Consider the following 70,755-nt stretch of genomic DNA (forward strand, 5'->3'; position numbering starts at 1 on the left):
ACTCGCTCATCCTTCCAGTAAAAATAGTCCCTGCACCATCACCTGTGTCCCCTCATGCTGCTTTATTTTTCTCCCTTGCACTGTCTCCAGCTTTTACGTCTCCCTGTGTGAGAACATAGGCTGCATAGAGGCAGAGACGTTGTTTTGTTCACTGCTGTTTCCCCAGTCGAGTTGACTAGGGCCACCCAAGCACATGGCCTCGTGTATCCCCATGGCCTGTGCAGACCCTGGCGGCCCAGCATTCCACCTTTAGCCTGGGCAGACAGCAAGGCCCAGGCAGAGCATGTTCGCTGCTCTGAAAACCTGCTCAGGCCTCCTCAACCACAGCTAAGGCTCTGGGGACAGGAGCAATGAATCCCCCGGGGCCCCCTCCCTGAGTGCCCTGGAACCGCCAGGCAGTGGAAAACCAGGCCCAGGCTTGGCAGGGGCCTGGCAGGGGCTCAGTGCCAAGGGGCAAGGCCCTGCCAACCTCACTCTCCAAACAGCAACTGATTGTCCCAGCAGCTCCCAAGTCCCCTGAAGACCTCCCAGCAGCCACTCTCTCACAGGGACACTCGCTCTGAAAGGGGCTGGTATCTTGGTTGCTTCCGGCCACGACAGGGCATGGTGGTCCCAGCCTCACAGGAGATCCTGGGACTTCCGGGCCTGCTGGGAACTCACAGCCTGGTGCTTGGTGGAGAACAGGCGGGAACAGATCCCGGGTCCCGCCTGTCCTCTTGGCATTTGTATGCAGGTGCAGGCCCCAGACATGAGCTGGAATCAATCGTCAGAAAATAAAACACTCAGGGAGAGCAGGCCTCAGAAAACAAACGGCTGCAGGGCGAAGGTAACACCCACCCCGGCTTGCTGAGCCCTCACTGTGCCTCTCTCTCAGGGCGCCTCTGGATAGAGAAGCCTCCAACACTCACAACAGGGAGGTGGGATCCCCACTTTCCAGAGAGGAGAATGGGGCCCAGAGACAGGAGGCCACTTACCCGGAAGAAGGAAGCCAGGATTAGAACGCAGGCCTCCTGCCTCAGAGGCAGGGCTTTGACTGCTCTGCCCCATCCCCAAATTTCCCTGCTAGTGCAGAGGACGCGGGTGAGGAGGGGCTGGTTACAGAAGTCATGTTGCCATGGCAAAGCTCTCCCTCATCACCCTGTAGAGCAGTGGGTTTGAGTCTGGCCTCAGACTACCTGCTTCAAAATGGAATGCAGGGAACTTGCTAAAAAGCTTACTCCCAGGCCCATCCCAGAACTGCTAGGCTGACTAACCTGCCTTTCTCACACAATTCTAACTGATTCTGATGCTCATCTGAGTTTGAGAACAACTGGCTTAGAGATAATTCTGACCTAGACAGAACCAGCTTTTTAATCGTTAGGTGAACAGACCTTTAGAAGAGTAGCTTATGTGGGATGTGGAGTAATAATAAGAGCTAATGTTTATTGAGCATCTACCATGTGCTAGGTACTTTTCTAAGTACTTCATGTTCATTTCATTCTCAAAATAACCCCATATAGGAGGTAATATTATTATTTTGCCCATTTTACAGATGAAAAGGCTGAGGCACAGAGAGCTTAAGTTCCATTATACAAGGTTACACAGCTAGAAAGTGGCAGAGCCAGGATCTGAACCCAGATCTACCCAGGTGGAGGCTCCAGAGCCTGCCCTCTTACTGCTAAGCTAAAGTCAGAGTCCCATCTCCAACTGCCGACCCCCCCACCCCCCCACACACACACCGCCCCGACCCCAGCCTTGTCCTGGAACTCAGGTCTGGTGAGAAAGGAAGAAGCAGGCACAAGTTGCCACTTCGTGAGGATGTTCACTAGGAGAGGGGCATGCATGGGCTGGGGAAGCACAGGAAAGGGACCCCAACCCGGAATGGGGAGCTTGTTGGAAAAGTCTCCTTAGAGGAGGCCCTTGAGAGTTGGGCTCTGACAGATGAGCAGGAGTTTGCCAGGCAGATGTGGCGAGAATGATGCTCTTACACAAAGACCAGGAGGCATATTCGGAGAAATGCCATGTGACAGCCACAGGGTCCTGGGGGAGTACTTGATGACTTAGAAAGGACTTCAAGTCCGGTTAAGGAGGTGGACTGCATCCCAAGGACAGCCAGAGTGCCCCTGAAGTGTGGAGGACACACTCTCGCATTTGGAAAGCCTGGCCTATGGCCTGGAGAGGCCGGATTGAAGTCAGAGACACTGGAGGCAGGAAGACCCTCGGCTCAGGGGGCGGGTGGGGCTGAGCTGGGGCAGCAACAGCGAGAATGGGGCAGATGGGCTGCTCGGAGGAACACTTCTGAGACAGACCAGGCGGGACTGGGGCTGGGTGGCTATGGAGAAGGAGGGAGGCAAACAAAGGGTGTGGGAACATTCTGGAAACTGGGAAGACAAAGACACCCAGGAGAAGAGCAGGTGGGGGAGACAGTGAGGTCCTTTACAGGCACTTTGAGTCTGAGGCCCCGTGGGGCAGCCAGGAGGAGCGTCCAGGAAGAAGGTGGGGTTACTTGGGTGGGAGTCATCAGGGTGAATGGAGCTTCAAAGCTGATGATGGGTGAGGTCACCCACTAGAGGTGAAGTGAGGGGGGAGAGCCTTCACTCACACTGGGTGTCCCACCCAGACCAGACCTCTCCCCTGCATACCGTCACACACTTTCTCTCCTCCCCACATCCTTGACTGGGGACGGGTTGGGGCGGGAGGAGATGGATGGGAGGGGAAACCATCACTTGTCCTGCTGTCTGTCCTCTGAGAGTCACACAGTCATCTGGAGGAGATCTGTCCGTCTTGTCTCTGGTGAACTTCCAGGTGTCTTGTACATGCTTGAGGCACTAAACGTGAACTAGGCCAGGTGATTCTGGTAGTGTGCGGTCACGGGATGGAAGCGTCCAAGGGAGTGAGGTTTGGGGGCTCTCCTACCCCCACCACACCCCACACTCACACATCCACCTTCCTGTGCTCCCGAGCGAGGGCACAGAGTCCCACCTACTGACAGTTAGCAAGTTGCCTCACCTTCATCTATACATAGAGGTGCCAATAGTACCTAATAGAGAAACAGGCTCTAAAGGGATCACACAGATAAAGCCCTAAGGAATGAACGGGAGATGGGGTCAAGCTGTGGAGTGCATGTCCAGACAGACCCTAACTGGACACCGTTTGAGGGTGACACAGACTTCCATCTCCAAGTCTGTACAGTGGGGGTCGGAACTGCACGCAGTCATGTGAAGATTGAATATGCAAAAGGCCAGCACACAGTGGGCTTCCTATATGGTAGCTAGAAGAAGGGTTGGTGCCTCCTGACCCTCCTTCCTGGACCCGAGCACTGGACGGACTTCTGGGGTGTCACCCCGACCTGGTCTCAGCTGGAGGCTGGAGCAGGAGGCCCATGGGCTCGGTCGCAAGGAGAGCTGAGTTGTGGAGCTGGCTCTGGCAACAAAAGGTATTTGCACCAGATAATGGGTAAAGTGTCTTGTTATTCCATTAACTTGTGTAACAATGACTGCGGCAGAGAGAAGGGAGTGCTGGAAACCCACAGGGTGGGCAGGAAATAGGATCGCTGATCAGCAATCAGACGGGGGGCTTCCAGGGGCCTGAGAAGCCTCGACAGGAGCTGCAGCAGGTGGCCTTTGGGCAGAGGGGTGTGGGTGAGGCTGGGCTTCATTCCTAGACCCTCAGCCCCAGCTTCAAGGCAGGAGACCCAGCCGGCGGCAAAATCAAAAAGCACATCCCTGGCACCACCTCACCAGCAGTCGGCGGCAGGTCACAGGAAGAGGGAAGAGCAAGCGCAGAGCCCTGGGTTGGACTTGACCAGCATGTTTGAGCACAGGAAGGAGTCCTGTGTGGCTGAAGCAGAGTGGGCAGTGGGGATGGTACCACCTCAGGATGGAGAGGACTGAGGGACAGGGCGTATTGAGCGATGCCAGCCGTAGGACTTGGGTTTGATTTTAAGCACTATGGCAGGCCCTGGAGGTTCAAAAGCAGGGAAGGGACGTGATCCAATTTAAATTGTTGAAAGGCCTCCTGGAGGCTGGTTGGGGATGGATTGCAGAAGAGCTGAGAGGAGGCTGATACAGCATCCCGGCGTGAGCAGATGGGGGGCAGTGAGGGTAGCACTGAGGTGGAAAGAGACAAATGGACCAGAATTGGGTTCTAAAGGTCAACAATTGTCGTAAATGGATAAGGGAGTGAGGGAAGGCGGGGACAAGGATGAAATTAGATTATGGATGTGGGTAAAGGGTTTATTTAACATGGCACCTTGCATATAGTAAGTGCTTGATAAATATTGCCCATTGTAAGAGCAGAATGTTCTGCACCAAGCCCAACCTGCCACCCAGACCCACCCTGCCGACTCTGCTGGTGGAGTTTCTGGTCTCAGTTTCCTGGGTTGGGTCAGGTGACCTCTAAGGGGAGAAGGAGGATTCTCCACCCTGGCAGGGTCGGGCAGTCATGCTGTGCAGTAAGTGCAGTGGCAGCGTGAACACCGGGCAAGGACTTGCCTGGACTTGCCCAGGGTCATGGGGCTTGCTAGAGGAAGAGAAAGACCTGGAAACCAAGTCTCCTGACTCTGAAACTCCCCTCTGGGATCTGAAAAGTCAACGATTCCCAGGTATGAATTCCAGCAGCACCTTCCCCCAGCATCTGCTGAGAAACTGGCTCTGAAGTTCATTTCCTGACCCTTCTCTGGACCCCAAGGCTTCAGCGGTACCAGCAGCCCAGCCTCAGAGCCTTTGTGTTTGCTGTACCCTCTTCCCCAGCCTTCCCATGACTGTTCCTCACTCTCTCGCCCCAGCAACCCCGCAGAGGTCTGCTGCAGAGCAGGCCGGCTTCACAGTCTACAGGATTTCCCAGTGCTGGGCAGGTGCTTGAGCAAACCCAAGGGTCAGGTCATTACCATTGCCTCATCCCCTTCCACAGCCCACTTGGAAGGACTCCCCAGCCCTATGCCAAGAGAGGCTGGCACAGCTGCCAGCACCCACTCTGTGGTACCACCAGCCCTCATGTGGGCTGGCCCTGGCCTCTGGGGGCGGAGCCACACAGACTAGACCCACCTTTCCTGCTGGCTCACAGCCCAGACGGAATCCCCCTTTCTTCCTTCTTGCCCAGATCGGATGTGAGTCAGGAAAGGTCCCACTGACATTTTTCCTCTCTCCTCCTCCCCAGCCCACGAGGGCATGAGCAAGCACAGCCCTATATGGCAGGGAAGAGAGGTGGAGCCAGCTGGAGCCAATGCCCAACCTGCCTTGCCTGGTAAGGTCATCCAGGAGCTCCAAGCCAGTGGGCATTCCTTCCTCCTACCTCTGAGGCTACCACCTTATTGCTGGCCCCAGACTCAGGATATGGGCTTTACACTTAACCCCAGAGCGGTCCTGGCCTCACTCAGGGCCAAGTTCAGACAAGAGGCAATCAGGGGCTTAAGTGGCTGCCAGAGAAGGCTAGCTGTCTAGTTATTAAATGTTAAGTGGCAAGAGCCTAGGAAGGTATAATTGCAAATGAGACTTTGAAGCAGATGTTCTCAACAGCTTGGACCAGCACTTGTAGTTGGGACCAAAAGGGGATTGCACATCACCAAGCCGGGCTGCTGGCAACTGCCCTGTGTTTACTGGGCACCTGCTGGGTGCCAGGCTCTGAATTGGATGCTGCAGGTAAACATTGACCAGACATGACCTCAGCTTCAAGGGGTTCCTCGTCTAGTAAAGAAGACAGACAATGTAAGCAAAGACCCATAGCCTAAGGTGGTAAGTTCTGGGTCCCAGGGAAATACCTGTATGGGGTTGGAGAATAGAGGTTTCAGAGAAGAAATTGTGAAGGATACTTTCAATCAGTTAGTCATTCAACAAACATTTGTTGAAAACCTGTGTGCCAAACATTGTTGTAGATTCTGGGAAATAAAGTATTACATAAGTCAAACTTTTTCCTTCATGGCACTTACAATTGAGTGGGAGCTTGCGCCCCATGGATGAATGAGTTTGCACCCTGAAGAAGAGGCAGAGGGGAACAAGCCCATGCCAAGATTTGGAGGCATGAAGATGTAAAATAGATTCAAGGTGAGTAGGGAGTTCAGTGTGGCTGGTCACACATGGGAGGGAGAGATGGGATGGCTAGTAGTTGGGGCCTGAAAAGCTGCCACGCCAAAGAGTTTGACTGAGTCCTGGAGTTCAAAGTGAGTGGAGTGAGCTCCCTCAGGGACCATCCATGGCTCCCAGGATCCCTGGGATGGGACATAATCTGACCCTTAAGCTGTCATCTTGAGAAGCGATGAGAGGAAGGAGACACCTCAGTGGACATCCTGGGGAGGGTGGCTGCCTGGTTGGTGCCCACTGCACCCCAGACTGGGTTACTGAGCCTCCACCGCTGAGGCCATCAGAGGAGCCCCGCCCCTAGGCTTTCCTCACACCTGCAGCCTGTTACACAAGTTCCTGAAAGGCTGAAAACATTTCCTGGGAACAAAGGCGCGTTTGTCTCAGATCCTGCAGAAGGTGGAGGGGTAATAAGAGCCCAGACCATTCAGGAGACAAGTCCTTGCCGAGGGAAGATTCCAGTTCAACATCCCCAAAAACGTCCCAGCTGACTGGGCCTCTCTCTCCACTGCTCTGCCTGATGTTGGGGGGGTGCGGTGGGGGGCGGTGTCAGGGTGGACTGGATGAACCTTCAAAGTCATTCCCTGGCCATGATTCTATACAAAGAAAAGCAAGAGAAGGGGGAGGGAGAGGAGAACAACATTTGAAGATGCTAAGATCCCAAGAGGATTAGAGTTCTTGAATATGCTTCTAAGAGTCTAGAGTTGCATGAGGCTGAGATTCTAGAATCCTATAGATGGAAAATTCTAGGATTCTAGGATCCTGTGATTCTAAGACGCTAGGTTGATTAGGGGAAGGAAAATGTCAGCCATCGTGTCCTCTTAATGAAAACCATGCGTCTGGAGAGAACCCCAACCCTAACTCCAAAGCCAAGGAGGCTTGTTTTCCCCTTTCTGCCTTTAAATTGCCTTCTCACTCCTCCTCGGTGCTGCTCATCTGCATACCCCCCACACACACAGTCCCTCCTCCAAGCCTGGCAGCCACACATTTGCCATCTGCATGTAACCCAGTGATTAGCGCAGCCCAGCCGAGCAGGGCAGGAGGGGTGTGGAACCCTTGCTGCCTGCCAGTCAGACGGCCTTAAGTCGACCAGGCTTCAGGGAGTTACCGGGCTCCCTGAAATGGCTGAGCAGGGGAGGGGAGACACACTCATGCAGACACACACACACAGAGCGAAACACACAAAGAAAGGCCCCAGGCACACAGGCACACAGAGACACAGAGAGAGACATGCACACCACACGTGGACATCTACAGACAGCACACACTCACACATGTGTAATACACACAATGCGAACAAACCAGAGGCAGACACACAACCCTACAGTGACACCCTCCGAACACACAGACATGCAAAGACTCAGAGAAAGACATGTACAGCACACATGGATATTTGTAGTGCAACACACACACACACACACACACACACACACACACATCCATAGAGACACGCCACAACAGTAAAACACACAGTGGCAACTCACACATACACATATGTACAAACACATGCAAACAAACGCAAACAAATAGATGTACAATATATAGATGGACACACTCCCAGGAGGACACAGCACTGAGATGTCAGTATACCCTCCAAATGAGGAATGACAGGAATGTCACCCTTCCCATCCCCCTCGCATCTCTCTGCCACTCCCACCCATACATGGGACATTATTGAAGGCCTACTCTGCACACAGCCTAGCTTTGGGCCCTTGGGAGACTGCAGAGCTAAGACACATGAAGTGGGAGGGAGCAGTTCAGTTAGGTTGTGGGAGCTCAGAGGAGCTGAAACACAGGTAGGCACCGAGTTCAGGAAACTGTTCCCAGAGCTGTACAAACTGGATTGCCCATAAAGGTAGTGAGCTCCCCACTGCTAGTGGCAATCTAGTGTAACAGAGAGGTTTGCATGTCAGATGAGAGAGGGAGTGATGGGGGAACTGAGGACTTTGAAATTCCTTCCAGCTCTAATAATCTCTATTTCTATCAGTTCCACCGGACTTAAATCTGTCATCTTCAAAAATGTTTTAATCATATTCCCTATCAGTAAAAACGTTTTAAAAATGCACCCCAATGTACATTTATTTGTGTATTTTATAAATGTACTATATACTTTTAGACTAATATATACTTCATAGACAGACACGAAAACAGAAAAACTTGAACTAATAAGATCAAAATACATCTTTTTACACACCTTAAAGAACAGGCAGAATTAGAGGGAGTGCTGTTTAACATTTATTGAGTACAGCAGGGCTGGAGTGTGGACCCCAGCAGGCTGGCTCTGGAGTCCGTTGCTCCCCCCAAGCTCCCAGGGAAGGGGTGGGGCTTGCCTGGGGCGGGAAAGAGCCATTGGTTCTTGTGAGCAACAGTTACAAGTTCCAGGCCCTCAGGCTCAAAGGACACCCCAAGGATTTAGGCTTGAAACTGAACAGCAGGTAGGATTCTCAGGCCACGGGCACAGTTGGGCACCTGCTACTCAAAGCGTGGTCTGTGGACGAGCAACTACAGCTTCACATGGGAGCTTGTTAGAAATGCAGAGTCTCAGGCTCCACCCGGACCTACTGAGTCAGAATCTACATTTAACTGGGTTAAAGTCTGGGAAGCCCTGGCTGACGGTAACCTCCTCTGGTCTGTGATCCTATCCATTGGGATGAGGGGAAGCAAGTTCACCCTTGGTCATTCTGGGGACTCCCTCCTCTCCAGAGTTTGCTCAGTTCCAGAGTCTTAGTGAGTCCCAGGAAATCTGAGGTGGTTTCCAGGAATCTGTCCACACTGCTTTTCCTGTAACTCCAAGTGAAAGCTGCGGGCCTTGCCTTGCCTGTGAGGCTGTGAGCCCTGCTTCCTCTCCAAGCTCACCTCCCCACCCCAGCCCACACAGCTGCCCATGTCCTTGACCGTGCCACCCCAGGGTCTTTGCACTGGCTGTTCCTTTCATTTTGTCGATCTCCGTCTCACATCCTTCAGGAAACTCCATTCCCTGAGCAAGACCTTCACTGCCGCCCTGCACAGGATAGCAGCACCCCTCACCACCATCAGTCTGTGTCCCTCACCCTGCTTCCTTTTTCTCAGCAGCTACCGCTGCCCACATGGCATGCAGGGTATTTCATGACTCATGCGTTCATTTTCCCATCTCTCCCACTAGAATGTAAATGCCTCCAGCACCCAGCACAGCCCCTGGACCAAGGTAGCTGCTCAACAAATATCTGTTGACTGAATGCAGGCCATGAGAGTTGTCCCACTCCAGGGGTCCGCTAGCTCAGCAGCGCTGTGGGACTACAGAGCCTGTGTGGCGAGGCCAGAGGCCTTGGAACCCAGGTCTGGCCTCCCAGGGCCACCAGGAGGCCTGCCCTGAGGCCTTGTCCCACGCCCCATTCCGTCGGGGGAAGGGCAGCACCCTCTCCCGTCTGGGACCCACCAGCGGCCACATGCAATACATCTGCCTCCCTCCAGCCTATCCCACTTCTCTCTGGCAACTTCTTCAAGTTTCAGACTTTACAAAAACCAAGAAGCTCTTACTCTCGGTACCCTTCTGCCAAATCCCTACAATAGCTGTTTATTAAGTCCCAGTATTTGCTTGAAACTGGGGAGAAGAAACACTAGGAGGACAAACACAGACTAATACCTTCCAATTTGGCCTGTTAGCATCTAGGTGGGGAGACTTTGGGTCACCCTGTTTCCCTCTCTTCCCCTCAGTCTTCTTATCCATTCCATGGGGACCATTATTACTTTCTTTCTGGTCAGGGAAGAGGGTGGATTGTGGACAAAGATGAGGAGTAAAGGATTTGGTATCAGAAGATCTGGGTTCATCACCTTGCTTCCACTGGCCCGATATGTCACCCAGCAGTTTCTGCCTCTCCTGGAGCCTCTGTTTGCTCATCTGTGCAACTGGGTAGACATAAGTGGAACGAACTCCAGCTGGGCAAGGCTGACATGCAAGCCCAGTCTTTGCAGAGCATGGCTGTGAGGCTCCCATGGGGTAAGAGGCCAAGGAGCTCTGGAAATGAGTTCTGGGCGGACCTCCATCCCACCGCCCTCCTCCCTCCAGGGGCAGTGGCAGCGTGGTACCCGCATGGACACCCGCTGCCCTGAGGCCACAGTGCCAACTCATCAGAAGCTGGGAGCAGGGAGCGTGGTGTGTGTTGCTTCACCTTCCCCTGAGAGCCAGGCCATTTCCTGCCCAGGGACAGATATTTCCTCTTGGGAATAGGAATGAGGCCAACTGGAGTCCTGGCCTCCCCGCCTAGGAAGGAAACCCAAGTTCAAGGAGGACATCTGTTTCTTGAGGAAACTCAGGCCAAGCGGGGGCAGGGGGCAGAGGAACCTGCACCCCTCAGGGGAGCCGCCAGCGCCTGTGGACAGAGCTGCTCCCTGCCAGGCTCCTTTCACTCTGTCAGCAGCTGGTGCTGTTGCGGAGGCCCCACTCTGCACAGACAACAGCAAACACAGAGACCCGCATGGAGCTCGAATCGGTGGGGGAAAACTCCAGCGACCAAAGAGTATGTCGTAGTTACATAGCACCAAGAAAAATAAAGTGGGCTGCGGGGTAAGAAATGATAGGACACTTTCAGAAAGAGTGGTCAGGACAGGCTTCTCCCAGGAGGGGACATCTGAGCAGAGACACAATGAAAGAGACGGGGCAAGCCGGGTGGTTAGCTGGGGAGAGTGGGTTCTAGGCACAGGGAGCAGCAAGTGCAAAGGCCCTAAGGCGGGCACCTGCTGGGTATATTTCTGGAATACGGAGAAGATGAGTATGGCTGGAGTGGAGCGAGCTGGGGGAGAGGGGGTAGGCGAGTTCGGAGACGGAGGAGTGGGTGAGATCACAAGGGGCCTTGTAGGTCACATGGAGAACTTTGGGGTTTATTCCAAGAGATGAGAGGCAAGGCTTTTGGAGGTTTTGACTGAAGGAAGGACAAGATGAGGAGTCCAGTGAGAGACAGGAAACCAGTGAGGAGATGGAAGGAAGCAGGTGGGAACAGAAGATAATACGGGTGGTAAGAAGTGATCAGATTCTGGCTCTCTTTTGATGGTTGAGCCAAGAGGATTGGCAGGCAGGACTGTGAGTGGGGCGGGGGCGAGGAACAGAGGGTTCAAGGAAGACACGAAGGTATTTCGCCCGAGCAACTGCAGGAATGGAAGAAGATGGGACAGAGGCACGTGCCAAACCGGCTTCTCACTGCCGTTTGCACTCTCCCTCTCTCTCTCTCTCTCTTTCTCTCTCTCCCTCCCTCACTCCCTTTATATCCATTAATCCTGCCCTCAACCTGTTTCCAGACGAGGAAATGGAGGCTGAGATCCACCCAAGACCACACAGCTAGTGAGGGACAGAACCTGGAGTTGAAAGCACGCCTCCCAGCCACCGAACTGTATTGTCCCATCACAACTGGAAAGAGACTCATCTGCTGATTCATTATTTCATTCACCAGATACTTTCATGCCTGCAACACGTCAGCAGGCCTGGTGCTCAGGCACCACAGAGAGGCCTGGAAATCAGCAAGCCCTTCCATGGTGATGGAGACCCAGGGAGTGTGCTGTGGGGCTTCCAGGCTCATAGCAAAGTACTACAGAAGTCAGAATGTGCAGAGGTTTGGAGCAGGGGCTGGGGAATGAGAACTCCTGGATTCAAAGTCCAACTCTGCAACTCACAAGCTGTGTGCTCTTGCACAAGTCCCTTAACCTCTCTGCGCCTCGGTATTCTCATCTGTGAAATGGGGATAAGAACTGTGTCCACGTAAGAAAGTTGGAGTGAGAGGAGCGTGAGAGAATCCACTGAAATCCTTCCGGCCTGGGGCTTAGTTAACAGTCCTCCATTTTAGCTGTGATTAGTATTATCATCGGGCAGAGTCAGCACTTGAACACAGGTCCCCCAGTACACGCTGAGCCAATCAACTCTGTCCTGATGCCACCCTTGCATCTCCACCCTGCAGAGGACCCCCACCCAGAGGTGTAGGGGGAGGCTAGGCTCTGCACAGCTGGGCTCAGCTTCAGGCAGAGCCAGATCCCCAGAGCTTGAGAACAGTGTTTAGGGCCTGGCAGTGCAGTCCCACCCCTGACGAGCTCAGGCGAGCTTCCTGCCTGCCTGCCTGCCAAGTCGCTTAGTCGCTGACTTCCCCTGGAAAGCACTAATTACAGCACGGCTCCCCCAGGCCCTGGCTCTGTGATCTGTCAGAGCCCCGCAGCTTTGGGGCAATAGCTGCAGTCTCTGAACCAGTACTGTTGCCCCTCTGCTTTCCCCTGGGCTGGGAGGACAGAAAACAGAGGGATAGACAACGGGAAAGCTGAAACTGGGCTCACGAAACAGTCCCACCCATCCATTCAGTGGTTCTTTGAGAACCACTGGACCAGCAGCAGCAGCATCACCTGGGACCTTGTTAGAAATGCAGATTCTCAGATCTTACCTGAGACCTACTGAATCAGAAACTCTGGGGGTGGGGCCCTGGGATCTATGGTTTAACAGTCCTTCCTGGTGAGGATGATACCTGCTCAGCTCTGATTCCTGTTCAGCTCTGGCCGGAAGGTGGGGGCTGTGGAAAGGTGATTACAAAGTAGGGTGCGTTGAAGCACAGGCTCAGAGAAACTCCTTCAAATCCAGACTCTGCCACGTCTTAGATGTCTTACCATGTGATCTTGGGCAGGTCACTTTTGTAATTGAATAGATATTTACTGATAACCTACCGTTCACTATTAAGGCCCTGGGGCCACAGTGCTGGGAGAAAACAATGACAACAGCCAACATCTTTTCCCAGATTAACTCATTTCCCTTACAAGAGACCTTCAGGTCTGGTTCCATCAATCCCTGAATCTGGGTAAGTGAGGCACAGATGGGCACAGTAACTTGCCCCACAGCTGGTCTGAGGCAGTGCTGGGGTTTGAGCCATAGGATGTGCTCCCATGGCCGGGCACTGGGCCCCAGGGCTAGGCTGACCCGCAGCTAGTTAAGGAGATGGACAACATGCAATGCAGATGCACAACGCTGGCAAGCTGTGATGCATGCAATGAAGACAAAAGAAAGAAGGGAAGGAGGTAGAGCACATTGGGGTGGGGGGAGATGACTTTTATTTATTTATTTTTTTTAACATCTTTATTGGGGTATAATTGCTTTACAATGGTGTGTTAGTTTCTGCTTTATAAGAAAGTGAATCAGTTATACATATGTTCCCATATCTCTTCCCTCTTGCGTCTCCCTCCCTCCCACCCTCCCTATCCCACCCCTCCAGGCGGTCACAAGGGAGATGACTTTTAAAAGGGTGGTCTGGCAAGGTGACCTGTGAGCAGAGACCCCTCTAAGGCAGCTTAGAGGAATTATGAGTACCCAGGTGTGGTTTGAAAATGTCGCAAAAATATGCCTGGAAAGCATAGTAGATGCTGAAGAAATGGGAACTGTCGGTACTATTTGGAGAACTGAGCTCGAATCCTAACCGGCTTGGTCACTCACTAGCTGTGTGTCCCAGGTCCCGAGCAAGTCGCTCCATCCCTCTGAACTGCAGTTTCTGTGACCTCTGGAGATGACCCACCTAGAGGTCAGAGAACAGAGCCAGGTACAGTGAGGACAGTCCCTCCTCCGACCCCCCCCCCCCCAGCTCCTCTCCGGCCCCTCAGCAGCTCCTCTCCGGGGCTGTTGGTTCCCCATCCAGGCTGCCCAGGAGTCCTTGCTGGTTTTATTTTTATTGCTCTGGCTCCACAGCTGAGGCCTCTAACTCCAAATGGCTCCTCTTGCCCAGAAAAATAGGTCGTTGGCAGCTCCAGCCTCATGACAGGCTCCACACAAAGGTGGCTGGCGGGCCTGCGTGCTGACGCCAAGCCCAGGGTGACGGGAAGCGAGGGGCAGAGCCCACAGGGCTGGTGCCGGCAGCACTGGGTCCCTGCAGGTTCCTGCGTGCCCTGGCAGTGACCCTGGTCCAGTTGCTTTCTGTCCCTGGGCTTGTTTCCTCACCTCTGGAGACACAGTGGGGTTGCTAAGGCTTCGAAGACATCAAAGGGCCTGGTACACACGGGGCACCATCACCCCACCTGCGGAGGCAAACTCCAGATATGCTCCCACCACAGTTGCTTTCACATTTGTGCCACCACTGACCCCTCGAGGAGGGGTAGACCTTGTTATTCCTATTTCACAGACGAAAAGACTGAGGCTCATAAAAAATGTTTCCCCAAGTCCAATGAGTCAAATAGGCGGTCTCGACTTCAAGGCCCTGACCCTCCCCTCCACACACTCATTCAAATCTTCTTTCCACCGATGCTGGACAACAGGGGAGGGACGTGGGCTGACCTCTGGCTGCTGAGTGGAGAACAGACAAGGGTGGGAAGAAGGAGCCCAGGTGGCAGATGATGGAGGCTCAGACCCAGGTGGTAGCAGGGAGGGGTGAGGGGTGCTTTGGTTCTGGATGTGGAGGGAGGAGGGAAGGTCCAGCCCGGGGATGTGCTGACACATTGCTCCAGGGAGAGAGAGAGTTGAGGACCGATGCCTGGATGGAGTCACCTCTGGCTCCAGCTCACATTTTCCAGGTCTCTGCCCAAACATCACTTCTTCTGAGGCCTCCCCTGACGCCCTCCTCTCTCATTAGCCCTGGGCCCCTTCCCTGCTTTATTTACCCTGCAGCCCACCCCCATCCCACAGACCAGCTATTTTAGAGACTGACTTGCTTGCCCCACCAGAACGTCAGTTCCTTGGGGTGGGGTTTTTGTCTGTTTTTCCTAACTGCTTCATCCCCAGTGCCCAGCCCAGTGCCTGGCACACAGCAGACGCTCAATAAACATGGATAAGCATGTGAATGAATGACATAGGTGCGAAGGCAGTTTTATTTTAATCTGGGGCAGCCCAAGATGCCTGCTATGAAGGGAGCTGATTCACCTCAATTATCGGCCATAATCTGTGTGACCTCAGGCAAATTGTCCCCCCACCTCAGTATATCCAGCTGCCCATTGGTCTCAATGACCTCCCAGCCCTGACAGTCAGCCACGGGTGACTTTTATGTGGATGCTGGGTCAGGAGAACAAGGCCAGGGCCCCCACCTGGGGCGGAGGTGAGGGTGTTGGGAAGTCCTGCTGGGCGCCCTGGCCTAAGGTGCTACATATAAATAGCAGCTGGTTCCACTATTATCCTTCCCTAATCCGCAGTTTCCTAATCCCGGGCAGGTTTGTGTGTGTGTGTGTGTGTACAGCGAACAGCAGAGCCTTCTGGAAGCCCAGGCCAGAGGCTGCCTCATCTCTGACCTTCGGTAGCGGCCCCGGCCCCCACTTCCACCCACATGGATTTGGGGGATGGATTTTTCCCAGAAGCCCCACTGGTCACCTTCGTGGTCTCAGTCACATGTGGCCTTGAACAGCTAGAGACTCCCTACCCTCACCTCAGATACTAGGAGGATCTCAGAAAAACTCCTCACTGGTGTCCTGATTCCACACTCCCTGCCCTCCAGCCCACTCTCCACTTATAGCCAGGGTGGCCTTTTAAACACATAAGTCAGACCATGCCTAACACCTGCCAGTGATTTCTTTCCTGCAGAATAAATGCAGGCGCTTTACCAAGGCCTGCAAGGCCACCCAGCTGGACCACTCTCCCCCATCCTTCACTCGTTCCCCTCCAGCCAAGCTGGCCCCTGGGCCTTTACATGTGCTGGTTCCTCTTCCTGGAACAAATCCCCAAATCCTCACCCTGCTGCCCCTCTTTGTGATTCAGCTCCCAGCTTCTCCGGAGGCCTTACCCTTATCTAAACGAGTGCACCCTTCTCACTGTGTAAGCTCGACCTTCTGTTGTTCATTAATTATTTCTGCTTGTCTACCTATCTGTCTCCCCACTAGAATGTAAATTCCTTGTAGACAGGGACATGGCGTGGGTCACTGCTGTACTCCCCCACCCAAAGAAAAGAAAATCCCCTGGCACTTCAAATACTGCCCAGGTCCCTGTGGGTTCCCAAGGACTGCTGTCAAATGCTTGACTTATTTATCAAATGCTATGTGGCACTTGGTACATGCCAGGCACTTTTTAAAGTGTTGTATAAATATTAATTTATCTAAACCTCACACCAGTCTTTTTAGGTTGATACTCCTGTTGGCCTCATTTCAGATGAGGAAACTGAGCCACAAAAATGACAAGGTATTTTCTCAAGTCTACACAGCTCGCAAGAGGTGGCTGGCAGGATTTGAACCTAGGCAGCACCCTGCCTGCCTCCTTGTCTTAGCATCATACCAGGACCAGGCACTCGACAGGGAGGCTGGGGTAGGGTCCGGGGAGGCGGGGGAGAAGTGGGGGCTGTCACTGTACAAAGATCTTTAGCCTGGGAGTCAGAAATTCAAATCTGGTTTCTACCCAGGCCTTGCTGTGTGGCCTTGGGCAAGTCCCCTCCCTCTCTGAGCCTCAATCCCCACAGTTTATAGAACTGGCCTTTCTCCCACCTTGCTTCATATCTTCCTAATGGCTTTTTGAAGCCAAATGGCTACTGTTATTTACAATTAGCAGAGGGTCTGCTCTCCTTCCCTTCCACAGTCTGGAGCCTTCTTTGGCCAGGTGACCAGAGGATTCCCACCTGCTATCTCTGGCCTGGCTGCCATTGGGTACACAGCTTTCCCTCAAAGAAGGGGAGAAACAGAGAGAGAGATTGAGAAAGGGAGAATGGTTGCTTTTTCCTCACCAGAAGGCTCTGTCCTGTCTCCAGACCTCTGGCCCCTGCTCTCCTCCCATCCCCTCATCTTCCTCACCACCGGCCATCTTCCTGAAGCCCAGGCCTTCAAGTTCCCCCTGGCCCCGCACCCCTGCCTGGGCCTTCCGCACCCCTGAATCAGCCGTCCTTGACAGAGAGGAATCTCGCTAAAAGAGCCCACTTGCCCAGGGAGGCCCGGACCCTTCCCTTCGGGTTTCCTGGCCACAGCCCCTCTTCTACTCCCTCTCCTCCCCGTGAGCTTTTCCAGGCGGTACTGAAGTCCTTCCTACACACACGCTATTTTTGTACCATCACTCTCTCCTTCCTCCCCCCTTCCCCCTACCTTCACTTACTTCCTGCTTTTCCTTCACCTCGGCCCAGCTCTGAAAGAATCGGGGCCCCTCTGGCCCTCACCCACCCCGAGAGGGGCCTTCGGCTTTCGGGCACAGGAGCAGGGCCACTGGGGAGGGGCGAAAGGCAGGCTCCCCCTTCATTCACTCCCCCGCTCCTTCGCCGCCTCCAGCCTCCCGCGGCCGGAGTCCGGAGGCGAGGGGAGGCCGGCCGCAACTTCCCCAGTCCACCTTAAGAGGACGATGTAACCGGCTCGCGGCGCTGACCTTAGAAAAACAAGTTTGCGCAAAGTGGAGCGAGGGGCCCGGGCTCTGGGCAGCTCCGGCGACTCTTCCACCGTCTCGCAGCCCTCGCCGGCCCGGCGGCGCAGGTCCGAGCCCGGCTGGCCGAGGGAGGGGGCGAGGGGGAGGCGGTTCGGGGCCCGGGGCCGCCGCGCGGGCTTCTGAACTGGCATATTGTCGGAGCCCGGGCTCGTCCAGTCCTGAGCCGAGAGGGGCGCCCCCGGCGGGGGCCGCAGCCTGGGCCCGGGCCGGTGTGCGGGGGTGCCGGGGCCGCGCGCGCCGCCCTCCCTCCCGGGGCGCGCAGCCGGCGGGCGTTCGGCTGAGGTGCCGGCCGGGCTGGAGCCCCGCAGCTTCCCGCGCGGCCGGCGGGAGGAGGGGGAGGGGAAGGAGGGCGGGGGCCGTGGCCGGGACTGTGAGCCAGAGGAGGCGAGCCACGGCGCCGCAAGGAGCCCGGGCGGGGCAGGTGGGCAGCGGCGGGGGCGGCCGGGCCCGCTGCCCCTCGCCCTGCCCTCGCGTCGGTCCTCCCTCTCCCGCGCTGTCTCGATCTGCGCGCCGCCTTGCTCACTCCGAGCTCGCTCGCTCGCTCGCTCTCTCCCCCTCTCTCGCCTCTCTGTGTCTCTGGCTCTCTGCCTGGCTCCCTTGGGTCTGTTTCCCTCTCCTGCCGCTTCTTTCGGGCCGTCCCTGGCTTCGTTTCTCGCGTGCTTGGGGTCTCTCCCCCTCTCCGCCTCTCGATCTCTCCGGGGGGCGGGGGGTTCTCCTAAAATCGCGGCGCTAACGGCGGCTCCTAAGCCGCTCCAGGCGCCCGTACCGGGGAGGGGGGGGACCCGGCCGCGAGGAGAGGAGAGGGGGGAGCCTTAGTCATTTCCCCGCTCCAGTCCGCGCCCGCCCGAGCGCGCACTCACGGCCGCTCTCCCTCCTCGCTCCGCAGCCGCGGCCCATGGAGCCCGCCCGCCCGGCCCCCGGCCGCCTCAGGCCGCTGCTCTGCCTGCTGCTCGCTGCGTCCAGCGCCTGGTCAGGTAAGCACCCCCACCCCCCACCGCTTCCGTCCCCAGATTGCGGGTTCAGGCCTCTCAGACCGCCACTCGGCTAATGTCGAGCAGTATGGGGGAGAGGTGCCCGTAACCAGGGTTACAGATGCGGAAACTGAGGCCCAGAGAGGGACAACGACTTGCCCAAGGTCACACAGCCAAGGATGGAACACAGTCTCTCTCGACTCTGACTGTGCGACACTATGCTGGGCACCAGGACAGACCCAGATGAGTTGGTTCACCAGCCGCTGCCCAATCTGTTGGCGGAGGCAGGCTGTCAGAAGCTTTCAGAGCAAGGCGCCCCTGGCTTCTCTAGAAGCTCTTATGTTTTCCACATGTTTGACTTCAGGGTCTAAGAGAAGGGGCAGAGGTCCTTCCAGTACTGACGGGATGGAACAGAAGCAGGCTGTTGCAATTAGGGAAGAGTGAGCTATCCCTCTTGTGCGCAGAGTAAAACAGTGTTAGTATGGGGGAGAGAGAGGAAGGGAGGCCAGGGTAACCCTGGGGTGAGCTGCTGCAATCCACAGATCCTGATGTGGAAACACGGCGGATTGTCCCCGTGGTTGCCAAAGCCTCTTGCTGGATGGTCGTGCTCCCTGCTGCTCTCCGGCCCCTCCTCCTTCCTCCTCCCTTCCCCAGGCTTCCAGGCAACTCCCTGCAGCTCAGGTGCTCTGTGGGGCTGTTACCTGTGGCTCTGAGCGTGTCTTTTTGTTGGCCTACATCAAACACCTGGCTGTATCCAGCAGGCGGGCTCAGAAGTCTACCGTGTGTTCGCCAAGGGGTGAGGTCACCATTCAGGAGCCCTGCTTCTTAAAGGGGTTTTGCAGCACCCTGAGTATCCTGGGAGGGGGTGGGGGGTGGAGAAACTGCGTTAAAGGAGTTGTTGGAGGGAGAATGGGGATCTTGTTTTTTTGGCTCCTTGAAGCCGTGTTGTCAGCAGAGGGGTCTCTGCACCTCCCCTCCCCTGAGGAAGGAGGTAAAGATGAGCTCAGTATGCACCTCCCCCCTCCTGCATTTGCCTAGAGACTGGTAACCATCTGATAGCTGTGAGAAACGGAGAACTAGCAAACAGTGGGTGGAGGGAGTAGTGGGGGTGGACAGCAGCTTCTCTCTGCCCCACAGTTTCCCCTGATCCCCGGAACCCACGCAGCCATCCCCCCACCTCCCCTCTCCCAGTCTTTCAATTACAGTTGGGTCCTCGCTGGACAAGAGGAGGTCCTGATAGATTTCATGGCTCTCTGGTGAGCCAGTGGCATCTCCGATCTACTCCTTCCTGCCTGAGCCGGCCATTTACACCCAGCAAAAGTCCGAGGCCCTGCCCTGCCGTCCTTCCTGGCCTGGAAGTGCACGAGGGTCTCTCTCAAGCGCTTAATTTTCCTGAAGCAGGGAACTGGGTCCAAGTTAATTTCTAAATGTCTATTCCAGACCCTTCTCTAACCAGGACCCCGTGGTTCCATCCCTGGCAAATGAGGGGTGATGCTGATTAATGAGTGGGCAGCTGCCTTTCCCAGGGCTACCTGGGAACACCAACACCCTTCTCGGGAGGAAATTCTCCCCGTTTTGCCTATAAAAACAATCTATAAAATGGTAAAGTTTAGGCCATAAAACTTCTGTTCCAATCCATTCAGTATCAATAGCCTGAAAAAGTGGGAGCAGCAGACGGGCAAAGATTAACTTGGAAATAAATAAATCTTAGGAGGTAAGAATAAACTTCTTGGTTGAGGGTGGTGGGGAGGGGGTGTCACCGCCAGAGCTCAAGCATCCCAGCATCCTTCACTCGGTTCTACAGGGTCCCGGTCACCCTCGCCCGTGGCATGGAATTCACCTGGTCTGGCTGAAGGATGGGCCTTCAGACCCTTCTCCCAGGGCTCCAGGCATGGGCTTTATGACCAAGCACAAGAGAGGCAGGACAGAAGGGCAGGAAGGTAGAAGGAGGCAGTTGTCCAATTTTCTAAGAAAATGGATTTGTTTGCGAAACTCAAATGTCAGGCTTAGGAAGACAGCTTTGGATTGAATGACTACTAGTGTCTCTGGCAGAACTGTCAGCCTGGGCAGTGTCACATGACTGCTGTGGCTTCACATGATCACTGTTTGGAGGGGGCTGGTCATGGGAATTATCTTGGTTGGGGGAGACAGGGAAAGAAGTTTCTAAAGATTGCTCTCAGCACAGATGCTGCCAAAGGGAAATTCTGAAAAGAGGCGGCGAAGTCACCAACCTGTGTTCTTGGAGCCAACGTGAGGCCTGTTTCCTCAAACAGCTTCACCGAGGGAGATTGTGAGGCTGGCAGAAGGGCAAGGGGCCGGGGTGGGGACAGCTGGGCAGCCGGATTCTGCAGCACAGCAGCGGTGCCTGACACTGAGCCTGCAGGCTCCTCACTTTGGCCCCACCTAGGTCTGGCGACCTCTGGGACCCCTGCTGAACAGACTTCAGATAAACCCCCATTCACTCCTCGCTCTGACTTGGAGAAGGCCAGGCCAAAATGGGGGTCAGGCTTTGGGGGACAGCTGGCCCTCTGCTGAACCTCTCACCTGTCGGAAGAGGGTAGCATGCTGGTGACTCCTCTGTACTTCCCTAAGTGGTGAAGTTCATCTCACTTCCTGTTTCACAAGAAGAGAAAGGGGGGCGGAGTGCTTGGCCCCAAAGAACTCAGTCTGTGGAAGGTCCTTTAAGGCCTTGGTGTTCTCTGGGTACTTTCTTGCCATTAATAATTCCTTTACCAACCCTGTGGAGACTCGTGGTGTGATTCATCCAGCACGTATGAAGTCCTGATGGGAACCGTGTGTTGAGAGAAGGGAGGAGAACCAATGTTCCTTGAATGTTACCTGTATTCCAGGCTGTGTGCTGAGCGCCTCATCTGCGTAATCCCATCAATCAGCGAAGCAAAGCATGAGTTGGCTGTTATCCCCATTTTGCAGATGAGGAAAATAAAGTCCAGAACTGGGGAAGTAACCTGTCCAAGCAGTAAGTGGTAGGGAGCCTGGATTTTGAATCCTGGCCTCATGGCTAGGCAGCCTTTGAGGGAGGAAATTCAATGACTTAATCAGGGTTACTTAGTCTAAGCTGAAGAGAACCAGAGGGGCCCCCACCCAGCTCAGACAGAGGTTTGTGGAAGGGTTCCTTCTGGGGCAGAAGTTGTTAACTGAGCCATGGTCATTTCTCTGAAAGCGCCCAGAGGATGCAAGCACTGGCAGCCCCTTGGTCCTCATAAACGACAGCTCTGGGAGCAGTGTGGCTCCCATCAGAGCCCCCGATCTGGACAGCCGAGCTCTGGAGGCCCCAGAGCTGGAATCTTCCTCCCTGCATCTTCCTGGTGCCCTTTGCGACAGATGGAGAGGGGGTGTGTGAGAGGAAGGCAGTCTAAAACTGTTGTACAGATCCCACACACGCTCGCTTGCTGCTTCCAATGGCTCCGTGCGACAGATTATTTTCTTATTTGTAGTCCTGGACTGATGGAAGGTGCCCCCCGCTCCGCCTCTTTTTAATGTGCTCAGATTTCTGGTCTGTCAACACAATTCTAATCATGTCACTCCCCTGCTCAAAACTGTTAAGTGGGTCCAAGTTTTCTTTTTTTAAAAAAAAAAGCCTACAACAAGGCCTGGGCTCCCTCCCTGACAGGCCCTATTCCTCAGCTACATGTTTTCCAAAGAGCTGACCTGTTGAGATGCTTCTAAACGACCAGGCTTCCTCCCTGCAGCCAAAGCTTTCCTGGCAGCTCAAGTGCATTGGCATCTAAGAGACCCTGAGAAGGCCTGCAGTTGTAGAAGCCCCAGCCAGGCCTTGTTTGCTCCAGGGTTCCCTAGACATATGAACAAGAAGCATTGGGTTTGTTTAATGCCCATTAACACGCGGCCTAACCCAGTTTGGTAAATGCCTTCGTACAAATCCACACCCTCAGCTGAACTTTCTCATCTCTGTGCCTTCACTTATGCTGTTCCTGCCACCAGAGATGCCCTTCCCTGTACGTCCCTATCTTCATATGTCGGAATCCTACTCAGCCTTCCATTTGTGCTGCCTCACGTTCCGTGGGATCTCTTCCTCCTCTGAACGTTCACCCCAGGATTTATCTAAAGCTACTTATCACTTTCCCTTTGCTTTATCACATATGAGTGCATGTTTTAACTCTGGTTCACATAGTGGTTCTGCATTGTAGCCTCTCCACATACAGACACAGCATACCCTACTTGGACAATTTATTGAGCTCTGTGTTTCGGTTTCCTCACCTGTAAAATGAAGTTGACATCAACAACTGTATTTCAGACACTAAGTCAGCCAACCCATGTATAACACTTGAAGCCACGCCTGGCAGGTAGTAAGTGCTCAGTACCAGTTTACTGCACGTTACGTTCAACCAGTGTTGTAATCGTCCTTGTTTCGTTCTTTGGGTATTCTCATCTATGGGAGTGGGACTGATGTTGGAAAGCACCCAGCACAGCTCCTTGCACACAGTAGGTGCTCACAGAACAACAAAAGCTGTTGAGAGTGAACACGAGATTGGCACTTTTCCCTGTGGCTTTTGTGCGGTTGGGGAGGACAAGTTGCGCAGAGACCGACCAGCTGGTGTGATGGAATAGTTACTGGGACTGAGCGGCCACCGTGGGCACAGCCTGCCTCTAGGTGTCTCTGTCCGGATCCACAGGGCTGGAATTGCCGATTCCTAGACCAGGAAAGCAGGAGGGGGCCTGAGAGAGCCATCAGTCAGCACCTCTTTGTGCAGCTGAGAAAACTGCAGCCCTGAGGGAGGAAGGGACCGGCCAGGCTCACACAGCAGGTCCCTGGCAAGGCCTGGGTGGCATGCCAAGCCCCCTGTCATCCAGGCCAAGGCTCTTTAAAACTGAGCTGTGCTGGAAGTTTCCATCGTTAAAGCTAGAAATCTGACAGGATCCCAAATTCCCTGGAAAATACCAAAGTAATAATAATGGGAAACATTGTTTCTGGCCACTTACTGGGCTCAGCACTGGGCATGTATGATCCCAGTGGGACTCACAGTTACCCTGGGTGATGTGCATGGTTGTAATCAAATCCATCTGACCAGTGAGGAAACTAGGCTCAGAGAAACAGAGCAACTTGCTCAAGGCCACACAGTAAGTGGCAGAGTCAGGATGACCATAGCACCCATGATGTACGCTCACTAGGCGTCACCTCGCCCTGACAGGTAGAAACACTGAGGCCCTGGGGTACTGGCGTCCTGCCCTCTTGGCACTCCTCGCATATTTCTGTCAATCAGTGTATCCTTCTGGGAGGCAGAGGCGGCGGGTGTTCCCAAGATGTGTTTCTGTCCCGTACTGAAGAAGGAATCATCTGTTTTCACAACTGAAACTGCTTTTCTGTTAACTTGGGCGTTCCTGGGACAGGTCTTTTGATGGAGCCCTCCGCAAGGTGGATTTTCCCTGCCAGGTGTCCTGCCAGGCCCTCGGTCCAGAGAGATGCAGAACAGCTGAGGTGGAAGCTGGCCATTCTACAGAATTGGTTCTTTGTGTCTGTGAGATTTCCTGGCACGTCCGACTGGGGGCGCAGAGTGTGAGATGGCTGCAGAGTAAGCCAGGAGCTGAGGGAGATCAGGTGCCCAGATCAGGGGGAGATTGGAAGCCAGGAGTGAGGGATGAGCCTTTAGGCTAGGGGCCCGGAGCCGGAGCGTGTGGGTGACGATGCCACGGTGGGTTCTAGTGCCCTCATTCTTCAGAGCCCACATTGTCCTCCAGAAGTGGCGGCCCATGCTGGAAAAAAGTAGTGCATGGTGTGCTAGGGACTAGCTGAGCTGTGAATGTGTGCTGCCTCTTCCTTATCTTTTTATTTTGGAAAATTTCAAACATTTGCGAGATGAGGAATGGTGTGAGGAACCCCAGCTTCAACAGTCATCGGCCATTCCTGTTTCACCTGCCCCTCATTTTTCTGGGGGTGGGGGAGGAGGGAGGATTGTCAAGCAAATGGTAGACATCAGGCATCACTTCATCCATCAATGCTTGGATGTGTGCCATTGTCTAATCCTTACACTGAGCCAAAAAGCATAGAATCCTTCATCCCCATTTTATGGGTAAGGAAACTGAGATTCCCCAAAGCTGAGTTGGACTCCTCCCAAGGCCACATAACCAGTGAGAGTTAAATAAAGCTGGATCCAAGGCTTGGTTTACTCGACCATTTTTCTGTCCTTATTATGGTCATTTTAATCACAAATATTCATTCAACAAATATTTTTGAGCATCTGTGTGCCAGAGGTGGCTCTAGGTGCTAGGGATACAACTGCAAACAGACAAAAATACCTGCTCTCATGGCACTGACACTAGTGAGGAAGGAAAAACAGACCCAAGTAAACATTATGTCAGGTGGAGACAAGTGCCGTGAAGAGAACTAAGGCAGGTCGAGGGAATAGAAGGTTGAGTGGGGAGAGAGGGAGGGCATCTCTGAGGAGCAGAGGCCTGCATAAAACTGAGGGAGCAACCATGAGAATATCAGGGGAAGAGCAGGCCACACAGAAGGAGAAGCAAGTGCAAAGGCCCTGAGGCTGGGATGGGTTAACTGTGTTCCAGGAATAGCCAGTGAGTCTGGACTTAAGGGAGATAGGCAGTAGGGGAGTTAGGAGAGGTCAGGGCCAGACCAAGTAGGATCTGGTTCACTGAGCACTTGACATTGAACATGTGAGGTCATGTGGTATGATCACTACTCTGTACATCATCTCATTTAATTCTCACCACACAGTTCTGTAAGATGGGAACTGTTATTATACCATTGGACATATGAAGAAAGAGAGATTCAGAGAGGTGAAGTGACTTGCCTAAGGTCTTATAAGTGCAGAGGTAGGATTTGCGCTCAGACAGCTTATAAGTGCAGAGGTAGGATTTGCGCTCAGACCACTAAACACTGTAGTATCCTCATCACTGCTTTCCTGTTTTCACTCTTACCCCCTCCAGTTTCTTTACCCATAGCAGCTGGAGTGAATCAAATCCTCTTTGTCCTTCTCCAAACTTTTCAGTGGTTCCCACTCTGCCCTTAGAATAAAATCAAACTCCTTACAATGATCCATGAGACATGGCATTTTCTGGACCACATCCATCTCTCCAGCCCCAACCAGTACCACACTTGCCTTCCTCCATGGGCTTCAGCCACAGCAGTCTTCTTTCTGGCCTTCATATGCACCAGCTGCTTTCCTACCCCAGGGCTTTTGCACTTGCTGTTCTCTCCTATTGGAACACCTTCCTTGGTCTTTGCATTCTTCAGGTTTCAGTTGCAATCTCACCTCCTCGGAGATGCTTTTTACAACTGCCCCATTCTAAAAGTGGTTCTGCTTGTTATTCTCTATCGTGGCACCAAATTCGTTTGCACTCCTAACCATTTCTATATTTGTTTAATTATTTCAGCCCTGTCTCTCCCACTAGAATATAAGCTACATGAGAGTAGGAACTATGTCTTATTCACTGCTGGGCCTCCTGGGACCTTACACAGGGCCTGGTAACAGTAGGCAGATTAATACATATTGGTTGAATGAAGAAAGACACTCATTTTAAAAAGGGAGCTCAGAGCCATGAGGTCACACAGGCAGTAACCCTGGTTGGAAAGCAAACCTGTGCTCTAACCATTACACAGCCCTACCTCTGTAACGGGGGCCATGACCACACTGCAAATCCCTGCCTATCGTGCTGAAATAGGGATCCCTAAAATATCAGGAAGCACAAAATATCAGTGCCAGCTGGGATGGAGGTAGGGGCCCAGAAACCCTGGGATTGGTACTTAAACTCTGGCTATATAGAACAGCTTGCCCCAGTGTAGACACCCTGGTGAACGAGCAGGCAAACCATGAAACATGACACAGTTCGTGCTACGCCCTTTTGGCCTTGATTTGGTTTGGAGGGCCTGACTCGGTGCCAGCCTCCCCCAGTGGGTCCTTCATTGCACAAGGCTGTGTGGTGCAGTGGGTGAAGTTGTGGGTGGAGTCAGACTGCTCCGCAGCCCTGTGACCTTGGCCAAGTGGCTGTACCTCTCTTAGCCTCAGTCTTGCCCTCTGTGAAGTGGGGGTGATGACAGCCTGTGTTGCCGGGTCCCTGTGGAGGCTGGTGAAGCCTGTCGTGCTCCTGATAATACCCGTGCTCAATGCTCATTAACCATCATTACTATTACTGTTATCTCTGTGTGGTCACCATTTTATGGTTGGAGCTCTACAGAGCAGGTGGAGGTCCTGCTCCATCACTTACCAGCCAGGACTTGGAACTCACTACACTGCCCCTCTGGGCCTCAGTTTCCCCTTCTGTGAAGTGGAGGCTCAGCTTGGCTGCTCTCCTGCTGGTCCCTTCCAGCTCAGATGCTCCAGCCAGGATGCCTCTCTCAACCTTCATCTTGATGGTACCCCAGACCCCCTCTCTAGCAGGGGAGGCAGTGGAGAGGTACCCACTTTGGGGCACATTCCTGAGTGAATCCAGCATGTGCCACTTCTTGGCTGTGTGCTCTGGAGCAGGTGTCTTGCCCTGCTCTGAGCCTCAGTTTCCTCATCTGTAAAACGGAAATGCTACCACTCTTTCCTCCTGCACAGGGACTGTTGAGGGTTAAGGGAATTAAGAGCTGTGGAAAGTGCTTTTGTGAACTGCAAAAAGCACTATAAAAGGCATCAGCGGATAGTGTCAGCTTGGGGAAAAATCTTGTCCGGAGACTGTCTGCTGTGGGCAGCAGAGTGTGCTGAAACCTTGGCAAATGTCATTTAATAAATGTGCGTTCCTTTTAAGGGGGCCGTTATCTCAGCTGGGAAAACGTGTGTACGTCCTTGATAGCCTGAGAATCCAGAATCCTGAGCCAGAGGGGACCCAGTCACAGGGGGAAGAGATCGCACGTGACTGACCTCAGCGTTTTGAGTCCTGCCTCTCAGGGTCTCAGCTTCCTTACCTGTAGGAAGGGGCTGGTGACAACAGCACTTGCTTCACTAGGCCGTCATGACAGTTAAATAAATGAGGGCTCCCTGTTATGTGACCTCATCCACACGTACCCATGAGGCCGTGGCCGGGCAGCACCAGGGCCTGTCCTAGAGTAACATCTGGGCCTGGAGGTTGGAAGGACACCCTGGGTGCTCAGCCTCTCCAAGCCTCACTTCCGGTCCTCAGCTTCTCCCTCTGCAAAATGGGGAGGTGGGAAGGAGGTCCTTAGGTTGTCAAGGAAGTGGATGGTGGGTGTTAGTGCCCCTGCATGCTCTCCCAGCCTCACCTGGCCCCCACCAGGCCTGGCGAATATGAAGGGTGCTTACAGCACACACGTATCCATAGTTCTTTCCCTGCTGCTTTGCAAAGAGGGCTGCGCAGCGAGCATTTCTTCATTGCCTCCAGATCCCGTCTAAACCTAGCAAATGCTCACCAGGGCTCTGACCCTCCCTGCCCCCCCGGCCTCCCGCCAGCAGCGCATATAGCCTGCCCACAGGTCCAGCTCCAAGTGGTCCTGTGCAGACATTGGGGCAGAGCTAGTTCTGCCTCAGAGAGAATCCTTAGCTTCTCAGGCTTAAGGCTGGGATCCTCTGTCATCCTCTTCATCCTTAAATATCCACTGCATGGTGACACTGCCCTGCACGAGCGCTTCCTCTGTGCCAGGAGCAGCACTGAGCTCTTTACACACATTAGCCTGTTTCATCCTAGAAGAGCCCTAGTGTTATTATTATTATTATCATCATCATCATTCTCATTCTACAGATGAGAAACCAGAAGTCCAAAGGGGTTAAGACACTTCCTGTGGTCTCATGAGTGGCAGAGTTAGAATCCAAACCAGAACATGCATTCAACGAATGCCAGGCACTGGTATAAACCTGAAGGAAACTGCAGGGAACAAAACGAAATCCCTCTCAGAGGGCTTATAAGTAAATCTAGGGTAGGGAGATAGATGCTGATGAAATTGACAAACGCTTGTCATAGGTCAGGTGATATGTATTGTAGATACAGGGTGATATGTGTTGTAGAAAAACAAAGCAGAGCAAGGGACATCGAGGGGGGTAGTGTTTTATATACCACACCAAGGAAGGCCTCTTAGGCCAGAAGGAGGTGAGGCACCCAACATGCAGATATCTATGGGATGAGAGTGCCAGGCAGAGAGAATGGCAAGTGCAAAGGCCCTGAGGTGCGTAGAGAATCTGGCATGGTTGAGAGCAAGACTGCAGGGCCCTGGGGGCCACCGCAAGGATCCTGGGCCTCACTCTGAGTACAGTGAAGGGTGCAGGAGGGTTTTGCACAAAGGAATGATGTTACCTTAGGTTTTAGAGGCTCCTCTGGCTACAGGGAGGATACATGTTACACAGAGGTGAGGTGGAGCAGGGAAGCCGGTTTGGAAGCTGAGATGAGGATCTAGGTGAGGGACGGTGGTGCAGTAGAGGTGGTAGGGAGAGGTCAGAGCCTGGCCAGATCTTGGAAGGTGAGGCAGCAAGCTCTGCTAAGAGCTGGCTGTGGGTCAGGAGAAAGATGGGAGTCGAGGAAACGTACAGATCTCAGGCCAGTTCTTCCAACCACTGAACATTTGGCCTTGGGGAGAGAGACGATGGTACCCCCTTGTTTACAGGTGAGAAAGTGGAGGCTTAAAGAAAAGTGACTTTACCAAGTCACTCCACTAGGGCTGACATATAAAGGTCTTCTGGCCCCAGAACCCAAGCTATGGACTGTCCTGGCACCTTAGGAGTTTACCTGCTGCATGGAAGGGGCTACCAGTGTCTGCCCTTTCCCTGCAAGGGTATGGACAGTACCCAGTTCTCTGAGTTGCCTGGAGTGGGGGTGAAGGAGAAAGTACCCTGGGCCCACTGGGCCCTCCCCCACTTTATTCACAAGGCCATGTGTATCCTCTTTTGTGCTGGTTCCAAGGCAGGTGCTAGTTTCCACCGCAGAACCTGGGACATCTCCACCCAATGGGTACCAGTAGACTGCTCCCAGTGATGACCTGCTGTTCAGATGGTAACTGAAGCCATCCTTTCAGGTGCTAGGTTAGCCCAGTCCCTAGCCCTTCCCCAGCTTGCTCACAGCCATTGAGCATGTCCCAAAGACTGTGCCCTGGTCCCTGAATTGTGCCAAGCCCTTTTCTCTCCTCCTCACCTTTGTGCAGAGGAAGAAAAGTTCCACCTTCTTGAATGCCTTCCCTTCTCCCCAGCCTCTGTCAGCTTTCAAGATGCAGCTCAGGGACCACCGCCTCCAGGATGTCTTCTCAGATCTCACCCCTCTTCCAATACCCTATCCCCAAGCCTCTTCTTGCTCACTGATCACCCTGCACACGATCGTTGCCTGTGTCCGGGACTCTGCCCCACATGGTGGGGAGCCGTCTTACTTGGCTCTGTGTCCTGTGGCATCTAGGACAGGGCCTAGCCATAGAGTGAGGTTTGAAAGGGCATGAATGAATCGTTCTGACTCCAGAGGAACATCAGTGCCCCAAGCTCCCCAAATGGGAACTGCAGAGTCTACACAGCCATCACCCATGCAGCCCCCTCCTGAATGCATCCTGGGGACCGTCTGCCCCACCCAGGGTCATGAGCTTCAGCAGGGCATTTCCAGGCTGGCTTCTTTACCACTGTGCCCTACGGCTAGCACCCAGTCAGTAGGTGCTCAGTAAAGGTTTGAGTCTCTGGTCAAGGGCAGGACCCTGTGCCAGGGGCCATGCAGCACTTTCCCACCAGGAGCCAGATTTGAGGGAAGCATCTCCCCTGCCCTCCTTCCTCTCTCACCACCCTGTATGTGCCAGGCATGTTCACCACTGGGTACACTCACACACTTGGGTGCATGGACACACGGTGAACACAGACAGTGGTCTCCACACACGCTGGGCCCCTGCTCCCCAGCACTTAAAGCACACACACCCTCACGTTCACACTCATGTATACACCATTTCCATCGCACACGTGCCCTCCCTGCGCGCGCACACACACACACTTGTGCGCACATCCCGCTCCTATCCTCCCCTACCCACACACATAATCTATGCACCCATATGCTCACACCCCTCCCCGATATCTGTCCACACCTTAGGTGCAGACAGACCCTCTCATGCCACCAACAGGTTCACACCCACATTCAGATACCCTCCTGGGCACAGTTCATGCCCCCCTCCTGCCCCTGGTCCCTGGTCCTCTTCTGACACACTTCTGAGCTGCACCAGAGCACGTTCCTGCACATACGAGCATCTTGTGCACATGCCCACCCATGCACATGTGTGTGAACACTTGTTCTTGGCGCACTTGTGCACTCGTGTACCCACTCCTGCATCTGCCCTCTTTCACTCCTGTGTGCATACTCCCATCCACACTCCTGCACTACACACTCTCGTACAGAGACATCAAAGCTACCAAAGGCAGCACCTGATGAGTGCTGCTGTGTTGGGGGAATAAACCAGCAGCCCCCTGAGGATGGCCGAAAACGATCGAGGTCAGGAAAGGGGGATGCTGAGCTGTCCCAGCTGTGGGGGCCGCGGTGGATGCCATCTTGGGATGCTGAGCCCTGGGCACTGCCAGACCTCCGGCCATAGCCTCCCAAGCCCCGGGCTCCTTGAGTTTGTGGAAATCTGAGGAGTAACCTCCAGCCTGTCCCCAAGACCCCTGCCCTGGTGACCCACTGCTTCCAGGAGCAGGCAGGCTCCCATGCAAGTGGCAGTGAGCACCCATCAGGGAAAGGCTGGCTCTTGGGAAATGTGCATTTCAGCTTTGCCTCTGCATCTTTATGAAGCAGGAGGAATCACACCCAGAGATCACAGTGGCCTTGTTTCCCTCCCGGCAAGTTTCAGTTCTAAGTTGATTTGTTTGTTCCATTAGAAAAGCACCCATGCTTATTTTTTCACTTCTGATGAAATTGTTTTCATCTTTTCTTAATCTCAAAAACTACACATGATTGTCGTACAAAAAAAAAATCAAATATTTTTCCAAGTCCAATGGTCAGGTTTCAGTCCCCATCTTATTTCATCTCTCGCACCCTCCTTGGCCTATTCGTGGAGGACAAAGTGGGCGCGGTGGGGGGAAGCAAGTCATGGGGAGGGGGCAGGAGATGGGGTCAGAGGTGCCAGCAGGAGTCCCTGTCTAAAGAGTTGAGGCTCAGTCCAAATGTAGCATTGGAGTTGTTTCTTTAAAGTCTGTCTTGTCTGCTCGTGTGCAAGCCCCATGAGGCCAGGACACAGCCGTTCTGCAGCCCTGAGCTGAGGGCCTGGCTCACAGCAGATCCTGGTAATTCATCACTGTCCAGCCATGCTGTGAGCTCCCTGCATCCTGTGGACAGAGTTCCTCGTACAACAAGTACACGGGGCAGTTCCACCCACTGTGCTGACTTCCGTTAGATAACTTACGTGTTTTATTTCATTGCTTAATATTCTTCCAAAAGCATCAAATGTTCACTACAAAAAAGAGAGAGAGACTTCAATATATTATTTGCTATAAAATAGAAAATATGCCTATCCCCGTGTCCACCCTGGTCCACGCTGGTCCCATTTCCCAGTCGTAACTTACCTCAACATCGTGATGTTAATCATTCTAGGCCTTTTCTCTAGACGATTAGATCAGTCAGTCTGCAGACGTTTATTGAGCACCTGTTCTGCGCCAAGCACTGTATTTTCTTATTACCGAATGGGATACTGTAAATATTCTTTAATAGGCATCCAGTTTAGAAAATCTGAAAATACCCAAAATAGAAGGAAAAAAAGGAAAAACCCATTAGATTCATGATCCAAAGAGAGTTGTGTTTTATAGCTTTGTATAGTACCTTGCAGTTGTTCATTTATACGTAGTTTTAGTTTACAATGTCATGATCATACTGAAAGCAGTTTTCCTGCTTTTTTATTGCACAAGTAACACAAACAGAAGACGTAAAAGCAAAATCCCTTGGAAGTCTACTACTCACAGTTAATTACTACTAATCTTTAATATCAGATATACATTTTTTTCAAAACTAGAAGTTTGGGATCACACTGAAAACATCACTCAGGAACTGACTCTGATCTTGTAGTCTATTTCTGTGTCCATAATTATAATCCTTACATGTAGGCTTGGTCATCATGTGAGTTCATCGTCAGGGGATCAGCAGCCTCCTTTTCTTGGAAATTAGAATATTTCCAATTTTTTATTTTTATAACAACACCTGAATGAATGAAGCAAAATGTTTGCGCATATCCTTAGTAACCTGAGTATGATTTTACATATTTATTCACTCATATTTTAACAACATCAGAACGTTGATCACAGTTATCTTTGATGGTATTCTATGAGATTATTATTTTCCTTTTATACTTTTTTGTTTTCTCTAAATGCTTTGCAATAAACAGATTTTATTTGCTAACCACAGTATCATTTAAAATTATGCCATGCAAAAATTTCCAGACTGCTACAGTTTCACAGTGATGGTTTTTTATGGCTGCCTGTAATTCCGTCTAGTGGACAGGCTACTGTTCACTTAACCTTCCTCTGTCATTGGCCACTTGGGTTTTTTTCCCAACTTTTTCAAGATCATTACATGGGAACCCCACTCCATATCTGGGGTCATGTCCTCATGGAACAGCCCAGCAAGGGCTGGAGAACAGGTTTCACACCTGTGGTACCTCCTGCCACACTGCTTTCCCAAAAGGATGCGCCACTCTCCACTCCCACCAGCATCATGTGACGATGCCCAGCTGCCCTCCTCTCCCAGAGACAGTTGAGGCTGCTAAACCATCGCTTTCTCTGCCAGGAGGGCAGGAGAGAGCGGGAAATGAGTTTGTCAGTGATGCCAGCGCGATGACCCCAGGCCCAGAACCGCGGGAGTGATTTTTAACAAGGCCGATTCCCAGAACAGAACCTGCCGAGAAAAAGAAAAGCAAGCAAGCGAGGGAACGACTCTGCTGGAAACACACACACACAAGCAGATTAAAATAATATTTGGCACTTCTGTCGCACTTTTAAAATTCTTCAAACGCTTTATAAACACTAGCTAATTAATTAAGCCTCCTAAATCTGGCTGCAGTTGGTAGAGAGAGCTTGAGAGGAGCTAAAAAAGGCGGGGCGGGGGGGGCGGCCCCACACAACTCCAGATTTTATTGTGGCCTCCTGGCTGTGACTGCAGGCCTCCGGCTGCACAAGAATAGCCCTGCCCCAGCCGCAGGCCTGGCTCCGCACCTCCTCTTCTGCTCCCGCCTCCCTCACCAGCTGCTGCCTCACAGCCCTGTGCGGTGGTATTGATAAGGATAATAATAACCACCATTGACGGCGTGTCTATGGGCCAGGCACAGTCCCGGGCTCCAGGCTCGCCATCTCCCAGACCTGCCTGTGACAGCCCCTTTAACAGATGAAGAAAGAGCCTCAGGGAGAGGATTTGCCCAGGAGCAAGTGAAATCCCTCCTTCCTTCATTAATGCGTTCATTCAACGTGTATTTATCAAGGGCCCGGTGTGTGCCAGGCAGTGTTCTAGGTAGGGGGCTGGAAACACTTCCTTGTGGATCCTTCGTCCTGCTTGGGGGGAACATGACAGTCCAGGGAAAATCAAGTATATAATAATGTATCTGTGGTAATAATGGGAACAGAAACTAAAGTTTAACCAGCACCTGTGCTGCAGGCACTTATGTCCAGCTGTGTCCTCATGACTGTCTCGGGGGTGTGGGTGCCAGTACCCCACTTTGTGGGTGACGGAGTGGAGGCCCAGGGAGGACGGGTGCTGAACTGGCTGAGGGTGGACCGTGTTCTCACGCAAGCCTGCTGGCCCCAGCGCCCGTGCTTCCTGCCGGTGGCGTTTCTAGTCCAGTCTCCAGTGTAGACGCAGCCCTTCGGGAATGGTCCTGCTGGGTGCTCATGGCAGCTCTTGATGCTGCCCGGGATCTCCCGAGGTCCCTGCTTGCCCCTGTGGGCCTCCTCCGTGTGCCTCTCACACACCTGGTCAACAGTTCTACCCCACGCCCCTGTCCTCCGCAGACAGCGGTTTCTTCCCTGCACCATGAGGGTCAGGCTGTCCTCAGGCTGCCACTCTGCATTTCCACTCACTGGCCATGAGAAACGGGCAATCCCTGGCCTGGGAGTCAGGGCTGGGACCACAGGAAGGGGATGAGAGGCCTGTCCCGAGGCCCTGGGCTTACCTGCAGTGAAGGAGTCTGTGGCTGGGTAAATTCACAAGGTCTCTCTCCAGCTCAGCCGGAGGCGAGGGGCTGCTCGGGGCATCACTGCAACCCTGTCCAATGTACAAGGCAAGGTGGCCTCGGTCAGGACAGGACAGGGTCACATCAAGGGTCAGTGGAGCAACCAGGCAGAGACCAGTTGGCCCATCTGCACCTCTGCCAGGCTGCTGCCACTCCGTGTCTCTGTCTTATTCTCTCTTTCCCCCCGCCTCCTTCTCAGTCTCTCACTCCATCTCTGTCTGTCTGCCCCTCCCTCTGCCCGTCTCTGTGGTTCTCTCTCTGTCTCTGTGTGTGCGTGTATGTGTGTGTTTCTCCAAGGTCTTCATGATCTGTCCTTTCCGCCCACCCCACACCTTGTTCAGAATCAAGGCCCTGGCTGCACCTCACTCCGAGCATCTACAGCACCTCTCACAGCATCTTCACCAGGCCTGTCCATCTTCCTCCTGTGTCCCCCTCCCTCTCAACCTCCCCTCCTGGGAGTCCCTGTTCATGTGCCCCAGTCCTCTCCAATTTGGGGCTCGGGTCCCTCCCCACCGCCAGCCTCTAGGACCCCTTCCAGCTGTCCAGCCTGGGAGCCCTGGAGGCCCGACCTGGGTCCAGCCCCTGTGTGTCCCAGCACCCAGCCTGGGCCTGGCCTGAAGGAGCATCAGCGAGATCTGGTGGGAGTGAAGTTTGAGCAGCTGACCCTCCTCATTTATTCATTGTGTGATGACAGTAGCTTCCCCTGTGCCCAGCTTGGTGCTAAGTGACTTCTGCGTGTGATCTCATTTTCTTTTCAGAACACGCAGAGGCCTGGGGGTGGTCTACCCATCTTGTAGATGAGGAAACTGATACTAAAGCAATGCATAATCAGGTCATGGGTGAATAAAAAGTGAGCCAGGTCTCAAACTAGTTCAGATGGCTCCAAAGACCAGACCCTTCTTTTTGACACTGTCCTGGCCTAGGTATGTTGTTTGTTCCTACCAGAGATCCATGGAGACGGGCCCATAGTAACTGACAGATAAGGAGACTGAGGCTCAGAGGGCAGTAAAGGGACCCGCCCAAACTAAAGGTATCGAGCAATGTCAAGTGTGCAGTTGTCGAGCGTACTCACAGGCCTCCCTATGGGATCTTCACGGTCGCCTGAGTGATAGCCAAGGTCACACAGCAATAAGCCTTGAGCCGGGACTCACACCCAAGTCCTTGTACTTCACAAGTCCACGGCCCGGACAAGCCCCAACTGCTGAGTACTTTTCCAGGGCCTGCTTCCTGAGCCAGACCCAAAACAGAATCTAAACTCCTTATGGAGCCCCCCTGCACACCATGCTGCCGCCTACCTCTGAGCCTTTGCCCAGGCTGCTCCCCCTCTCAGGAACACTGTGCCCCTTTCTTTATTCCTGGTAAATTCAGATTTGAATTGAGAGCCCAGTTCTGACTTCCAGAGCAGGCTCAAGTACTCAAACCTACTCTCTGCCACATCATTTAAGCTCTCCGTGCCTCACTTTCCTCTCTTGTATTAGGGTCTCACCTTACAGGCTCATTGTGCAGTTACATGTGATACACGTGCAAGGTGCTGGGTTCAGGTGTGGCTCATGGTGCACTAAGTCAATGAAAACTGTTGTTGATAAACACTTGAGAAAACCTACAGGATCACCTAAGGATGAATAAGTAACTGGATTGTGTTTCCCTCCAGGAGTGGCAGGTGAGGACGAGCTGCAGGTGATTCAGCCTGACAGGTCAGTTTCAGTTGCAGCAGGAGAGACGGCCACTCTGCGCTGCGACGTGACCTCCCTGCGCCCCGTGGGGCCCGTCAATTGGTTCAGGGGCACAGGGCCAGGCCGGGGGTTAATCTACAGTCTCAAAGGAGGCCCCTTCCCTCGAGTAACAACTGTTGCAGATACTACAAGGAGAAACAACATGGACTTTTCCATCCGCATCAGTAACATCACGCCAGCAGACACCGGTATGTACTACTGTGTGAAGTTCAAGAAAGGAAGCCCTGACATGGAGGTTAAATCTGGACCAGGCACTCATCTCACTGTGAGTGGTGAGTATGGCCTGGGTCTCTTTTGTCCCCCTGGTCTGTGACAACAAGTCAACAAGAATGCCCTCCATCCTTTGAGAAAAAAGAAAAAAAAGAAGGATCAAGTGCAGCAGTGGGTGCTTATATCATGATCTGATTTCACTCCCTTTTACAGATCAGGGAAACTGAGGCCTGCAGAGGTTGTGCTACTTACCAAAGGCCCCACAACTGGTAAAGCTGGGAAAAGTCTGGAACCCCAGTCTGCCTGGCTCCACAGCCCTTGCCTTTTCCATCCCGTCTAGCCCTTTGGTTCCAGGGCTGAGGGAACTGAAGGTCTGAGCGACTTGCCCCGTCACAGCCCAGGTATCACCTCCTGCCTCCAGAGAGTGCTCCCCTCAGTGTGGCTGAGTCTTCTCTTTATTCAGCACCTATCGAGCACCTACTGTGTGCAGGCCCTGCTCCAGATGTTGTGGAAGCAGCAGTGAACAAAGCAGACAAGGCTCTTCTCCCATGGAACTTATGTTCTCTCCCCTTCCAAAGAGAAGTCTATTCAGGGCAGGGTTTCTTTATTTCCTCTTCAGAAACATCACACTGAGAAGAAATTCCTAGAGGCATAGGTTCAGTGTTTACTCTGACGGCCCGGGCTAGAGGAGATGCCCAGAGGTTGGGTGTTTCCTGGGGGTCTGTTGGGAAAACCCTCCTGTGATTCAGGGACCGACTCACAGAGTCACTGAAGGCTCCCAGCAGAGCTGGGTCATCTCAGAATGTCCCTCCCCAGGGAAGAGGTTCCCCATGTGGGTGACTTAGGGGCTGCCCCATTGAGGTAGCAAAGGTGCTCATTTAGAGTTTTCTCGCAAGGACCCTGGATCCTCTTCCTAACTCCTGAATCCTGGACTGTGACACAGGGAGGACCTTATACACCATCCAGTGCAACCCACAACGTACACTTGGGGAGCCTGAGGCCAAGACGTGACAGGGACCTAGACCGCAGTCACATGGTCAGTGAGGGAATCCTTCCAGAACCCAATCTGTTTCCAGGCCAGACTCCTTCCTGCACCACCATTGGAACTGGTTTCATGGAAGAGCCTGGCACATAGAGGGGACAAGGTTGAAGCTCCTTGAATTAACCATTGAACAGGGAGCCTTTACATAGGTTTCCCCAAGGTTCAGAATGCCCCTCACATTCAGGCCCTGAGGCCCAAGGTGACTGGGAACCTCTCCCTATTTTTAGCCACAATTCCCTCATTCCATATCAGCACCTGGAGCTGCCCAGTGTTTCAGCAGCTGCAAAGCACTCAGCATATGGAGACAGCGTCTGTCAGTCTTCTGTTGACAAATATCAAGTTGTTCCCAAACTTAGGATATTAGAACAGCACTGCGGTGGATAATCTTGTCCTGCATCACTGTACTCAAGTGGGAGATGCCCGCTGGAGGTGGCATTGCTAGATCATGGACTATGTGTATTTTAATTCGTGTGGATATTGCCAAATTTCCCTCCTAGATGTGGTAGCAATCGAATCTCCCCATTACCCCTGGACGTAGGGAAGGCGCCTTTATCCTGACTTTGCAGCTATTACTAAACTTCCCAGCTGGTGGTTCCTTGCTCAGCCAATCACAGCTAGTAAGTGGCTCCACCACCACTCAGATCTGCTGCCTCCCAGGAGGCTGCTCGTCCTCGTCCCCAGGCCGCCTGCCCAGAGGATTCCCTGGATGAGAAGGGAGCAAGGGGAGGGGACCAGGGAACAGCAGCCTGACAGATGCTGACTCTTCCTCATGGCCTTTTCTCCCTATAACCAGTGCTCAGAAGGAAGGGCTGTCTGTTTTCCCTTCTACAGATAAGGACACTGAGGCTCAGAAAGGGATGTGGCTGGTGAGCAGGTAGGGGAGCCAAGACTGAACCCCCAGCATCCTGACTCACACCCTGCTCTCTGCACCCCCACTGTGCTTGTCAAAGTGTAGAGAAAGCTTCAACCCTCTCCTATAAAATCCTGTATTTTTCTGTTCTTCAGTAATAACTATGAGAAGTCCCGTGTGAGAGGCAGGACTACCTTTACAACCAGATCAGACAGATACTACAGTGTTTTGTGATGTCCTGAACATGTTCCTAAAAGACACACTTAAAAGCACCAGGAGTTTTTCCCTCTGTTGTTGCGATCTTGCTTCTTCACTAGGCCTCATGGGGGAGCAGCTCCGGGAAGTGTAGCGTGAACAGCACAGAGAGGGGCCAGTGCAGTCCCAGCAGCACCATGCACGCCCATTCCTGGCTCTGCAGGCCGAGGATGAGGAGGGGGAGGGCGCTGGGGGCCCTGTGTGATCAAGAGTTCATACTCTAGACACAGGTGTCAGGGGCCCATGTCTTTCCTTGTTGCTACAGGGTCCCCAGGCCTGGGCACTCAGAGGCCACTCCTCCCTGTAGTTGCTTGAAGTCAAGAATCTCAGAGGGAAAAGGGGAGGGTGGTGGTAGTGTGGGGGCTTGTGAAGGTGGGGTGCTTGCTCTGCTGATGGCCATGAAAGCTTGGAGGTGACAGGAAACACTTCTGGAACACAGTGGGCGGGTGAGGAGACAGTCCCTTCATTTCTCTCAGCCTCAGTTTTCTCATCTGTAAAATGGTGATCATCATGGTCTCCTTTCAGGAGAGTTGGAAGGATTTGAGGTGCTCTGTCTAAATCACCAGCAGAGTAGGGGCCCCCCAAATCGAGGTGTTATTTCAAGGCTGTGACCCAGTTCCCTGTGCTGGGTCCCATTTCCTCACGTGTAGAAAGAGGATAATCACACAGCCTTTGCATTACGTCCTGAGGGTACAACGACCTGGTGACAGGACAGCCCCTCAGGGAGCGATGGTGCTGGCCTCCCAGGCTGTGTGATCTTGGGCATATCTCAGTTCCCTCTAGTCCTCAGTCTCCCCATCTGTGCAATGGTGGTAATCACGCTGCCTTTCAGGGGTCTGTGATGACTGAAGAGGATCTAGGAAGCCCTGGATGGAGTGGGTTGGGTGTCACTGAGCTCAGTGCACAGCAGTTGAGAGCCTGGGCCGAGCCCCCCCTGCCTGGGCCTCCATCCCAGCTCTGCCCTGTCCCGGCTCTGGGACCTCTGACAAGTCCCTCCCCACACTGGTGCTCAGTGTCCTCGTCCATCAGTGACAGCACTGCCCTTACAGAGCTGCTGCAGGGACTGAATGAAGGATACATGTCAAGAGCTTAGAGCAGAGCCTGGCACCCGGAACGTGTTCCACCAACGTGAGCTCTGATGTGCTGGAGCCAGAGGACCTCGGATGGGTCACTTTCCCTCCAGGACTAAGTACAACTGGAGTTGGGGTGGGGCTGGGTGCCTTTCAACCTCAGCTGCTCATTTGAGTCACCTGGGAGACAGGGAAGAGCTCCCGTGACCCTATCCCCACCCTAGAAATTCTGATTTAAGTGGCCAGATGTGGGCCTGGGCAGGTGAGTGTTTTAACTCCTGCAGAGGATGCTGGTGCCCAGCCAGGACAGAGGAGCCCTGATCTGCATGTTCTCTGAGATCACAGAGGGAAGGCTGTGGTTTTTCCCTGACGAAGGTGGGTCCCCCGTGGTGCCTGAGTTGTAAGAACACTTCTTCCGGGTGTGGGTGCTTCAGAATAGTCCAGGACAGTGACAGCTTTTAGGAGGCCCAAAGAAGTCAGCCTGAGTGGAGAGGCAGAGACACCGGTGAGCTCATCTGGGCTGAGAGGGGCTTCCTGTGCACTCAGACCACCCTGTTCAGACCCGAGCTTCATCTCTGGGGAAACTTTCCCATATTTTAAACACGTGTGTGTGTGTGTGTGTAAACAGGTGCTAGAATCCCTGTAGACCCTCTCTGCTCAGCCCAGAGCCCTCCTGCCTCAGTACACCGCAGTGACACTGACCAAGTCTAACGTGTTCCCTCCTTTCAAAATGCTTCCAGCTTCTGTAAAGGGCTGACCTGCAGGAAAATGCCTATGATCCCTTGTGTGTTTTGAAAGCCAGTTCCCCCAAATTTTTCCCTGAGGGGATTATTTTTAAAAAGGGGGAGAGAATCATAATTTGGTGGTTTCCTGCTCCTCTATTCATGTGGATTTTTCATGGCAGCTGCAGGGAACAAGATTTGAGACTTTTCTTGTTTTTTCCATAATACTTTTGTTTTGCCTTCTTACTCAGAGAATAAATACATAGTTTCAGACCTAGGAATGACCAGATCTTATGATTAAGATGTTACTGTATTATTGATTAAGCAACTATATGCCAGGCTCTGTGTTTTACATACATCCTCACTCATCTTACCAAGTGGTGCTTTATCCACTTTGTCTAGAATCAGACACTGAGGCTTAAGTAAAGATCAGAGACCCTAAAATCAGTCAGTCCTGTGGGCAGTGAGATGAGCTCTGGCCTTTCCTCGCTGGGTGCCCTTGGCCAGCTGCGTCCTCCCTGAGCCTCATCCCATAAATGGGGCCACTCTCGAGCTTCCCTCTCAGGACTGATGTGGGGAATGAGAGAGCTGAGGTTCCTAGAGGAATCAGCCCAGCACTAGGCTCCCCAAAACTCTCTGTAAGTGCTAACTGATCACAGTGTCTGCTCCCTTTACTTACGTCCAGGATGCTGGTGTTTCTATGACTTGATTTATTCAAGTAACACCTCCTTGCTATGTCCTCAAAATGTCTGATGAGTTTTAGGAAGCAAGTTAAATATTTACAAATGCAAATATTTATAATAGTTGCTGTCTGCCAACTTTTACAGGAGGTGTTACGTAATAACGAACAATTTGGAGACACCCTAGAGGACCCTTCTACAGGGAGAAACTGCCCTCACTTTTTTTTTATATATATAAATTTATTTATTTATTTATGGCTGTGCTGGGTCTTCGTTTCTGTGCGAGGGCTTTCTCTAGTTGTGGCGAGCGGGGGCCACTGTTCATCGCGGTGTGCAGGCCTCTCACTATCGCGGCCTCTCTTGTTGCGGAGCACAGGCTCCAGACGCGCAAGCTCAGTAGTTGTGGCTCACGGGCCTAGTTGCTCCGCGGCATGTGGGATCTTCCCGGCCCAGGGCTCGAACCCGTGTTCCCTGCATTGGCAGGCGGATTCTTAACCACTGCGCCACTAGGGAAGCCCCTGCCCTCACTTTTGATTTGCTGATTTGTGTCCATTTTCAGGACACAAGAGGTGCTTCTGCTGCTTCATAGGCCTGTGTCTATGTCTCTTCTGATTTAATAACAATTAAGAAATTAACCGCCTTTGGTTTCTTAGCACTCAATGATCTTTGTTTCAACCTAAAACTGACCCAGGAGAGGAACCCAGATTCGAAAAACATCCCTTTGCTCCCTTCCTTTCAAATTCAAGGATTGGCACATTAGTCCTACTGGAATATTTGTGGAAAGAATGAAAACTATGCAGTAAATTCATAGATACCTGAAGGGATATAAATACAGTCTGGGTTAAAGAGGGATCTGTGTTTGTTTAATTTTGAGAATCATCTTGTGTTTTACTCATAGCAAAAATGCTCCCACTGCCTGATTTAACCCTCACTGAAGCCCGGGAAGGGTAATGCCTGCTGTCCCCTTTCACAGACGAGGAGCTGGGAGGTGCCATGGCCACAGCTCTCGTTGGACGGTCAGCCTGGCTCAGCTTCCATGTGGTCCCGCGATGACCCCGCTTCCCCTGCATTTACTTCTGTGAACACTTCTCCGAACTTACCTAAGTTTTCCAGGGGGAGCCCAGCTAGGAACAGTTAATGGGAGAGTGAGACCAATCAGTACTTTTGTTCCTTTGCCCAAACTGGTGGGAAATCACCTGGCAGATGTAAGAAGGTGGACTTTGAACTCAGGCCTGGAATTCGATGTCAGCCCTGCCCCTGACTCAGAGTCACCTCTGGGAACCTGTGTGTCTCCTCTGTCAGATGAGGATGATGACACTGCCCTCCCAGAACTATTTGAAGAATTTAAAACATAATATGTGTGGTGGTTCTTAACTGCATCACATTATGTGTGGTGGTTCTTAACTGCGTCACATTTTTATCATTAGTGATGATAATTACAATCATGTTCATCATTTATAAATGTTCCTTTTGTAGCCAAACCCTCTCCTCCTGTGGTATCAGGCCCCACAGTGAGGGTCACACCTGAGCAGACAGTGAGCTTCACCTGCAAATCCCACGGGTTCTCCCCCAGAAACATCTCCCTGAAATGGTTCAAAAATGGCAATGAGCTCTCAGCCTCCCAGACCGACGTGGAACCGGAGGGAAACAACGTTTCCTACAGCATCTCCAGCACAACCAAGGTGGTGCTGGCCCCGGGGGATGTTCGCTCCCAGGTCATCTGCGAGGTGACCCACATCACCCTGCAGGGAGACCCTCCTCTTCGTGGGACAGCCAACTTGTCTGAGACCATCCGAGGTAGAAGCCCCTCACGCCAGCCTAAGCCCGCACCTGCTCTCAAGGCCCCAGCCCCTTCCTCCTCCCTGCTTTTTGCTCCAGGCCTCAAATTGCCTGGAATCTACTTCCTGACAGTCCTGCCCCATCACCAGGCTCCTAGATGAGCTGGTCACTAACTACCGTTTTAACGGCAGCTGCCAGGTGGACACCCATCATGTGCCGAGCACTGTGCTGAGTAGTTTCCTTTACTTTATCGATAGTTTCTCCAACTACTGAGCACCTACTATAAGCCAGGCCCCTATGTGCTTGGCGATCTCGTATATTTTGCTGCAGGTATTATATTCCAACTGCATGCCAGGGGCTGTGCTTGTAGATGACACACATCATTAACCTACTAGGAGCCCAGTCCTCGAGCACCTACTGTGCGCCCTGCAGTGTGCTTATGATTTCATTTCTATGCAAAGACACCCTCGGTGTTTGAGCGCCTGCTGCATGCCTGACATTGTCCTCTGGTGGCTCCCTTGCTGTGCTGGAAGCTGTTATCCAGCCCCTCTCCTGTGACCTGTTGGTTCCATAAGGTCAGAGCTTCTGCCTGTGCTGTTTCAGTTCCGCCTACCTTGACGATTACCCAACACCCCAGGGTGGGGAACCAGGTGAATGTCACCTGCCAGGTGAACAAGTTCTACCCCCAGCGCCTACAGCTGACCTGGTTGGAGAACGGAAATGTGTCCCGAATGGACATGGCCTCGACCCTCATAGAGAACAAGGATGGGACCTTTAACCGGACGAGCTGGCTCGTGGTGAACTCATCTGCCCACAGGGAGGCTGTGCTGCTCACCTGCCAGGTGGAGCATGACGGACAGCCGGCGGTCACCAAAAACCACACCCTGGAGGCCTCTGCTCCCCAGAAGAACCAGGATGCAGATGAACGTATTGGTGAGGCCTCCAATCCAACTGACCCAGTTCTTTACCTTTTTTATTTAATATTAAAGGTAGTAATTCATGCTTTTTATAGAACAATCTAGAAATGAATAGATGTAAAGTAGAACTTTAGAGTGAGTTCCCGCCCCCAAACCCCACACCCCCAAGAGTGACCACTTGTTAGAGTTTGGTATATTCTTTACAGATCTTTTGACATAAATATCCATGAAAGAAAGAAAGTAGGGAAGGAGAGAGATCGTCCAGTCCATAGCGTCCTACCTCTTGCTTTCTTTCACTAACAGTAATTGTTTTCACCATTCCATGTCCGCCCTCCTCCCTCCGGCTTGCTCTTTCTTACCTGGGCCTTGTCTCCCTGGCTGCCATCGCAAGGGTGCCCCACTGGGAGTAGGATTGGGGGCTTCAGGGTGTCTGTGGCTTATCTCAAGTAAAATCAGTGCTGCACTAAATGTCCTTGTACACATTCTGTTACATGCACAGCTATTTCTGTGGGACGATTCCCAGGGAACATTTCTAGGCCCATTTAAGGTGATGGTGATGCTGCCACCCTTCTGGGAGAGTGAAAGGTGTCAGCCCCCATCCAACCTGTTGTCGATGTGTCTCCCTTCTTTCTTCAAAACGGCAGCACCTAGTTGGCGTTTTGGTACCACTGTGGAATGTTCCATCACCTGTACACTTGTATGTAGCGACCCTTTGAATGGATTAGAATAGAGTCCATTTCCTTCCTTCGTGCATCCTTGAAGGAAACAGCTCTAAAGAAGCCTTGGGCCTGTCACGGTGCCCTTTGGTGCCACCAGTGGCTGGTTTTCACAGGATGAGCCCTGCCCCTGGAGACAGGTTGTGTGGATCCACTCCGCCTGTCACAGTCTTGCTGGGGAGCTTGGACAAGTCAGTGCCCGTCTCTGGGCTGCTCTGCCTGCTTCTGGCAATGTTGAGGGAGGTGACCCTGGTGATCCCCCAGCTTTGAGTCTCAGCTGCTAGGACCATAACTGTCGCAGCATTATAGCTTCAGTGCTGGGTATGCAGTAGACACTCAAGAAATACTTTTAGAAATGACGAAAGAGTGAATTAGCTGGTTGATGTGCGAGCTGGTTTAGTTAGTGAGGTAATCCTCAGAGCTATCCAATGAGGTAGAGATTACTATTGGCCTCAGTAACATAAGCCAGTGTGTGAGGGGGGCTTAAATGACCTGCTCAAGGTCACACCACAGAGGGCAATGATTTGAACCCACGTGTCTGAGACCTGCTCCTGGCCTCCCACTGTGCCCTCATGTGGGGTCCCCTGCCTGTGCCCGGCGCCACCCCTGCCCTGTCTCCGTGTCCCATGTCCTGGGCTCAGCACTCCTAGGCCCAGGCCCTGGGCACGGACCAGGGCACAGTCTCGGGGCTCTGCATGTCCAGACGCACGTCCAGCACTCCTCGCCACCCCTGCCCCCTGCGCTGTGTGATGCCCCAGCTATGATTAGGAGCTCCCTGTGTGGCCGCCCCACGGCTCACTTAGATGAGGAGGAACATATGTCTGTTCCTCGGGAGGGAGATTCCCGCCCATGCCCTGCAGCTGGGCCTCTCCGAGGCTGACGGCAGCGTTTCCCCCCTGTTACCTCAGCACGGTTTTTGCACTGCCGGTGGGTAACCCATGAGGAGAGGTGTGTGCAGACCCATGGACGTGCCCATGTGGCCTGAAATGTCTGAGCCAGATGTTTTCCATTAATGAAGCCTGCCTCATGGTGAATAGGGGCAGTGGGTTTTCCTTTTTTTTTGTTTTAAATTTTCCTACAAGAAGCCTCTATTTTGTGTGGTCCTAGACAAGGCTGACAACTGGAACAGTATCTTCATCGTGGTGGGCATAGTGTGTGCCCTGCTGGTGGCCCTGATGATCGCCGCCCTCTACCTCCTCCGAATCAGACAGAAGAAAGGTGGGTGCATCTCTCAGTTCCTCCTCATGAGTTTGCCCCTGGACTGTCCTTCCCAGAGGGGGAGACCTCATGCAGTTTAAGCCATAAAGATGTCCAGTTACTCCCGGTAACAAGAAGTCCAAAGGTAACAGTGCCATGACTGTGTGGGCCCTTCACCAGGCTGGAATCTGGGTGGGTCAGCACCCCCGCAGCCATCACTGCTCCAGGCCTCACATCCTCATGGGACCACTACCAAGGTGGCAAGCAGGGAGATGCGAGGGTGTCAAGAGGACCTCAGGGAGGAAACAGTGTTTCCCAGGAGCCCCGGGCAGACTTCTGCTTTCCCCTTACCTGTCCAGGTTACATACCCGGCACCCTGGCAGGAGGCTAGAAGGGAGTGGGGATAATACCACAACTTACTTCTGAGCCCGTTGGGAGGATTAAATGGCTGACTGTGGGTACAATGTTAGTAAGATGCCCAGCACACAGCAAGTGCTCAATAAATGTTAACTCCTGTCGTCAGTATTGTACATGAGCTGGAAACACGAGCCACCTCCCTGGAAAGCTCCCTTCACTGTGGCAAGGTGTGTGGCCTTGGACTGCAGCAGGAGGGTATAAGTTCAAATCCAGGACATCGTCCCCTTGTTTGCATGCTCATGCATGTGCGTGGGCAAGCACGTGTGTGTGTGTGTGTGTGTGTGTGTGTGTGTGTGTGTGTAGTTGTTGCTGTAGCCAGACCTCTGACTCTACAGTCAGACAAACTAGGGTTCCAGACCCTTGTTTTATGCTCTGAACAATTTGGCCTCCATTTCCTCACCTGTAGAATGGGTGTGGCAGTGCCTGCCTTGGAGGCTAGTTATGAAACAAATAAGCTCATGTGAAACAGCAGCTCTGACACATTCTCAGACCTAAAAGGATACATGTTCTCTTTCCCACTCTTGAAGGAGACTATTTTAAGCCAGTGTTTCTGAAACTTTTTTGGCTACAAGTGATAGAAATACATTTCATGTCTCAACCCAATGCACACACACCCCATCTATAAAATTGGAACTCTGATATTTTCCTTTTTGTCATATTTTATACTATATTCTTTTAAAAATGCTGGTTTTGACCCACCAGGTGCCGCAGCTTATAAGGTGCAAAGTGTGGTCCCGAGCTGTGCTTCTGCACCCAGACCTCCAGGCAGAGCTCAACGGGCGTGTTGTGCATCAGCCACGCACCCCTCCTGCACCCCCTTTCCTCTGGTCCCCAAGTTTCCCTCCCCGCTGGGCTGGCTGGAGGGACTCAGCTCTGAGACACTGCCTGAGCCTCCAGCTCCCGTCCAGGAGGGCTGGCGTCAGGGCCCGCATCTCTGGAATCCAGAATGATGCCAGATGATCTACAGGGTGGTTTCCCTAACATTCCTGGCGCCCCCGCACAGGAAGGACTCCTCCTCAGGTGGGGAAGCAGGGTCCGTTGCCCACCAAGAGTGACAAGCCAGCCCTTGGATGGAGCGTTCACGGTGTCCACTAGTGTCCCAGTCCCCTTTGGAGCCTCATCCCTGGCCACCACGTCAGGCTCCGGCACATGTGAGCTCATTACCATGGGCCTGGGCATCGGTGACCCAGTGTTCCGGAGGGGGAGGGGGTTGGAGAGCTGCAGATGCTGGTGAAGGCCACCCAGCCCTGAGTGGTGCGTCTGCTTGTGTGCAGAGCCCAGCTCTCACACATAGGCTCTAGAGACAGTGACAACTGGCCCTCAGTCAGATCTTCTGATGTGCCAGGCACTGTTCACAGACCTAACCCCACTTCACAGATGAGGAAACTGAGGCATGGGAAAGTTATAAAACTTGCTCAGGGTCTCGCAACTGGTGAGTGCTGAGGCCAGGATTCACACCTGGACAGTGGGTCTCCAGGGACTTTGTTTGAGACCACTCTGCACTTCACCTCCATCCTAATGAGACACCCCTTCTCCCTCATTGGTCCCTGGAGGTATCTGCCATCCTCTACCTCATACTCACAGTGAAATATCCTAATTTCAACTCTATCACTTATCAGTTGTGTGACCTTAGGGAGTCATCCAGTGTCCTTGGTATAAAATGGAGATGATTGGTCCCATCACTGGACTCCCTGAGATGACTCATGACCCAGCACTTGGCAACCCATCATCTTCCATTCAAATGTTAGATGCTGAGCTGCAGCGTCTAACTGGTGTCACTCACCTAAAAATCCAGTACCTGCCCAGGCACCAAGCGTTAATCTGGCAGTGAGAATTCTTGCATTGTGGCAGCCCCCAGCCTGTTACAATGTGGTGCAGAGCACATTTGCCTGTGCATGTTGCTTTTTAATTACAGTTTTACAGCAAAATGAGAGTCAACTGGTGGCTGATCCCCAGTGGCTTCTCTGTGGGATGCCCCATATCACAGGCTTAAAATCTCTGAGCCAGATGGACCCTTTCTTTCCTCCCAAGATCCTTTTTTGGAAAGTGGTGAGATGAAAATGGATGTCCAGCCCAACCCTGTGAGTTAAAGCACTGAAATCCAAGCTCAGAGAGGGAAGATGACCCACAGAGGGTCACACAGCAAGCGAGTCGGTGGCAGAAGTGGGATTCCCATTTACTCCCCTACCTAGCAGACCTGCTAAAACCTGTTCTCCAGCAGTGAAGGGCCCTGATGGGGACCCAGGCTTGCTGTAGGGTCTCTGGTAAGGTGTGTGATGGATGGAAGTGAGGCTCAGACAGAGGTAGGGCAGTTGACCCCTCCCAGGCTGAAGGCTGCTTTGGGATCTGACCTTTGGCAATTCCCAGAGATGGGAAAGCAGGAAGGCCCAGCTCACTGGTCTTCCTCCATGGAAGATAATGGGCCGCCCACCCCAGTGGGGTGGACACGGGGTTTCCTGTGGTTTAGAGGTGATTTCAATAATTCCTCCCAACATCCTTGGAGGTAAACCTCTGCCTCCGCCCCTACACACACACACACACACACAAAGTTACGTGAGCAAAGTGTGTTTCTAGGTTAAATAACTGGCTTTTCTTTCTTCTCTCTTTCAGCCAAGGGCTCCACTTCCTCTACAAGGTAAGTGCATCACTGGGCTCGGGTGCTTTTGTAGTTATTTTGTTGTTTGCCTCCAACACTGCAAAGCATACTGCACACCCACTGCGCCAGTCAACTATTTTTTTCCTTTATGAGCTCTTCTCACCAGGTCCATCTGTAATTACTACCTCAAATGAGGGGATTTGAGGGGATTTCTGCACACAGAGGCACTGATTTCTTGCTTGCTGTCCACAGACAGTGAGACCCTGATCAAATCCCATCTGGACTGTGGCAGAAAACGCCTGCACATTCTGCCCCCGAATCCAAATTGTATACTTTGCTCTTTCCTTCGTTCACTAAATATTCATTGAGTGCTTTGGCACAGACGGCCCTGGCAATGCCGGCATGAGTGGGATAGAAGCATCTGTGCCCTCCTGAAGCCCGTGACCTGGTCAGAAGCTAAGCCGATGACATGACATCACAGATGGTGCATTAGTTTGTTGGTTCACATTATCGGTGATTTTTGCTGTCTCTACTGTGCACCAGCTCTGTTCTGAGCACTCAGGATACAGCAGTGAACAAGAGTCAGTCTGGGCCTTCATGAGGCTCAGATGCCAGTGAGAAAAGCAGGCAGTAAGCCTGGAGGCAAAACAGTATAATGCCCCGTCAGGTGGTGACGAATCAAACACAGCAAGGGGATGGAGACTGCGGGGCAGGGAGGGCAGGGGCAGGGCCTCCTCTGAAGGGGACATATGAGCAGGGACCTGGAGCTGGGGACCTGTGAGGGGACACCTGCTGGGCGAGAGAGCAGGTGAGGCAAAGGCCCAAGGTGGGCAGTACCGGGAGGATAGGGGAGGCCAGCCGTTGGAGCAGAAGGAGTGAAGGGACAGGAAGGGATGAGGTCAGGAGGTGCAGGCCCACGTACCTTAGCTGTGGCCCATGCAGCAGATGGGTGACTAATCCAGACTTTGCAGCTTTAGGGAAGGCCCCCGACATTCACCCCAGCAGAGTAGAGGCAGCACCCCATCATCTACCACGTGAATGTACCTGCATGGAAACATGAACGTCCACAGCAAGGACGATAAATACAAACTATAAATAGCTTCATGTTGGTTCGGGACAGGTTTTGCCAGCAAATGGGTTTTGAAAATCTTTTGATATTTTTAGAGCTTTGTGGATTTCAGAATTGCAAAGCAGAACTGAGGATCTGGAGGGGAAGCCAGGGGTCTAGGGCCTGTAGCTGTTAGGACTCAGGGTTTTACTCCCGGTTGGATGAGGAGGCTTAGGAGGGAGATGATCTGACTTTGTTTTAAAAGCCATCACCCTGACCACTGTGTGTGGACCAAGGTAAAGGAGGTGAGGGTGGAGGCAGAGAGGCCAGAGAAGAGGCTGCTGCAGTTGTCCAAGCAGCTGGTGGTGGCCTAGACCAGGGTGATGGGCTGGGCTTAGAAATGGTCAGATTCTGGATATATTTCACAGGTAGAGCCAAGAGAACTTGCCGATGGATTGTAGGGTCAAGGACGATACCAAGGTTGGGGGCATAGGGGTGCTGTGTCCTGTGTTGGGGACCACAGATGCAGTGGGGAAATACTAGGCACTGCGGTTGCACACAGCAAGAGCATCTGACCTGTCTGGAGGGCCCTAGGAAGCACTATGTGTCCCTCCTGACCCACAGCGGGAGTCTGTGGTGCCCTTGGGAGAGAGCCTTGCTTTCTGCTCTGACCTCCGCAGGTGGCTTCCTGCTCTGAGCCCTGGCCAGCCTCCCAGCTTCCCCATCCCTGAACAAGCAGAGCCACCACTCCAGCAAAACCAGGCTGCTCGCTGCCCCCAGGGAAACGTGCTTCCTGTTGCCGGGCCTTCAACTGTCACACTTCCCACTGAAGTACACTCTTTCTCAAGGGCAAGGCTCAGCTTCCGTCCTTTGCCTAAAACCCCTCAGGGGCTCCCTGTGGCCCTCGAGGTAGTCCAGATGCCCTCCTGAGGCCCTCAAGCACCTCGTGGTCCAGCCCTGCTGCGCTGGACAGTTCTACTCCCAGCCACTCCTGGAGCTCACATTCCGTGTCTCCGCCAACACTGCCCCCCTTCACCTCCTCCCTCACGCTGCATCCTCGCTCTCCTCGCCCTGCGCGCTGGGCCTCTCCCTGAGATGTGCTCCCCACCCCTGCTCCTGAGCCACCCAGGGTCTGCACAGCTCCAGGGGGCGGCAGTCACGGCCGGCTCTGAACAGCGCCCCCGGGAGTTGTGCCACATGGAAGCTAGTGTAGGCGCCCCTCCTTTTACCTGGTTACCTCTTGCTCTTCCTTCTGGGCTCAGCAAGGGTGTTACCTCCTCCAGGGACAGAGGCCCCTCCTGGGAGCTCTCCTGATGCCCCTGGATGGACACCCCAGTGTGTCCAAGTTGTCTCTGCACTTGTCCCCATAGTATAACCCACCCCTCTCGAAGGCAGGGGTTACTTCCCTCACGTTCACCGCTAATTGCTGCTGAACTTGGCACCATGCCCGGAATGGAATGGGTGCTCAGTAAAGGTGTGTTGAATAAATGAATGAACAAATGACGTCCCAAACCACCACAGCAATCCCCGATCTCTAACTTCCTGAATCCCTAAAACTCTCCCTGTCAGTGGCTTCACAGCCCCAGATGTGGAAGGATCTCTCTTTTTTGTTTTGTTTTTATTGTTGTCACTATTTTTTTACATGTCATCTCCTCAATTAGACAGTACATTTCTGGAAGAAAAGGGGTGTGTCGATAATAATAATGACAACAGCATCAGCGGCTAACATTTATCGGGCATTCACTGTGTTCCAGGCACAGATCTATGATTGTACCTATATTAGCCCACTGGTGATTTAATTATTGCAAAAATCCTATGATTTACTCTTGTCCCAGTTAATTCAGCAGAGGTTCTGGAACTTGAGTGTGTAGCAGAATTCCCTGGAGGGCTTGTTAAAATGCAGATTACTGGCGCCACCCCCTGAGTTTCTGATGCGGAATTTGTATTCCTAACAAGTTCTCAGGTGGCACTGATGCTGCTGCTTCCGAGCTGGACTTTGAGAACCCCTGCTCTAGAAGCTTATTATTGTCCCCATGTTGTGCTTGAGGAAACTGAGGCTCAGAGAAGTCGTGAGACCTTCCCAAGGTCCCACAGTTAGTAAGTGCTGAACCACGAGTCAACCCAGATTTCTCTGACGCTGAAGCTGAGGCTGTTCATCACTGATCCAGTGCCTCTTGCTGACTGTTTCTTCTTCCCCAGAGAAGCCAACCGTTTTCTGCCTGTTTTTTATTTTTCCAGCATGAGCCTACCGAGGGAGCCGTGAGATCACTTGCTCCCTTTCATCTCTCTAAGCCAAAGCGTTAGCTAGTGAGCGGTAATGGTGCTTTCCCGTGCAGCCGCCAGCTTCAGCTAGGCTGACTGGGATCAGACGCTTTCCAGAGGACATTGGCATGGGTAACAACCCAGCACCCCGGGAGGGGGCGGAGCAGGGGAGGGGGCAATGCCACCACTTTGAGCTCAAAGGGCCCATCAGATTGCAGGGCCAGTGGGGGGACTGGCTATTTCTAACTCCCTAGGTTAGGACCGTACAAGAGAACGTTGTAATCTTCCTCAGCTCAGATGAGAGAAAAATGTGGCTCTGCTCCCTTAATTGGGCACTGGGGTTCATTCGGTCGGCCATTTGTTCACTTGTCAGACATTCACTGAATTTATTCTTGGAATATTTAAGGCTTCCCTGACTCTTTTCATTTATTCATCTGGATTGAGCGCCAGGCCTTAAGCCGGGGGATTGCAAAGAGTAGCAAAAAGGACACTAGCCCTGGTCTCGTGGCACTTTTGATCCCATGGGAGAGATGTTCATTCATTCAGCAAACATCTGTGGCATGCTAATGGCGCACCGGCCCATTACTAGGTGTCAGGGCTCTGGTGGTGAATGACACGGGCCTAGTCCCTGCCCACACGGAGCTAGTGGTCCACAGGGAGGCAAGTTACCAAACAAGCTAGGAGGTTAATACACGATGTGCTGCAGGCACTGACTAAATAACACAAAGTCAGACGCAGAGCAGAGGTTGGGGGGGCAGGGGGTGGGTGTGCGGTGGGCGGTCAGGGAAGACCATCTAAGGAGGGGACATTTAGGAGACAGCTGAGGGGCGAGAAGGCTCTAGCCATGGGAATATCGGGAACAAGAGTAGACCAGGCAGAGGGAATGGCCAGTGCCAAGACCCCGAGGCAGGAGCAGTTGGACGTGTTCACAGACCATGGAGGAGGCAAGGGGGCCAGAGCTGAGTGATCGAGGGCGGAGACAGGACTAGAGCATTGGGTGAGGGCACGTCACGCAGGCCAGGCAGTCAGGACTCGGAGATGGATTTCACTGCGTGGTGGGAAGGAGTTGAGGGTTTTAAGCAGAAAGATGATATGACATCGCAGATGCATTTTACATGTGGGGAGTGGAGTGCAGGCAGGGCAGGAATAGAGCAGAGACGCCAGAGGCTCCTCAGAAATTTAAAACCTGGATGGTGGTGATGACGGACTGGAGGGGTTCGATATGTACTTTGGAGGCAGAGTCGACAAACCTTGCAGTGGATTAGACACAGGTTTTAAAGGAGGAGGGAGGAGAATCAGGGGTGATTCCCACTTCCTTAGCCGAGCACAGGGATGCGTAACAGCAATGCCGTTCACTGAGACAGGAGGGACCGGAGGAGAGACAGACATGAAAAATGGATAACTGCTTCTGTTCTGTAATAATTGCTCTGAGAGAGGAGCCCAGTGTTCTGAGAACAGAGTTTGGGATTCAGTGAAGGTTTCCCTGAGAAAGAACTATTTGAAACAGCTCTGAGGGAAGAGAAGGAGTGAATCAGATGAAGAGGCAAGGAGGAATGAGTGTGCAAAGGCCCTGGGGCAGCCTGATTGTCATTCATTCCAAGTCAGTTTTGAGCACCCATACCTATGTGGTGAAGAAGCATGGCAGACAGCCAGACACACAAACCAGATGGGAAAATATGCAAGAAGTTTGAAATTGTCATGGAGGGGCAGCCCAGCCAGCCCAGCACTGTCAGAGCCTTCCCAAGGAAGTGACAACATAGTTGAGTCTTGAAGGATGAGCAAAGGTTAACCAAGAGGAAAAGTGGTTGAGGGGGTTCTTCAAGGCTGTTGTTGACATGTAAAGTGGGCCACATCAAGTAGCCCTTGAGAAATATCGGGTGAGTGAATAAGTGGGTGAATGAGGCCGAGGGAGTGAATGACCCCTAGGGAGGTCAGCCAGGGACAGACTGCACAGGGCTTACGAGCAGGGCGAGGCATTGAACCAAAGGCAGTGGGAAGCCAGACCCGTTGGAAGCAGGAGGGGTATGGATGGAGACTGAGTGAGTGATGGTCCCCTCCAGACGGTGTCCCTGCTCCTGGAGGGCCGTTGCTTGGCCACGTGGGGCCCGTCCTGCCCCAGAACTGCTTTCTGAGCCAAGTGCTCATGCCAAATCCATTAATAACCCCACTGCCAAGCCCCATTGCTCATTTCTGACATGATCCAGGCTAACATCCCCAGAGTGGCCAGCTTGAGAATTTACACAACTCCTGCAGAGCCAGTGGCTCTGGTTTGCTCACCACCTTGAGTGTGACCCTGCAGTGAGCCAAGCCACGGCCTCCAATTACAGAATCAAGTGCTTGAAGAGCTTCTTTGATTAACCAGAACACTTGGTCCTTCTCTTTTCCTTTCTTAATGGTGACTTAGATGTGTATAATGTAGAACATTGGGAAAACATGGGTAACTAAAAAGAAGAAAAAATACCACCCAAGGACCCCTGCTGTTAACATTTTACTATGTTTCCTTCCAGTGTTATCCACACATTTTTCATAATTGAAATCATTCCACAGAGAATTTTGCTTTTATACTTATCATTTTAATGTGATTTGTAATTAAAAAAAAAAACTTCCTCATAAACCTTTTAAGTCTTTATCTACAAATCTATCCTAATTTCCTTAACCAGTCCCAGTTGGTGGAGCTGTGAGGTGTAAACCTTCCTCCCCCATCTCGTTCTGTGGTAAATGCCTCTGTGCATAAAGTTTTTTCTATATTTTGAATCCCCCCCCCCTCACCCGGCCAAGTGTGCGATTATGAGTCAAAAGATGAGGACAACTTCCAAGCTCTTGACTTTGCCAAGCGGCTTCCAGAAAACGTTGTGTCGGTCGGCCCCTCCCACCAGCAGTGTGTGAACCTGCCAGTTTCACTGCACCTTCCCCAGCACCGAGTATTATAATTTTTAAAGATCCTTGATGATAAAGTAGGTTAAACAAAAAAAAGGTAGTACATGCTGAAAAGCCCTTTGGTCCAAACATGTGATAAGCAGTTGTGTTTCTGTTGGGAATCGCTCATCCACGTCCCCCACCCATATAGGAAGTGGAACCTAAATGTTATTCTTACCCATTTGCATGAGCACTGGAGATAGTGAGGGTATTTTTATCTGTGCGTCTCTTTCCTTTTTAGGTTGCATGAGCCCGAGAAGAACACTAGAGAAACAACCCAGGTACGGTGCTTGGTGAGATGCCCTTCCTGGGAAACAGGAACAGGCTGGGACAGACTCTCCCAGCTGGAGCAGAGGGAGGGGGGGACTCAGGAAAGCAAGGATCCTCCACCCCTGGCACCCGCCCACCCTGGCGAAGGAGTCTTAATTTAGAACAGGATCTGCAACTCCTGTTGATGCAAGGAAATCATACCACCGAGAGTCTGTCCCCGCCTGTCTGACTCAGTGCCAAGCACTGCACAGCTTGGAAGGGCACCGTCCACCATGTGTTCTGTCTAAACGGTGCCCTGGAGTCGGGCTTAGTGTTCATCACGCCATCCAGCCTCCGTGCACGTGCCCAGCCAGTCCTTCCACCAGGAGCACCCTTGCAGCCCTGTGCCGCTCACACGGGGTAACGCACAGCACTGCGCTGCCTGTGCTGGTGGGAAGACCCCATGCCGTTAATGACCTCATGCAAGGGCACACTCCCTTGAGCTGGCACTTTCGCCCCAGCATCACTGAGGGGATTTCAAGGCACCATGGCTGGCTTGTCTCCAAGAACTCTGGCCCTGTCTGCACCAGCTGACGCTGTCAGACCTTGGAGGCAGAGGGCTCCTCTGAGCCTTGTAAGGAGACAGGCCCTACCCTGAACCTGGAATGAGAACATGGCAGCTGTCCTTGACATTTTCCTGGCAGTTGTCATCGTCGTATCTGTAGTCTGTTGAAGAAAGTCAGGGCTGGTGAGAGGCACGGTGCTTCGAGGCCAAAACTCTCCTGACCCGGCACAGCCCCACCCCACCCTTCCTGCCTCCAGCGGGTCCTGGGCATGAGCTCAGGTGGTGATTAGAAACCCAAGACCATTTCCAGTCATGGGACAGGAAGGCCTTCTCCCCCGTCATTTTACTTTCTGGGGCTTTCAAAGTCAAAGTTCTTTCTGGAACTTTGCAGGGAAAGAATGATGGTGAAAAGAGCACTGAAGCCTACACAGAATTCAGTCAGTTGGGACTTCCTGAGCACCTACTATGTGCCAGGCCCTGGGCAGTGAGCAAGGCTCTTGTGGAGCTTGCAGCCCCGTGACTAGGACTCCCAGTGCTGTGGGCCGTCGGAGCACAGCTTCAGAGACCAGCAGACCTTGGCTCTTTTCTGGCTGTGTGACTTTGACCGAATTTAACTTCTCTGGCTCTCAGATGCTTCACCGTAAAATAGAGTAAATAATTCCTACCAAGCAGGTTGTGTTAGGGCCTAAATCGGGTGATCCACGTGTGAGCAGGGCGCCTGTCAGCTGTTGGGGACTGAGGTTGTTTTTGTGCATCAGGTAGGATCATGGGCGTTGGTAGCTCCCCTCCACTGCTACAGCGCAGGTGCCGGGCACAGAAGGAGCAAAGTATGTCATTCATGATGGGTAATTTCAAGGCGGCAGTTCTGGGTAATAAGATGAGCATGTGGGAGAGGTTCAGGTTTGCCAGGTGGCAGATGACAGCTGACACGTGCTGAACATATGTGCACTTGGCATGAGCCAGGCTCCGTCCTAAGAGCTTTACCTGGACCATCTCATCGGATCCTCCCAGTGACTCTGGCAATAGATACTATTATTAGACCCACTTTACAGATAGGGAAACCAAGGCCCAGAGAGGCTAAGTGAACTGCCCAGTCCCTCAGCCAGAGAGAGCAGAACCAGGATTCATGCTCCAACTTCTGCCTACAGAACATTTACCTCCTGTTCACTGCTGGCCTCATTCTCACACACGCCTGTCTTCTGTCCCCCAGTCCCCAGCTTCACCAGAAGCGGGGCTGAAACTGTTGCCATCCATTTATCCAGCCACCACTCATTCATTCATTCATTTAACATCCATGGGCTTCTTCTGTGCCAGCCTTGGTTTCTGCATCATAACAGATGCCTAGTGAATTTTGTTGAATAAATGAGTAAATAAGTGAATGCCTGCTTCCACTGGGGGGTCAGCATCTTCTCAGACCTCCAAACAGGCACAGACAGTCCTAGGTGGTGGGTGCTGTGATGCAGAAACACAGACTGAGGAAGCACAGAGACAGAGCTCTGGACCCAGCTGAGAGGAGGGTCTTAGGATGAAATTGACGGGGTGGATTGGGTTTCATTACAAGAAGAAGGAGGGCTGGACACTGTAGGCAGAGGAAAGAGCATCAGGAAAGGCAGGCGAGAACTGCAGGAGGGGGTGACTTTGAAGCAGGGACGTGAGGCCACTACACTGACGGTTAGGAAGACCCTTCAGGCCGTGTGAGGAAGAGGCTGATTGGAAGGGCAAGGCTGGAGACAGATGACCTTGGCCGGAGAAGAAGGGGCATGAACTGGGGCTGAGCCAGTGGAGGCCAAGAAGAGACAGAAGCAACCAGACTTGGTACTGAGGGTGAGTGAGTGGCTGGGGGCTCTAGAATGACCTTCTCTCCATCTCACTTAGATCCAGGACAACAACGACATCACATATGCAGACCTGAACCTGCCCAAGGGGAAGAAGTCCACCCCCAAGGCCGACGAACCCAACAACCACACGGAGTATGCCAGCATTCAGGCCTGCCCACCACCTGTGTCCGAGGACACCCTCACCTACGCCGACCTGGACATGGTCCACCTCAACCGGAACCCTAAGCAGCCAGCCCCCAAGCCTGAGCCATCCTACTCAGAGTATGCCAGTGTCCAGGTCCAGAGGAAGTGAGCAGGGCCGTGGTCATCTCTAGGGTCTGTCCCCATGAGCCTTCCTGTCCCGTTGCGGGCAACCTTGATGAGGACAGCCAGCCCAGTTCCTGGAGGGCCAGGGTGGGACAGGACCCAACAGTGAGGGTAGCTCTTGTCTCCCCAGCCCAGCTGGCTCTCCAGCATTTCCACGGGAGCCATGGCCCCTCTATGTGGCCACACATGGAGGCTAGTGTTGCCAGACTAGGCAGGGAACCGACCTGGGAGCTGGCCAGAGCCATCAGGGGTGCAAGAACTCTCACGCCTCTGTCCATCAACTGTGGGTCTTTGTCATGGTCTTGGAGACCACTGACTGCCTCCTTGACACTCTGCAGCCCGATCTTCCAGAGTGAGGAGGGAGAAAACCCACCTCCTCGTCCCAGCACCACCCACCTGGGGCTTTGGGGAAAGTTTTCCCTTTAGATCGAACTGCCCATCCATGGCGAAGAAGCTGGACGCGCATCCCGAGACTTGGTGCCGTGGCTGCCAGCAGTCCCGGTCTCCCTTCCCTGCACTGACCAGCCACAAGCCCCGGGGAGGAGAGGACCGTCTGAGGAACTCCTCCGCCACCAAGGACTGAGACAAAACGCCCCTCCTCCTCACGGCCCTCGAGACCTCCGACGGTGATACTCCACGTGGCCCCACCTCTCCCTTCCATACCTGAGCTCGCTTCCTTCAGCAAGCACTAACTCACAACCTCTCGCTGTGGACGCCTGTAAATTATTGAGAAATGTGAAATGTGCAATCTTGAAACTGAGGTGTTAGAAAATTTGATCTGTGGTGTTTTGTTCTGTATTTTTCTTAAAACAACAGCAGTGTTATCCTGGCTCTTTGTCATGTGTTGAAGTGTGTGGTTGGGTCTTGTGCAGTCTAAGGTTGAACGGTCGGTTGTCCTGGAGGGATGCTCTTACAGTGGAAACTGAGTTCCTCCCAGTCCCAGAGGCTTGAGGGTGGGGAAGAAGGTTCCAGGTTGGCTGCTTCATGGAGACACTTAGCCCTCTCTCCACGAGGCTGGTACTTCTGCCTTCCGAGCCCCCAGTGTGCTAAGTCTGAACCTGCCCATGCTTCTCCAGGCTGCCTCCTTCTCCGTCTGGCCAAGACCCAATGCCTCAGTCTGCTCACCTGTAAAGAAGGGAGAGGAAAGATGCCATCCCTCCCCTCCATCGCTCACAAGCACTTTAGGGCCATGCAGGGTAGGAAGCTGTGCCTGGATGTTTTCCCCATTCCAGCTCTCTGAGCTCATCTCTGAAGGTGGAATCTTCCATTTCTGCTCCCAAACCCTGTCGAAATCAAACTGGAACAAATCAAAGACAGCCAGGAGGACTGGGTAGCTGTGACGCCAGGAATGACCTACCTTCTGTCCCTCTGTCAAGAGGTTGGGCAGAGGCCGTGACCCTGTTATCCTCGGACCCCGCACCCCTCCATTTCAGTGTGGGGGCCTGGCTGGGCCCAGGGCAAGAAGATATTGCAAGCCCTGTTTATTCGGTCTTCACGTGTAGCTGATCAGCTCTCAGAGCTGAGATGCCAATCTTCACTGCCCCCTGGGTCCAGCCATTTGATGCCCGAGGGATTCCTGGCTCACGCTGTCAGAGGCAGAAGCTGAGCCATCCTGCCCATCAGCAGGTCCTCCAGGTGGAACTCGGGGAGCCGAGTGCAGACCCAGCTCTCTGGGGGACAGTGATCTGTTTTACATGATGGCATGCAGGAACTGGCTGAGCCAACAGGCCATGTGGGCAGCTCTGGCCCCACAAGCCAGAGCTTCTCTGTGGCATCTAGGAGCACAGTGGCCCAGCCACCTGGCTCGAGCTATTTCCAGATTCCAAAAGCTTGGCTTGTAAACCTTGATCTCCCTCTCTTCTGCCCAGAGACAGCACACGCATGTGAGCACACACACACACACACACAGAATTTTAAAAAAATGTTTTCTTGGTGCCATTTTCATTTTATTTTATTTTGAATTTTGGAAGGGGAGTAAGGAAGGAGGCCAAGAAAGTCACGTAGTTTAGCTTCAGCCCGGCAGCCTGGAGATTCCCATACCTTGTGAACCGAACCCCAGGAAAAGGAAGCAGTCGAAACAACAGTATGGAAGGAGCATGGTTTCTGGAGTTTATTTTCAAACTGCGGGGAAGGAAACAGGCCCTATTTTGTATATAGTTGCAACTTAAACTTTTTGGCTTGCAAAATATTTTTGTAATAAAGATTTCTGGGTAACAACGGCCCCTCTGGGTGTTGAGTGTCCTTGTCTCTGTGAGTTTGTCCCTGCGCCCACGAGCCTGGGAGAAGATCATGTGGGCCCCAGGGCTTGGAAGTGACTTCAGCGTTTGATCCTCTCTTGTGTTTTATAGACACAAAGACTTTGTTTCCCCTGGCTCAGAGGGAGTCAGGGTAAGGCCACCCAAACACCTGCTTGAGCAGAATTCCAACAGAAAACCAAGTTTGGATCCCGGCTCTGCCACTTTGTAGCTGCGGGAACAAACCACTCACCTCTCTGAGACTCAGGCTGATCGTTGGCACGATGGGGACAATAATATCCCCTCTAGGTTTAGTGCGGGGATTAAAGGGGCTAGGGTGCTCAGCACATGGCAGGCCTTCACTAAGCGTTGGGTCTTCCTGCCCTAAACATTGCACAGTGGGGTCTGGTCACCCCTCACCACCTGTGGGATCTTGGACAAGCAGGTCACCCTCTCGGGGCCCCACTTTCCTCCTCTACCAAATGTGGAAGCTAATGCTTGTCCTAGAATAACACTGCCAATGATTCATGTCTCGTGCTAGTATATAGTAGGTGCTCAATAAATGTTAGTTTCTTTATGTCCCCTCCATAAGAATATTAATAATATTAATGACAGTTATATAATGATGGTAACATGACATTCATAGTTAGTGCTTACTGTGTGTCGGCGCTTTGCACTGATTAACCCCTTTATACCTCACAACGCCAGGTAAATAATAGTACTGGCCTTGTTTATAGACAAGGCACAGAGAGGTGGTGTAACTTTTATGGGGTCACACAACTAATGAGTGATGTTGCTGAGACTCAAACTCTAGCTGCCAGCTTCAGAGCCCAACTTCTAGCCACTGAGTTAATATCAACACATTACATATGGGCACTGACTCTGCAAAATTATTAGCAGTAATAATAGCTAATGCCTGCTGTGGTGAGTGATATGCCAAATGCTTTACAGTTATTAACTCATTTAATCCCCCAACCACCATGTGAGGTAGGAACTCTTATTATCCCTGTTTTACAGATGAGTAAACCGAGGCACAGAGAAGCTAAGTCATTTCCCTAATGCCCCATGGCAGAGCCCAAGTAGTCTGCCTCTTCTTTCTTTCTCTTTTTTCTTTTTTCTTTGGCTGCATCAGGTCTTTAGTTGTGGTACGCGGGATCTTCGTTGAGGCATGCAGGATCTTTCGTTGTGGCGTACAGGTTTCTCTCTAGTTGTGGCGCACAGGCTCCAGGGCGCATGGGCTCTGCAGTTTGTGGTACATGGGCTCTCTTGTTGAGGTGCGCGAACTCAAGAGTTGTGGCTCGTGGGCTTAGTTGCCCCGCGGCATGTGGGATCCTAGCTCCCTGACCAGGGATCGAACTCACATCCCCTGCATTGTAAAGCAGATTCTTTACCACTGGACCACCAGGGAAGTCTCTCCATCATGTTTAATTCTCCTAACTGTCCAGTAGTGGTGGTGGCTGTGCCCATTTTGCAGAGAGAGACAGAAATTTGAGGCTCAGAAGTGCACATGACCTGGCCAATCTCACACAATGAATCTTTAGTCAAGCTGGGACTTGCACTTGGATCCACAAGCCCACCCGGGATCAGCCCTGAGCCCTTGGCCTGGTCCATGTGACCACACAGGAGGCAAGGAGCTTCCTGCTGGGCTCAGAGAGGTCACCTGCCTCACCCTCCAGGACCTTGGCTGTGACAGAGAGCTCAGCTCTCCTCCCTTGGCCCCAGCTTGTGAAATACATGTGCTGCTTGCAGGATGAGGTGTTCCAGGCATGAATACAGGCTGAGCAGGTGGGGAAATGCCTTCGTTCTCTGGGAAGGCGAGAGCGGGGGTGCCAACTGCACATCCAGGCGAGGAGACCGGGGGATGTAATTCACGCAGCACCTGGGCCTCACTTCTCCACAGCCCGTATCTCTAGGGCTGAGGTTGGCAGGCGAAATCTAAGTTCATGGGACCCAAGTGACCCTCTCCCTCCTGCCGGGAAATAAGTTAAGCATTCGGCATTTATCAGGCACTTCCTGGGTGTTCCTTGTGCAAAGGAGAGCGATAGGACCGCCGCAACCTGCCCCCATCCCTGAGGACCCGTGCTCTCCCTTCTGCAGCCCCTGCCCACTTTACATTATAATCACGAAAATCTCTGCCCCTTCTCAAGGTTCTAATGGCCAGCTGTAAAAGCGACTGCGTCTTCTAGCATGTTCACACCAGCCAAGATTCGATCCACATTAGTTTATTTTATTTAGTTTTAACATAAGCCCTTACACGTATCAGAAAGTCTCCTAAACTCTGTACAAATATTAACTTATTTAATATCAGTTCACTCCAGCCTCTTAACACACCTGTAAGGTAGGTCCTAAGATTATCCCCGGTTTAACAGAGAAACTGAAGCGCAGAGAGATTATGAATTTTGTTCAAGAGCCACTGTCCATCTGGACAGTGGTGCCACTGTGGGTATGGGTGGGCACTGGACGGGCATGATGGGGACAGGGGGTTGCTGGAGAGACAGCAGTGGCCACATACAGGGTTGGGGTGCACTGGACTCTATTGGGAGCCAGGAAATATCATGCGGTCTCAGGGTGGTCTCGCTCCCTTATCCGGTCACCAGCCAGCCAATGTACCCTTGGGCCTCCCCGGGGTTCAGCCTGCCACCACTGTGGTCCCCTCTGTCCCCCCCTTAACCATGGCACTGTGTTTGACTGGAATCTGGGTCTGTTTTCTGAATACAGGATTATGAAATTTAAAATGCTTTCCAAAGAGACATGGGCCCCAGATGTTCAAAACCAGGCAACAGCTTGGTGACAAAGGTCAGAGGGGGGGCTATCCTTGGAGGACGTAGTGAAGGGGAGAAGGCCTAGGGGCCCTCTGGGGGCCCTCTAGGGGTGATGGGATGCTGTTTCCCCACCCGAGTGGTGGTTATGTGGGGACTTGCAGATATAAAAATCCATCAAGTACATACTCAATATCTGCATTTCTCTGCATACAAGATATACCTCAGCGTTTTAAGAAGACTGGTGCCCCGGTTCCCTGGGGATTCAACCCCACCCCCAACTTTGATGCCTGCCCCAACCTGACACTTTCTTAAGATGGAGCCCACGCCTTATCTTTTGTCCAGGAGCTCAGCCCAGGGCCTGGCCCAGGTGAGATATTAGGGAGCATTGCTGAATTCCTTTGAAAGATAACATCCAGGTGACCTCAACAGCACGAGAAACAGTGAGGAACCATTTATCTGTCATCACTTTGTCTACTGAGGCTCCCTTAATTACACCCCTCCTTCCCTCCTCACCCTGCGCCCAAAGCCCTCCTCTCTCCACCCAGGGGTGTCAAGACAGCTGCGCAGTCCTCACCCTGTGACCTTGGGCAAATGGCTTCGCCTCTGAGCCTCCATTTGGTCCCCTGTGAGATGGGGGAGTAGTAGTCTTCAGCTCAGGGGGCTCCAGTGAAGGTTAGATAGAGAATAGATCAGCCCTTTGCAACAGTGTGGTGCAGATGGCAGTCAACACGCACGCATATTCACACACGCCCACTCACACACATATACCTTCACACACACCCACACCCACATTCACACCCCCACTCTCACATGCCCCCCACACAGATTCACACACATTTATACACACGATCTCTCTCTCACACACACACACACACACACACACACACACACCCCAAGGCCAGGTTCTCAGAGGAGCTCAGCAATGGTGGCTCTCCTCTCCTGGCTGAAATGATTTTATCAAGCCCTTCCCTCCCTCATTAGCCTAGGATGGCTCCCTCTTACCAACTTTGGGGAATCCAACACCCCAGCCTGGTTTCCAGGGTCTCTTCCTTACACCCTACCTGGTCTATTTAAGGCTACTTCCTGCTCTTCCCCAGCCAGGCTGGTCTCCCTGTCCCAACAAATACCACATGGAGCTGCCTCTGGCTGCCCTGGCCCCACGGAGAGTCACCTTCCCTTCCTCCAGTGACTAAGTACCACCCCCAACCAGACCATGAGCTCCCCACACCAGATCTTCATTTCCTACCTTTGGGATCCAGCCCCTGGGAGAAGGGGGACTGAAGCCCACAGGATTACAGGGAACTGAATTCTGTATTTCACTGAAACGTTACTTCCTTTGCAGATGGGTGCTATGATGTCCATTTCACAGATAAGAAAATTGAGGCTCAGAGAAGTGAAGAGATAAGGTCAAGATCACTCATTCAGCCAATAATTATTTCTCAGGCTGTGAACCTGGCCCTGTGCAAAATTCTGAGGATACAATGTTGACAAAAGATGACCATACCCTTGTGAGCCCACGAAGGGTGAGGGAGCCAGAGCTCCTAGTAATAATCCTAACACTGCATGAGCACCACTAGAACAAGGGGGTGTCAACTTGACATTTCAGGAAATGATAAAACATGACAAGTACAGAATAGCAAAGTCAAACTCGGGTATATATCCCAGAAAACTAACTGATCCTTTAGTGGGCCTTTTAAACAATGCCCCAGTATGGCAACGAAAGGAAGTGCCACCTTCTTTGCCTTATTTCTGAGTTTTGGACACTTTTTCCTATTAGGAGAAAGTACACAGGCCTCACTCAACCTGCATAGGGCAGAGAGGCTTCCTGGAGGGGTAATTCCTGAGCTGAGCCCTAAAGGATGAGTAAGAATGAGCCAGAGAAAGAGGGTGTGGAGGCACCGGTGCAGGCTCTGCCTTCCCTGTGGGGGATGGCCCTGTGTTACTCTCCCCATCACTCCCTCCACTGGCAAATCCAGCCTCCTGACACTTCCTGGCAGGAACCACAGGGCCTTTGCACATGCTGTTCCCCCTGCCTGGAACACTTGCTACGTCTTTCTGGCTTGTCTTCCAAATCAAAGATGGGCTGAGTTCCTTTGTTGAACACCACGGTAACAACCTGTCCAGAACTTCTCCGTTGCAGCCCTGGTCACAATTTGTAAGTATACATTGACCTTGTGGTGACTTAACACCCCTCTCCTCCACTGCCCTGGGAGCTGCCTCAGGGCAAGGGGGTGCCAGCTTTGCTTACTAATGTAACTCCTGTGCTCAGCTCGCAGGCTGTGTCCAATAAGTATTTGTTGGATGGATGGGAGGAGGGATGGAAGGATGGGAGGATGGAGGGAAGATGAATGGATAGATGGATAGATGCATGGGAGGATGGATGTCTGGATAGGAAGGAAAGAAAGATGGAAGGAAGGGATGGAGGGAGGGAAGAAAGGTGGGGAAAGAAGAGCATGCACAAAGGTCCCGAAATTGGAGACTGCACGGCATCTTAGGAGAACTAAAAGTGCGCCAGCTGGCAGGTTTGGAACTAGGACTCAAACCCCAGTCCGTCTGACTTTCCCAATGAGTCACTCTGCCTCTCATCATGATCCAGGGTTCAGAGCGATCACTTTTTAAAAAATTGATGCACGCTCCCCAACAGGCAAGGAGCCAGGGACCCTTGTCTGAGCCTTTGATGCCTCATCTGGGGAAACTGGTACCACACTTGGAAAACAGAATGAGAGATTGCAGGATCTTTCTCTGCCCTGAAATTGGGCAACCCAAGCACAGCTGGCAACTGGCCCGACGTGGAGAGCTGGTGGGGCTTGGCCGCTCAGCAGACGTGTCCTCCTGGCCCCACTTCAAGGACGACAGGCCAAACCTTCGTGGTGGAAGGGGCTGTTCCCAGGCGCCTGGGCCTCCTGCCCCCGCAGGCCCGCTCGGGGCAGGGTCAGCTGGTGTGGCAGCCGGCCGCATGGAGCTGGGCCACAGACCTGTCTCCAGAGTGAGGCCGGGTGAGAGTTTAATGGTGAGAAGGCGATGGCCCGACTGAGGCTGTCGGCTCCGTTCTGCCCTGACTCCTTCCGTGCCAGTAAATGGAACCCATGCACATGCAGATGAAGGCATTACAGCTAATATTATGTGCGAGATGCAAAGCTTCTTGGGCAGCCAGGCCGGGAGCTGCCATTACTGCAAGACCTTTCACTGGAAAATTTTTCTTGGGGCAATTAAATCTTCAGCTGTCTCCTTGCAGGGAGTGCCAGCTTGCATTTTAATTATCCTTGAAAGAGAGAAGTAGGGGAAAGGACACAAGGAGAAGAATTAAAAAATGACAGTCTGCTTTATAAACACAGCCATCATGTCACGTCTGTGCATCTATTCAGAGGGCCCTCCCCAGTTGACCCCGCAAAGCCCTTGACCCTCTGGGCTCCAGGCTCCTGGTGACGTTGGAAGGGCCCCTCTCTGGGGGCCAGGGGGAGGTGGTGGGAGAGCATGGCTTGAGTGCAGGATGCAGGGTCCTCTGTGCGGGGATCGGTGATGCGGCCACACTACTCAGGGTCCTGTTTCTCCTTCACCGCATTCTATGAGGTGGAAATTATTAACCTCATTTCACAGAAGAGGAAACTGAGACTGAGAATATCACTGGTAATAACATGAATTACAGCAATAAAAAGGAACAAACTACCGATATACACAACAGCATGGATGAAAACACATTGAGAAAAAGGAGCCAGAGGCTGGAGCACACACTGTAAGACTCCGTTTATATAAAGTTCCAGAACCATCAAAACTGAGCTATGGAGACAGAGAGCAGACAAGTGGAGGCCAGGGGAGAGGGGGTTGACCGAATGGGCAGAGGGAACACTTGCGGAGGTGGGATTGTCCTCTGATTGAGGTTGTGCTTACATAGGTGTATATATATCCATCAAAACTCATCAAATCGTATTCTTAAGATGAATGCCTGTTAGTGTTTGTAAGTTACACCTTAATAAAGTTGATTTAATAATAAAATAATACGAGTTAATATTTACCTAGACCTTACTCTGTGCCTTGCCTTATTGTAAGTGCTTGCCACGTGCTGAGCCATTTGTCCTTCACGCTGATCTGTGATGTAGGCACAGCGAGGGCTCCATTTCCCAGATGAGGAAACCGAGGCAGAGACGTTCAGAAACTTTCCTCAGTTGATGTGACTAGTAAGAAGAGGCAGAGCCTGGGTTCAAACCCAGACAGGCCGTCTCCGGAGCCTTATCGCCTTGAAAGCGAAGTTCAAAGTTCCCCAACTAGTCCTAGAAGCAGGATTAAATCCCAGGGCCTTCAGCTTGAGCACTTGCACCAACCATACTGGTGTCCTTGGTCTTCCCTGAATTTGCCACACGTGCTTCTACCTCAGGGTTGTTGCCCTTAGTGTTCCTTCTGTCTGGAACGTTCATTATTTCCTCCCAGTCTGTGTCCAAATGTCACTGTATCAGAAAGACCTTTCTTTATTCTTGACAGATGCCAAAACATGTAAAGACCTCCCGAAAATTTATCTATTGATGACAACATTTTTTTAGGTATTATGTTGTATATGCATTTTTGGAAAGTGAAAGGAAAAATTAAACTCTGTATTGTAATTTAAGCAATTAAAAATAACTATCTTTTATAAAGTTCAGTTATGCTAGGTGAATAAGTTTTAAAGATGTGCTGTACAACGTAGTGCCAACTGTATGGTATTGTGCACTCCAAAAAACGAAAACAAGAGGACACAAGGGAACTTTGGAAGGTGTTGCATATGTCTGTTATGTTGATTGTGGTGATGGTATCATGGGTGTTTGCACATGTCCAAACTCATCAAATTGCCCACATTAAATATGTGCATTTCTTCGTATATCAATTAGACTTCAATAAATCTGTTAAAAATAAATAAATAAATAAATCCCAGGGCCTTTCCAACATGACAAAACTGGCGGAAGGGGGCAATCCATTTATTCGAGAAATATTTACTCAGCACCTACTGCAAGTCATACTGTGTACACAGAGAGAGCAGCTGACAAGGTCCCAGGCCTTTGCGGGAAATGGCGGGGGGTGGGGGGAGGCATGAGGGAATCACCAAATAATTACAAAAATAGACGTGAATTTGCCACTCAGAGGGAAGGTGCAGGAAACCAGATGCACAGTCCAGACTGGGAGCTGCCCACGAGCACTCCCTCACCCGTTTGTGCAGAAGCAGCTCTGCCCGGCAGGCACCAAAGGCCTGAGCCACCTGCTCCTAACTCGACTTCCCTTTCAAGCTGTGTATTCCGCTGAGGCAGGACAAGTTTTAGAGTCACATCTTTCAAGAGATGCAGCAAAGGCCCTTTGAAATTGACTGCCCCGCTCTTAGCACCTTGTGCCCAGAGCTCAGCTATGTCAAGAATGACCCCTGCGCATTCCCCTGGCTGGGCCACCCAGGGAGTCACATTCCAGCACAGTGGGAGCAGCTCGATGGGCGACAGCTGGGAGCCCTGGAGCCCCATGTGGACAGTGGCCTTGAACCAAGTACCCAGGCCCTGGGGAGACCCTGTGTGGCCTTGGATGCAGGAAACGGAACAAGGCTTTCAGGCAGCCAAGGTCAGGTCTGCCTCCCCAAACATTCATAACATTTGCTGTGAGCTACCGTGTCTTGAGGCCCCGAGCTGGGCACTCTGGCGACATTATCCAATTGATTCTTCTCAGTAGCTCTGCCCACCACCCTGGGTTCCCAGGTGAGCACCGAGAAGGGAGCTGACTTGCCTGAGATCACACAGTGCCCCAAGAAAAGCATTGACATCTGGGCCCTTTGCCTGACATCCCAGGGTCTCCTGAACCTCAACTCACCCCTCTCCGCCCCCTGAAATAATCACTCTACACCCATTTAGTGAATATATTTTTGGAAGTCAGACTCTGGATTCATTTTCTGGCTCTCGACTTTCCAGCTGTGTGATCTTAGGCAAGTTTCCTAACCTCTCTGTGAAAGTTTCCTCCTCTATAGAAAGGTGCCTAAAACTGTGCCTACCCCAAAGGGTTGCTGTGATGATCAAATGAGACAAGACAATGTAAAAGTGGTTATGACAGGGCTTCCCTGGTTGCGTGGTGGTTGAGAGTCCGCCTGCCGATGAAGGGGACGTGGGTTCGTGCCCCGGTCCGAGAAGATCCCACATGCTGCTGAGCGGCTGGACCCGTGAGCCGTGGCCGCTGAGCCTGCGCATCTGGGGCCTGTGCTCCGCAGTAGGAGAGGCCACAGCAGTGAGAGGCCCGTGTACCGCAAAAAAAAAAAAGTGGTTATAATGGGCCCAGATGATCATTAGCCCTCAAAAACTGGGAGCTATTCTTATTGTATAGGCTTTTTTTTTTTTTTTTACATAAATGGGTTCATCTCCAGCTACTTTACACACTTGGGGCAGGCACCTTTCCAGGTAACACATAGAGATATACTTCCTTATTGTAAAACTTCATAGTGTTCTTTTTATTTTTTTTTTGAATTTTATTTATTTTTTATACAGCAGGTTCTTATTACTTATCTATTTTATACATATTAGTGAATACATGTCAATCCCAATCTCCTAATTCATACCACCACCACCAAACCCCCACCCCACTTTTCCCCCTTGGTGCCCATATGTTTGTTCTCTACATCTGTGTCTCTATTTCTGCCCTGCAAACTGGTTCATCTGTACCATTTTTCTAGATTCCACGTATATGCGTTAATGTACGATATTTGTTTTTCTCTTTCTGACTTACTTCACTCTGTATGAAAATCTCTAGGTCCATATATGTCTCTATAAATGACCCAATTTCATTCCTTTTTATGGCTAAGTAATATTCCTTTGAATATACGTACCACATCTTCTTTATCCATTCATCTGTTGATGAGCATTTAGGTTGCTTCCATGACCTGGCTATTGTAAATAGTGCTGCAATGAACATTGGGGTGCATGTGTCTATTTTTTTTAACATCTTTATTGGAGTGTAATTGCTTTACAATGTTGTGTTAGCTTCTGCTGCATAACAAAGTGAATCAGCTATATATATACATATATCTCCATAACCCCTCCCTCTTGCATCTCCCTCCCACCCTCCCTTATCACACCCCTCTAGGTGGTCACAAAGCACCGAGCTGATCTCCCTGTGCTATGCAGCTCCTTCCCACTACTTAACTATTTTACATTTGGTAGTGTATATATGTCCATGCCACTCTCTCACTTCTTTTTTTTTTTTTTAATTATTTTACTTATTTATTCATTTTTGGCTGCGTTGGGTCTTCGTTGCTGTATGCAGGCTTTCCTTAGTTGCAGCAAGCAGGTGCTACTCTTCATTGTGGTGCGCAGGCTTCTCATTGTGGTGGCTTCTCTTGTTGCAGAGCACGGGCTCTAGGCGCACAGGCTTCAGTAGTTGTGGCATACAGACTCAGTAGTTGTGGCTTGCAGGCTCTAGAGTGCAGGCTCAGTAGTTGTGGTGCATGGGCTTAGTTGCTCTGTGGCATGTGGGATTTTCCTGGACCGGGGCTCGAACCCATATCCCCTACACTGGCAGGCGGATTCTTAACCACTGAACCACCAGGGAAGCCCTCACTCTCTCACTTCTTCCCAGCTTACCCTACCCCCTCCCTGTAACCTCAAGTCCATTCTCTAGGTCTGTGTCTTTATTCCTGTCCTGCAACTAGGTTCATCAGAACCATTTTCTTGGTTTTTTTTTTTAGATTCCATATATATGTGTTACCATACGGTATTTGTTTCTCTCTCTCTTTTTTTTTAAGGAATCAATGTTTTTCTCTTTCTGACTTACTTCACTCTGTATGGCAGACTCTAGATCCATCCACCTCACTACAAATAACTAAATTTCATTTCTTTTTATGGCTGAGTAACATTCCATTGTATATATGTACCACATCTTCTTTATACATTCATCTGTCAACAGACACTTAGGTTGCTTCCATGTCCTGGCTATTGTAAATAGTGCTGCAGTGAACACTGTGGTACATGTCCTTTCTTGAATT

The 70,755-nt window shown here is 52.2% G+C and overlaps 1 protein-coding gene across 2 annotated transcripts; it reads left to right on the plus strand.

Annotated features, from left to right (window-relative positions):
- Nucleotides 1–17,084: 17,084 nt before the first annotated feature.
- Nucleotides 17,085–60,005, plus strand: SIRPA (signal regulatory protein alpha). 2 transcript variants are annotated; one of them, XM_027078721.1, is made up of 9 exons: nt 17,085–17,405; nt 18,245–18,332; nt 36,068–36,337; nt 42,455–42,775; nt 43,361–43,690; nt 45,498–45,608; nt 48,615–48,639; nt 55,068–55,107; nt 57,516–60,005. In XM_027078721.1, the coding sequence occupies exons 2-9, from the start codon at nt 18,254–18,256 to the stop codon at nt 57,768–57,770; spliced, it is 1,431 nt and encodes a 476-aa protein (XP_026934522.1). In that variant the 5' UTR covers nt 17,085–17,405; nt 18,245–18,253; the 3' UTR covers nt 57,771–60,005. The 2 variants fall into 2 exon arrangements, with proteins under 2 accessions (XP_026934522.1, XP_026934521.1); XM_027078720.1 differs by having other exon boundaries at nt 17,088–17,405; nt 36,068–36,421.
- Nucleotides 60,006–70,755: the final 10,750 nt, after the last annotated feature.

The sequence above is a fragment of the Aethalodelphis obliquidens genome, unplaced genomic scaffold (genome assembly GCF_003676395.1).
Source record: "Aethalodelphis obliquidens isolate GAN/ISIS:26980383/991018 unplaced genomic scaffold, ASM367639v1 scaffold42, whole genome shotgun sequence".
Classification (NCBI taxonomy): Eukaryota; Metazoa; Chordata; class Mammalia; order Artiodactyla; family Delphinidae; genus Aethalodelphis; species Aethalodelphis obliquidens.

Bases quoted from the DNA above. Each gene is read 5' to 3' on its own strand.
- SIRPA (XM_027078720.1), top strand. From the start codon at position 18,254: ATGGAGCCCGCCCGCCCGGCCCCCGGCCGCCTCAGGCCGCTGCTCTGC. The intron at 43,691-45,497 runs GTGAGGCCTCCA...GTGTGGTCCTAG, and splicing joins GGATGCAGATGAACGTATTG to ACAAGGCTGACAACTGGAAC. The intron at 55,108-57,515 runs GTACGGTGCTTG...CATCTCACTTAG, and splicing joins ACACTAGAGAAACAACCCAG to ATCCAGGACAACAACGACAT.